Source organism: Felis catus, chromosome E3, assembly GCF_018350175.1.
Source record: "Felis catus isolate Fca126 chromosome E3, F.catus_Fca126_mat1.0, whole genome shotgun sequence".
Taxonomy (NCBI): domain Eukaryota; kingdom Metazoa; phylum Chordata; class Mammalia; order Carnivora; family Felidae; genus Felis; species Felis catus.
Genome location: NC_058383.1, coordinates 7,072,259 through 7,136,008, shown reverse-complemented (window position 1 = coordinate 7,136,008; position 63,750 = coordinate 7,072,259). Strand labels below are relative to the sequence as shown.

General features: G+C 41.1%; 3 protein-coding genes across 5 annotated transcripts; all 3 read left to right on the top strand.

Moving 5' to 3' along the window:
- Positions 1-7,153: 7,153 nt before the first annotated feature.
- On the top strand, positions 7,154-14,741 carry GJC3 (gap junction protein gamma 3). Of its 3 annotated transcripts, none has more exons than XM_045047856.1 (2): positions 7,154-7,601; positions 13,327-14,319. In XM_045047856.1, the coding sequence occupies exon 2, from the start codon at positions 13,328-13,330 to the stop codon at positions 14,147-14,149; it is 822 nt and encodes a 273-aa protein (XP_044903791.1). In that variant the 5' UTR covers positions 7,154-7,601; position 13,327; the 3' UTR covers positions 14,150-14,319. The 3 variants fall into 3 exon arrangements, with proteins under 3 accessions (XP_044903791.1, XP_019676028.1, XP_044903790.1); XM_019820469.2 differs by lacking the exon at positions 7,154-7,601 and adding an exon at positions 14,421-14,741 and having other exon boundaries at positions 13,037-14,108; XM_045047855.1 differs by lacking the exon at positions 7,154-7,601 and having other exon boundaries at positions 13,037-14,319.
- A 4,134-nt stretch (positions 14,742-18,875) lies between these two features.
- On the top strand, positions 18,876-35,592 carry TRIM4 (tripartite motif containing 4). Its single transcript, XM_023247140.2, has 6 exons — positions 18,876-19,600; positions 24,573-24,668; positions 25,338-25,568; positions 29,930-29,952; positions 30,216-30,313; positions 33,655-35,592. The coding sequence occupies exons 1-6, from the start codon at positions 19,208-19,210 to the stop codon at positions 34,239-34,241; spliced, it is 1,428 nt and encodes a 475-aa protein (XP_023102908.1). The 5' UTR covers positions 18,876-19,207; the 3' UTR covers positions 34,242-35,592.
- A 20,331-nt stretch (positions 35,593-55,923) lies between these two features.
- Positions 55,924-57,099, top strand: LOC101096939 (olfactory receptor 2AE1). Its single transcript, XM_003998508.2, has one exon. It carries the CDS (start codon positions 56,035-56,037, stop codon positions 56,992-56,994), a length of 960 nt encoding a protein of 319 aa, XP_003998557.2. The 5' UTR covers positions 55,924-56,034; the 3' UTR covers positions 56,995-57,099.
- Positions 57,100-63,750: the final 6,651 nt, after the last annotated feature.

Below are 63,750 nucleotides of genomic sequence, written 5' to 3'. Positions count from 1 at the left end.
ATACATGGATTTTTTGATTGCACAGGGGTCAGTGTCCCTAACCATTGTGTTGTTCAAGGGTCAAATGTATACTGGAGAATTAACTAAGTAGGAGTTCCAGATTTTAGCCACTGGGCCAGATGTAGTATATTTAGTAGAGCAAAATAACACAGCTTCTCTTATGTGGTAAATAGCTATTGATCTGATTAGTGTCCATACTGATTCAATGTTAGAAAAATATGTAAAATACTTATCACAATGAGCACTGAGTAATGTATAGAATTGTTGAATCCCTGTATTGTACACTTGAAACTAATATTAGCACTGTATGTTAACTGTCCTGGAATTAAAATTATATATATATATATATATATATATATATATATATATATATATATATATACATACACACACACACACACACACACATATACACATATATATATATATATACATATATATGTATATATATGATGTGTAAAATCATTATTATTGATTTGTATTTCAAAAAGTTTAAACTGACATAAATTCTCATATCTCTGGCTATTTCACAAATATGTTTTTCTTTTATTTGGAGCTTTAAAATTAGTTTGTTCATCTGTGGTATGATATCAGTGGGGAAGCATGAATCACATTGCCATTATTTTGGTCTTTGATTATTGAATCTTTGGCAAGCATTTCTTTTATTTCAAGAAAACCTTACATTAGCATTATCAATATGGTAAATCTTTGCAAAACTCTTCCACGGCTCAACCAATAAGCATTAGCAAAGAGTACAAGATCATTGAATTCATTTCCTCTATTTATTACAGCCGTTCCACAAACCAGTGATGACTTACAGTATTTGCACATTATATTCAGTGCATTTATCAACCGTATTCATGATGATTTTCTTAGAGTCTGCTTTGGAAAACTGAACACAAATATTTTCAATATGTATCACACGGTGAAACAAAACACAAGGGAAACATCTAGAGAACTGTCCATTGTGATAGTAAATATATATTTTTTTAATTTCTAGCTGAAATTTTTCTTTGATAGTTGTAAAAGACTATAAAATATCTATGCTGAAAGTTTGATTTTTTTTTTTAGCCCACGACTTGACAATATTTTTTCATGAATTTGGAAGTATACTGAGATTAAATGTACCCAAAATATTAATTGGGTAGTGTCTCTTTTTATCACATGATTCATCTGATTTATTTTGAGAGAGAGAGAGAAAGAGAGAGAGAGAGCACAGGTGTGTTTGCAGGGGAGGGGCAGAGAGACAGAGAGAGAGAGGGAGAGAGAATCCCAAGCAGGCTCCACACTGTTAACACAGAACCCAATGGTGGGCTTGATCTCACAAACCATGAGATCATGACCCAAACCAAATCAAGAGTCAGACATCATCAGATTATTCTCTACAATTAAGTAAAATGCTAAGTTCTTTATCTCCACTTGATTCTATATCAGTAGTGTGCCTTCATTTTAAATTTAAAAATTGATCCCTATTTTTATTGATTGACTTTATCTATTTTTATTTTTTGAATGTCTATTTATTTTTGAGAGAGAGAGAGAGAGAGAGAGTGAGAGTGAGTGGGGTAAGGGCAGAGAGAGGGAAACAGAAAATCCTGAGCAGGCTCCATGCTGCCAGCACAGAGCCTGATGTGGGGCTCGAACTCAAGAACCTGTGAGATCATGGCCTGAGGAAAATCAAGAGTCAGATGCTCAACCAACTGAGCCATCCAGGCGGCCCTTGATTGATTTTTAAGTAATCTCTACACCCAGTGTGTGGCTTGAACTCACAACCCGGAGATCAAGAGTCACATGCATGTTGTCCCATTTATTTTTTTTAAAACTAGTAAAATAATTTAATTATATTATAATTAAATACTATATATATATATATATATATATATATATATAAAATAAAGTACTTCAATTTAACTACCACTATAATTTACATAAGTATAACTGTAACTCATGCTGTCTGCATAAAATATTTAATAAATACATTGTGTTACATTGGTAAGTAGAAAATTAAATTGAATCATTGAACTGAATTAATCTATTGGCCTATCAGTGATATGTTTATGTGAATTACCAGAAACAATGCACATTCCTGATATTTGCACAACAATGTAACAATAATATCTTATGCAATGCATGGTTAAAGGCAATGTTGTCCTACTAAAACAACAAAGCGGTATTTAACAGAAAAGTATTTTATGGGGTTTCAGTTTTTAAATTTAAATAAATTAATTATACTTAGATGAATTTAAAAATACATTTCCAGGGGTGCTTGGGTGACTCAGTCAGTTAAGCATCTGATTCTTGATTTCGGCTCTGGTCATGATCTCGTGGTTCATGGGTTCAAGCCCTCCATCAGGCTCTGAGCTGATGGCATGGAGCCTGCTTGGGATTCTCTCTCGTTCTCTCTCTGCCCCTCCCCTGCTTTCTCTCTCTCTCAAAATAAATAAACATTTTAAAAAGGTAATTTAAAAAATAAAATGAAAATCCATTTCTTCAGGGGCCCTAAGTTGGTAGAGCATCTGACTCTTGATCTTGGGGTCATGAGTTCAAGCCCCACTTTGGGTGCAGAGATCACTTAAATAAGCAAAACTTAAAAATTCCATTCCTTCAGTTGTCCCAGCTATATTTCAGATGCTCAACAGCCCCATGTGGCTTATGGTTATCATATTGGGTAGTATAGACACAGAACAAAATACAACACTAATCTAGTGATCTTATAGGGACACTGTACTCAGTAATCAGAGGAAAACAATATTTTTAAGCATATATATAGAGTATTAAAGAAAACTGAGCACATGTTAAGTCACAGAGTAAGTCTCAAGAAAATTAAAGGGCTGGTACTACAGAAATTATGTTCTTTCAGACCACGATGCAATTAACATCAAGAAGATTAACAGAGAATTCCCATACATTTAAAAATTTAAAAACATACTTCAAAACATTCCATTCATGCAGTTGAGAAGAAATAATGATGGAAAATTAAAAAATACTTTAAGCTGGATGACAAAAATTCTACAAATCAAAAGTATCGTATCTGGATAGGGAAGAATATCTTCAGACAAAAAGTACACACTATTGATAAAAAGAATGGGAAGATTTGACTGTGTGAAGAAATCTGTTATCAAAAGCCTCCGTGACAAGAGTGAAAAAGGAAATCACTAACTGGGAGAAGATATTTGCAAAATATATAACTGACCAAAAAATAACACATTCAAAATACAAAAGCCTCCTACAAATCCCTAAGGAAAACAACCCAATAAAAATTTGGGCAAAAGTCAAGAACAGGCATTGTACTTTTTTCCAATTGCTGCTGTAACAAGTTGCCATAGACTTAGTGGCTTAAAACAACACATATAGGAGTGCCTGGGTGGCTCAGGTGGTTGAGCGTTTGACTCTAGCTCAGGTCACGATCTTGTGGTTCATGAGTTGGAGCCCCATGTGGAGCTCTGTGTTGACCGCTCAGAGCCTGGAGCCTGCTTCGGATTCTGTGTCTCCCTCTTGCTCTGCCCCTCCCCAGCTCATGCTCTGTCTCTCTCTGTCAAAAATAAATAAACATCAAAAAAAATTAAAAAAACCCAACAACACAGAAGTCTAAAATCAAGGTTTTGGCTGTATTCCTTGCGAAAACTTCAGGGACAATCAATTTCCTTGCCTTTCCCAGCCATTTATGTTCTTTGGCTCGTGGCCTCTTCCACATACGGCTCCAGAGTCTTGCCTCAGTCATCACGTCTCTTATTGTACCCTTTGACCTCCTCTCTCCTTATAAGGAACCCTGTGATGTCATCAGGCCCACTAAGACCATGTGTGTCCCCATCTCAAGATCCTCAACTTGGTCACATCTGCAAAGTCCCATTTCTAAATTTTTAAAAAATATTTATTTATTTTGGGGAGACAGAGAGACAGAGTGCAAGCAGGGGAGGGGCAGAGAGTGAGAGAGAGACACAGAATCTGAAGCAGGCTCCAGGCTCCAAGCTGTCAGTACAGAGCCCGACGCAGGGCTCGAACCCACGAAGCACAAGATCATGACCTGGGCTGAAGTCAGACGCTTAACCGACTAAGCCACCCAGGTGCCCCTGCAAAGTCCCATTTCTGATATAAGGCAACATTCAAGCTTCTGAGGATGACGACGTGGATACCTCAGGTGGCATTATGTGATCTACTATAGGCATTTTACATAAAAGACTTATAAACCCACTAGATAGTAGAAGGCAATTAAATAATACCTTTAAAGTTCTGAAAGAAAATAATCATCAACCAAGAATTCTCTAGCCAACTAAATAACAATTCAAGATTGAGGATAAAATGAAAGCACTTTGAGACCAAAGAGGATCAAAAGAGTTTACCCCCAACAGTTCCCCAGTAGAAAAACTACTGAAGGTTGTGTTTTAAGAAGAAGAAAATTTGGCACACTGTGTTCACAACAGCACCATTCATGATTGCCAAGTGGTGGAAGCAATCCAAATGTCCATCAGTGGATGAATGAATGAACAAAATTTGGTATATACATATATACACACAAGGAATATTATTTGCCCTTAAAGAGGAATACATTTCTGATAGATAACTATAACATGGATGAATGCTGAAGACATTAAGCTAAGCCAATCACAAAAAGACAAATGCTGTGGGGCCTCTGGGTGGCTCAGTTGGTTAAGCATCTGACTCTTGATTTTGGCTCAGGTCATGATCTCGCAGTTCACGGGTTTGTGCCCCACACTGGGCTTTGCACTGTCAGTGTGGTACCTGCTTGGGATTCTCTCTCTCTCTCTCTCTCTCTCTCTCTCTCTCTCTCTTTTTCTCAGGATAAATAATTAAAGAAAAAAAAAGACAAATGCTGTATGATTCCAGTGAATCCAATGAGGTAGTCCAATTCGTGGTAACAGAAGGTAGAATGGTGTCGCCAGGGGCTGAAGGGAGGGATAAATGGGTATGAGGTTTCAGTTTTGCAAGATGAAAGAATTCTGGAGGTGTGCTGCACAACAACATGAGTACACTTAACACTACTAAACTGCACACTTAAAATGATTAAGATGTTAAAAAAAAAGAAGAAAATTTAATGCAGAAGGAAGGTACGGGATTCAAAAAGCATCACTGAGCCAAGAAACAGTGAAACATGTTTTTTGTTAAATCTAAATAAGAATTGAGTTAAACATTCTGTTTGCAATGCATAGAATGGATTAGAAGTGGGACACATCTAGGAGCAGGGACATGAGGGTGGTCATTTACTCTTGAACTAAAACACCATCTTAGTTCAAGGGGGCAGAATCTGTGCCACTGGTCAGCAGGGAAGACGTGGTCAATGAAGGAAGTGTTGTCCATGAGGACACCCAAGGTTTTGGTTGGGATCCAGGGTGGATAATGAAGTTAGTCATTAAGAAGTGTAACATGTAAGCAGAGGATTTTTATTTTCTTGCGGGTATGAAATTACAATGGGTTTACAATCAAAAGTTCTTTAAAGGCTGATAATCTGAATAACGGGGAAGCTAGCCATGTTGTGGCATTTAAGGGTCTGCCACCTGCTGCCACGATGCTTGTTCAAATCCCAACTTCTCCACTCACTAGCTGTTCACCCCTGAATAAATTACTTAACCGCCTTATTCTTCATCTCTCTCCTCTGTAACAGAGGATGATAATAGACTTACATCATGAGGTTGCTATGGGGGATAAGCAAGTTAGTAGTCCTCTAGCACTTAGAATATTTGTCACTTATTAAGTACTGAATAAGCGCTAGTGTAACAGGATATTAAATCGGAAAATCTGACTAGGATTTCAAGATATCATGTTTTAGAAAATACAACACATAGGACATTCTAAAGTGATTTGCTAATCTGAGATGAAATACTTCAAAGGAAAAAAAAGTGCCAAATCAATAAATAACGGGCATATCATTCTTTAAAAATTTTTTAAGGGGAGCCTGGGTGGCTCAGTCAGTTAAGCATCTGACTTCGGCCCAGGTCATGATCTCACATCCGTGAGTTCGAGCCCCGCATCGGGCTCTGTGCTGACAGTGCAGAGCCTGACGCCTGTTTCAGATTCTGTGTCTCCCTCTCTCTCTCTGACCCTCTCGCATTCATGCTCTCTCTGTCTCAAAAATAAATACACGTTAAAAAAAAATTAAAAAATTTTTAAAATGTTTATTTACTTTTGAGAGAGAGAGAGAGAAGGGCAGAGAGAGAGGGAGACACAGAATCCGAAGTAGGTTCCAGGCTTTGAGCTGTTAGCACAGAGCCCGACGCAGGGCTCGAGCTCACAAACTGTGAGATCATGACCTGAGCTGAAGCCGGACGTCCAACCGACTGAGCCACCCAGGTGCCCCACGGGCATATCATTCTTAAACTCTATGCCCACATCAGAATTGTATACAATTGGCAGAGTTGTTGGAAATTAGAGGGAGAGAGGATTTCTTTGGAAAGAGATATGCTATTAGTTCTCAAGGGCAAGAGGTGAGGGTGCCGCCTTCTTAATCTCAAGCCTAGAGAGAGGGACTCAAACAGGTCTATTGACTCCTGCCTGAAAAATCAAAAAGGCAAGTGATGGGCGAGCCAGCAGATGAATGGATGGACATATGGCTGCATTGGAACTGGCCTGTGGATCAGATGCGAACATGCCAAGGAGAGAGGCAGTGCCAGCTTATCTCATGCCTTGCTTGATGGAATCCCCTGTAGGAGTGAACAGGCTCCAAGGATCATAAAAAAAAAAATCCAGTTGGCAACTGTCAAGAAGGTCAAATAACTTAAGCTTCGAAGACTATCAAGCTGGACTTAAATGTCTCCCTGACAATGCAACGTGCTAGAAGACAGTGGAATGATGCGCTAAGACCCACAGGGGCAGCATCTGGAACCCAGGGTCCCTCCGGCTCTCCTCCTTGAGAGTGCAGGGTTGACTCTGGTCAAAACTCTGCAGTGGTGAGTTGCGCTCTCACCCACCACCCGCTCGCTCAGCCTCACCCCTTCCTTCCTCTGGAGGGGATCCTGGCTTGAGCCATGGGGACAGGAATGGGTATAGGCAGGTGTCACAGTTCTCACCGGGCCTGGTGGAGAGGCGCTGGGCTCCCAGGGATGCTGAGGGATAGGGAACAGATGAGGGGAAGCCTGTGCTATTTCTCCCAGCAAAGCGCGTGCACACACACACACACACACACACACACACACACTCACACTCTTGTGGGTAAACTTGTGCTTTGGGTACTTTGGCCAGGAGAGTGGGGGGCTTAACAGAGATGTAAACTTACAGAAATTCCGTCTGTTGTTGCCTGTGAGTGCTGCCTCCACCCCCCACTTGGAAACATGCAGAGGCCATTGCTCTCCTTTCAGTTGATTTCAAAACCTCTGTTTCAGTTCACTTAGAAGAGGCGCCCCTCGCCCTCAACAACAGAGGGTTATTCTCCAGACCCCATTCTTTAATAGCAGGGCTACAGGCTCCTCCAGCTGCCATTCTCTCACCCTTCGCTAAGGCTGCCAGGAATGAAGAGGGGAGGGGAGAAGACGTGGGTGGTGGCAGGAGGCAGGGCCTGGGGGAGAGAGAGCTGGGACCCTGCTGGCTGCAGCCTGAGGACTCTTCCCTGACTCTTCCCCCGTGTTGTTGGTGCTTCTGTTAGGCGCTGCCAGGTGAGTGCCGGGAAGGAGAGTGGCTGGGCTGGGGCAGGGTGCAGGCTTGGGAGGGTGAGAGACAGTGGGCTTCAGGGCTGCACACACCAGTGAGCTGGGGGTATTATTACAATTCAGATTTGAGTTGCTAACCCTGGGATACAGCCTGAGGTTCTGCCTTCCTGGTGCTGCCAGTGCATCCAGGGATCACACTTTAGGTAAAAGAATCTAGAACGTTTTCCAGGCCAGGTGGGCTGAGACAGGAGCAGAAAGCCGGGTCCAGAACTGCCCTCGGTGGACATCCCTCCCTTGTGCCTTCACTGGCTGAGATGAGTTCTGCCACCCATGGAATCTTGAAATTTTTCTCCCATAGAATAGAGATGCTTAGAAAGATTCTTACCAAAATCATGATGAAATTAAACAAAAATCTATTTACATATTTGAAAAATCCCCTCACATGCTGGGCTTTCCTCCCTCCCCCAAATCTTTTTTAAAATACTTATTTATTTTTGAGAGAGAGGATGCAAGCAGGGGAGGGGCAGAGAGAGAAGGAGACACAGAATCCAAAGCAGGCTCAAGGCTCTGGACAGTCAGCACAGAGCCCAATGCTGGGCTTGAACTTGTGAACCAAGAGATCATGACCTGAGCTGAAGTTAGATGCTTAACCAACTGAGCCACCCAGGCACCCCATCCCTCCCCCAAACCTTGAGCTCACAGGTATTGCTTCACCAGTGAACATCTTGACAGGGCTCAGATTCCACCAACTCCTTCCCAAAAGATTTATTTGCAAATGATTTCTCCACTCCCGGGAGCAGAGTGGTTTCCCTGGAGTTTGAGCTTTGAAAACAATGCTGAGCTCTCAGCTCCCCTGGTCTGACTCTAGCCTGGGGGCTCTGGTGCCCTGGTGCAAAGCTGCAGGTGTTTGTGGGATGCTGGTCTCAGAGAGTAAGCCTGGAGGGCTGGGGACAGCTAGAAGAGATGGGGGAGACCACATGAAAGCAGGGGAGGAGGGAGGAGGAAAGATCTGCCTGTGTTGAGGCCCCACTTGTATAAGAAATTGCCTTTGGTCTGCAGACTTTAGGAGATGGAGTATGATTTTGTGTGAATCTTTCAGGAAGTCCCAGAATTAGTGTTGTTTTGGTTGTAACAGCCACAGGGCAGAGGACACAGAAGGGTGCTCAGAATTTAATATGGGAGCTCCAAACCAAGGGGTTCTTGGGCAAGTCCTTTCATCCTGCTTTTTCCACGCTCTCTCCCAAATCTCCAAAGCTCTGTGGTGAGCTCTGGAGACCCCAGTTCAGTTCCTAGAGCCTCTGAGAGGACACTGGGTATCTGGCTACAGGTCTGGGGTGGGCAGGAGAGAGAGAAGAACCAGTTATAGGGCCTCTCAGAATTCCTTAAATTCCCAACATTGGAATATGCCAAGCCTGCTCTGGGTTAAATTCCAGGTCTGCTGGGAATGTGCTGGAAATGTGTTTAGAGTGTGCTGGGCCTCCACTCTGAAACAAGATGAGGCTGAGAACCAGACTTGTGAATTTACCAAATCAGTCTCTAGTCTCTCAATGCTCCAGGACAATCAGGGCGGAACCCCCCCCCCCCCCCCACGGAACCTGGGGGTGCCTCCCCTAAGTGCAAGGACCCCATAGGGCCTGCAGGCTTCCTCACAGATGGAGCTTGTTGAGGGGAGGATGCGCAAGGCAGCTTGGAAATGGGCCGAACATCACGTCCCACCAAATTAAAACCCTTTGAGATGCTCCAGCACGAATGTTTTGCTTTACAGAGCTGGTGACTGAAGCCATGGGTGGAGAGGTGATGGACAGGTGTGACCCTCAGGTGGTGGTTCTCAACCAGGGGTGAATCTGACCCCAGGGGACATTCAGCAGTGTCTGGGGGCTTCTGGGGGTGGAGGGGAGAAGCGTGCTACTGGCATCTGGTGGATGAAGGCCAGGAATGCCGCCAAACATCTCACAACGCACACGACAGCCTTCCCTGCCCCCAAACCAAATGATCGATCAGTCCCCGAATATCAATGGTGCCAAGGCTGAGAAACCCAGGGCCAGCACTGGAAGCTGACCTTCCTTCTGGTCCTCTATGGAACTCAGTATCTCTCCAAACAAAACTTGGTTAAACATTTATGGAGAGACTGCTTTTTCCCAGGCACTTCACTAAGTATTTTCTCATCCAATAAACAGACAAGGGATTTTGCTTTATTGTGGTCTTTGATTTTCAAATTAGGACATAGATTTTCCTTATCTAGTCGCCTTTTATTATTTTCAAGGATTTATCTTCTTTCTCTGAATTCTGGAAGAATTACCCAGTGTGCTCGCCAGCACCGCAATCTGAATTTCTTGTCTATCTTGCTTTCAAAGTGGATTTTTAGTTGTGCTACCGGTGATCTTTCCCTTCCATGTGTAGTGGGTTTATACACTTAAAGATCCATTTACTCTCATTTTGGAGGAGTCTCAGGAATGAGAGGGGGTAAATCTCCATCTTCAATCTGCCATCTTTTAATCATGAGACCGATTTCACATCTTTCTAAGGACGGAGAATGGATTTCTTCTAAAAATTTTAACCCAATTTTATGGAGAATAATTTTCAGTGGCCTGACAGACTTCGGAGTCTTCACAGTCTATGAGGGAGGCAGAAAGATAGGGACAGACAGGCACGTAGAGGTTCAAATTCTGATCGTTAGTGACTCAAAACATGGTCTCTCACAGCTGATGGGTGGTGACATGGTTCTCTGGTCAATTAAGCCCTTTACAACAGTCCCTTGGAAGCATCTCAATCCATCTGTTCCGACTGCACAGAAGTGACCATTCCACCTCAGCTTTGGTGCTATGGCCTGTTCTTATCTATACAGGTGACCCTTGAACAACACAGGTTTGAGCCCTGCTGGTCCACTTATATGTGAATTTTTATTTTTCATTATTTTTTAATGTTTATTTATTTATTTTTTGTTTATTTATTTTTATTTTTGAGTGAGAGAGAGAGAGAGAGAGAGAGAGCGAGCATGAGTACAAGCAGGGGAGGGGCAGAGAGAGAGGGAGACACAGAATCAGAAGCAGGCTCCAGGCTCTGAGCTGTCAGTACAGAGCCTGATCTGGGGCTCCATCTCATGAACCATGAGACAGTGACCTGAGCCAAAGTTGGATGCTTAACCAACTGAGCCCCTCAGGTGCCCCCTCATATGTGGATTTTTTGAAAAAGCAATCTCTATACCCAATGTGGGGCTAGAACTCATGACCTTGCAATCAAGAGTGGGACACTCCATGGACCCAGCCAGACAGGTTCCCTAGTAGATTTTTTTTTTAATGTTTATTTACTTTTGAGAGAGAGAGAGAGAGAGAGAGAGCGAGCATGAGCAGGGGAGGGGCGGGGTGGGGGGCAGAGGACCCGAAGGAGGCTCTGTACTGACAGCAGAGAGCCTGATATGGGGCTTGAACCCATGAGTCATGAGATCATGACCAGAGCCAAAGTCAGACGCTTAACTGACTGAACCACCCAGGTGCTTCTCCAGTGGATTTTAAGGGAGTTGACAGGCAAAGGCCACAAGGCATTTATTTACAGTTGTGCACCCTGTCTCCATGGGACTGAACGGAAGGCTACTCAGGCAGTCGAGACTGCTGACCTGAGCACCTGGGGAGGCCTGACGACGCCCGCAGCCCCCAAGAGGCCCGGGTACTGGTCAGGCCGCAGGTCGTCCAGTGTGCTGTTGGGGTGGTCAGGTGGAACACCTGGGTCTCAGGGCTGTGCCAGGGCAGCCGTGGGCCTTGGGCTCCTCCCTGCCAGGTACTGATCCCTCCTCAAAGCAGCTTCCTGGAGGCCAGCACATTCATGAGTGGCCACAGCTGCCCCTGTCCCTGCCATCTGGCCTATACATGGGTTTCTTTTTCAATATACATGCAGTACTATGAATGTATTTTCTCTTCCTTATGAATTTCTAGTAACCTACAAGAATGTGTTAACTGACTGTGTTATTGGTAAGGCTTCCACTCAACAATAAGCTTAAGTAGTTAAGTGTTTTTTATGTGGGGGAGCCAAAAGTTATATGGGGTTTTTTGACTGTGTAGGAGTCAGCGCTCCTAACCCCCACGTTGTTCAAGGGTCAAACAACTGTAGTTTATTTATGGCACGAATCCCCACTTAAATTGCTTTGTGCAACTTTCTGAATATTATATGTAGCTTTTTTTAAAGCTTATTTATTTTTGGAGACAGAGAGAGAGCACAAGTGAGGGAAGGGCAGAAGAGAGAGGGAGGGAGATAGAGAAAGAGAGAGAGAGAGAGAGAGAGAGAGAGAGAGAGAGAGAACGAGAGAATCCTAAGCAGGTTCCACGCTGTCAGTGCAGAGCTTGATGTGGGGCCCAAACTCATGAGACATGAGATCATGACCTGAGTGGAAACCAAGAGTCAGACACTTAATGACTGAGCCAGCCAGGCACCCCTCTGGGTCTTATAATAGGGAAGTTGATACGAGGAAAATTGGGCATGTCTCATTTGCTGCCATGTCAAAGAGTTAGAAATTCAGGTTATTATTACTAGAGTTGAAAGGGAGAGACCTAAGCAGGTTCAGGGAGGAAATGAGGGTGGTCAAGTCCTTGAAGCAGCTGGAGAGACCCAAGGACATGGGTCTGGGAGGGAGGGTGGCCTTGGGTAAATGCTAGACCACTTCTTTAAGATGCTACAGAAGGGAGCAGCATGTAGACAAGACGGGGCTGTGCGGCTCCCCAGCAAAGAGTCTTTATATTCTCTGTGGAGTAAAATGTTTGCAAGGTCTTCTAGACCCTTCAATGAGGGGATGCAGGCATGTCAGAGTTTAGGCCAAACACAGGCGGTGAGAAGCAGCAGCTGGGCATTGAGGAGGCTGCCTCAATAAAATATAAATAAAGATGACACACAGGCTTATAGCAGGGTGCTACTCTCTCCAGAGAAGTGAGAAATTTTCTGAAGCCTGTCCCTGAGCATGGTCACCTCTCACAGTGTGGGAGAGATGAGCCCAAGGGACAATCACAAAGCAGAGAGGAATTTCCAATTTTTATCCAGTCATCTCTGGCTTTGGCCCCATACTCCATTACATTCAATCAGTAAATTCTGCTGGGTTTCTTTTAAAATGTTCTCCTTTTCCCAAGCTGGTTAGGTCTAAAGAACACCAGACTGAAGTGGGCCTTGACACTCACTGTTCACTTGACCCGCACCAGGGCCCATAAGCTAATTGAATCTCAATCTTACCACTGCGATGGGAGCAGAGGCCAGACCGCACGCCTATGAGCAGCCAAGGCCTGGTGCAAGAGAAAAGCAGAGAGCAAGAGAATGCACGTTCCCTTCTGGGGTTGGCACCGATTCTGTTCAGGCGCCAGTGACAGTAGCGCCAGGCCTGGTGGCCATCAATGGGGGAAACAGTAGTTTTCAGAGGGCTCTGGACTCTCTGGCTGTTTAGCCTTTGGGAAAGGGACAGAGGGAGGGAGGGAAAGAGAGGGAAAGATGGATCCTGGCTTTCCACTGCCAGGTACAGAAGGGGGCAGAAGAGACAGCCACACCCACACCCCCTCGCTATTTTCCACGATGACTCCATTACCTATAAACAGGCGCCATCAGAGTCTGGGTAATAAACCAGCTAGATCCTTGAAGAGGCGCTCGAAGTCTTGCCTTATCTATCCTTGGATTCACAGTGAAGAGGTGGCCCCATGCGCCTCCTCAAGATCAGGGAGCAGTACACTCACACTCATTATTGCCCTCTGCTCCCTAACAGGATGTGTGGCCGGTTCCTGAGGCAGCTGGTGGCTGAGGAGAGCCGGCACTCCACCTCCGTGGGACGCCTCCTGCTCCCTGTGCTCCTGGGGTTCCGCCTCGTGCTGCTGGCTGCCAGCGGGGCCGGGGTCTACAGCGACGAGCAGAGTGAATTCGTGTGTCACACCCAGCAGCCAGGCTGCAAGGCCGCCTGCTACGATGCCTTCCACCCCTTCTCCCCACTGCGCTTCTGGGTCTTCCAGGTCATCTTGGTGGCTGTGCCCAGCGCCCTCTACATGGGTCTCACTTTGTATCACGTCATCTGGCTTTGGGAAGAGTCAGGAAAGGGGAAGGAGGAGGAGACTCTGATCCGCCGAGGGGAGAAGAGCAGAGATGCCTCCGGTCCTGGAAGCCCCAGGCTGCTCTGGGCCTATGTGGCACAGCTGGGCGTGCGGCTGGTCCTTGAGGGGACAGCCTTGGGGGTACAGTACCATGTGTATGGGTTCAACGTGCCCAGCTCCTTTGCATGTCGCCGAGAGCCTTGCCTTGGTAGTATAACCTGTTACCTGTCCCGCCCGTTTGAGAAGACCATCTTCCTAAAGACCATGTTTGGGGTCAGTGGGCTCTGTCTCTTGTTCACGCTTTTGGAACTTGTGCTCCTGGGCCTGGGGCGATGGTGGAGGGCCCGGAAGCACAGACCGCCCCCTTCTAACTACTCCCCAACTTCAGAGAGCACCAGAAGACACAAGGAACCGACTGAAAACTTCCCAGTGGTGGAGACCAAAGAGCCATTCCGAGAAGCAGGTGAGAAGAGCACTGATGTCCCTCTTTCTTCCTGCTCCTGAGGTCTCTGTCCTGATGACCTCCCAAGGCAGGTCCCTGGACCTCTGGGAGGCACACTTCCTACGTGTTACAAAATAGAAAACCGGGTTCGAGGCAGACGTCTTCTGACCGCTGCTGCTGACCCATCTCCCAACCCTCATCCCCCTCCGTTTGCCGATTCCTTCCAATGAACCAGGACCAGGGTTCTCAGCCAGCTGTACCTCCTGCCCTTCCCTTTAGGTTTCTTCCCACTTAGAAAAAGTCTCAGCTCCTGCTTGATTCTCTACTTTGCAGAGTTATGAAGCCACCTGGTTCGCCTCTGAAGGGAACTCTGCGATTGGATCTTCTTCCGAACATCCAGTGAGTGGGGATTTACTTCTGTGACAAATGAGAGGCTGTTGAAGCATCTCTAAGGGCCATGGTGGGCCACGCTGCCTAAGTCTTGCTGGGAGATTTCCCCCTTGTGCCTTCCTGCCAGAATCCTCTGGCGTCAGCTTTACAATGATCATGGGCTTGGTTCCAGACTCAGCCAGCAGAAGCCTCCGTAAAGCTGTGCTTCTCCCCTGTCCTGCGCAATAAATTCTGACCGCTGCTGTTGGCATTCCTGTGGCTGAATGCGACTTTCCTGTCATAGTGACTCTACTTCCCTGTCCTCTGTTCTTCCACTTTCTCTGCTCCCCCCAACTTTGAAGTCTTGTAACCTATGGATGCCCCCAGCCCCGCGGCATATGCCATATTCAGACTGGCCTTCCACGCATATCTAAACCAATGTCCTTTATTTTTTTTAATGTTTTATTTATTTATTTTGGGGTGGAGGGGCAGAGAGAGAGGGGGACAGGGAATCCGAAGTGGGCTCTGTGCTGACAGCAGATAGCCTGATGTGGGGCTTGAACTCATGAACCTGTGAGATCATGACTTGAGCTGAAGTCAGAAGCTTAACCCACTGAGCCACCCAGGCTCAATCCCCATCAAATTGCTACTTTTTAAACTCATTCCCCTCATTTCCACACAGAAAAGACGGGAGAGTTTTGCTGCTGACTCAGGAAGGGAGGTTTACATCACAGTAGCAGATAACATAAAGCTAAATATCAAGCATCTCTTTTCTGAGTCTGTCAAGTCTGCCCAAGGGTATTCCAGCCTGTCACCTTCCTGCAGAAACATCTTCCCCTCCCTTCTTCCTTGCCTTCAAATTCTCAACAAGAGCAGCTACCTAGTTTTGTTTTCTCCTTCTGAATCCCAAATTATCCTTAGGTAAAGTAGGAAGGCTCGTTGCTAAGGAAAGCTATTTGGTCCCCCAGGGGACATTTTGGCAGCAACTAGAAAATTAATAATTTTTCTTTCTGCTATACAAGTGTTTTATAAAGAATCCCTCATCTACTGTAACCAGAGTCCAGCCAAGTGACCAAGGATGGAAAAAAGCAAATGTCATCATTCATAATTCCTCTTTGATAACCCTTTTGAAACAGCTTTATTGAGAAATAGTTCACATGCCATATAATTCACCCATTTAAAGCATACAATTTAATGGCTTTTAGTACAGTCACAGAATTGCACATCTGTTAATACAATTTTAGGATATTTTCATCAACTCAGAAAGAAACCCTGTTATCCTTAGCTCTTAGCTTTTACCCACAATCCTCCATGCTCCCCCCCCCCCCCAACAAACATAAACAACCAATAATATAATTTCTCTCTATATAGATTTTCCTATTCTGGACTGTTCATATAAATAGAATCAATCATACAATATATGGTCTTTGGGACTGGCTTCTTTCATTTAGCCCATGTTTGTTTGTTTTTTTATAAACATATGCAAATTTATTTTAAAAATGTTTATTTATTTATTTTGGAGAGACAGAGAGTGTGAACAGGGGAGGGACAGAGAGAGAGGGAGACAAAGTCCGAAGCAGGCTCAGTGCTGTCAGCGCAGAGCCTGATGTGTGGCTCGAACCTACAAACTGTGAGATCATGTCCTGAGCTGAAGTCAACACTTAACTGACTGAGCCACAAGTGCCCCAGCACCATGTTTTTGAAGTTTACCCATGTTGCACAAATCAGTACTACATTCCCATTTATGGTTTAGTATTTCATTGTATGGCTCACCACACATTTTTTGTTCATTTTTAGTTGATGGACTTTTGAATTGTTTCCACTTGTTTTCTATTGTGAATAATGGTGCTATGAACACTCATATACTAGTTTTTGTGTGAATATGTCTTCACCTCTCTTGGGTAAATACCTAAGAGTGGAATTGCTGGGGGATATGGTAACTCCTTTTAAGGAACTACCAAACTGTTTTCACAGCAGCTGTACTATTTACATTCCCAGCGGCAATGTATAAATGGGTTCCAATTTATCCACATCTTCACCAACACCTGGTATTTTCTTTCTTTTTGTTTTCTTCTTTTCTTTCTTATTTGATTTTTAAAACTGTAGCCATCCTAGTGAGGTAAAGTGGTATCCCATTGTGGTTTGATTTGCATTTCCCAAACAATGTTGAGCATCTTTCATGTGCTTATGAACTATTTGTATATTTTCTTTGGAGAAAGGTCTACTCATCCTTGGCCCATTTTTAAATTAGGTTGTTTGTATTTTTTTTGTTGAGTTCTTTATATATTCTGGCTCCTAGGTCCTTATCTGACATATGATTTCCAAATATTTTCAACATTCAGTGGGTTGTCTTCCACTTCACTGTTAGTCTCCTTTGATGCATAAGTTTTTAATTTGGATGAAATTCAATTTATCAATTTTTCTTTTGTTGCTTGTGATTTTGGTGTCATATTTAAGAAACTGTTGCCTAATCCATGATCGTGAAGGTTTACACCAGCATTTCCTTCTAAGAGTTTTACAGTTTTAGCTTTACATTTAGGTCTGATTGATTCTGAATTAGTTTTTATATATGGCATAAGGGTTAAACTTCATTCTTTTGCACATGGATATCTAGTTTTCACAGCACCATTTATGGAAAAGCCCATTTTTCTTCCATATAATGGTTTTTGGCATCCCTGTTGAAAACCCATTGCTTGTCGACGTATGGCACTATTTCTGGACTTTCAATTCTATTTCACTGATCTTTATGTTTATCCCCATCCTGGTATCACATGTTTTGATTGCTGTAGCCTTGTAATAAGGTTTGAAATTGGGCAGTGTGAATCCTTCTTTTCAAGGTTGTTTGGCTCCTTGGGGTCGCTTGAAATTCCGTATGAATAAAGCTGCAAGTTAGCGGGGCTCACTATTTTCAATAAAGAAGGAAGTTTATCTCAGGCATATGGCAGGATAGAAGCCATAAGAACCTTAAGGTGTCATGGAACCTTATGTTTGTCATTCGGTACACAGGAAGACATATAGACACATACGCACTTATATCACACTCATGGCAAACATCAATAACTGATGAGAGCATTTCTTTCTTCTTGGTCCATACTAAGACTCAGATTCCTTCTCAATAAAGTATTCTAATTTTCATAGAAAATGCATTCATTAGTTGTGTAATTTAAACATTTTTATTTATTTATTTATTTATTTATTTACTTATTATTTATATATTTTTAAACATTTAAAAAAGTAGATTTTCCGTCGGGCTTTTGTCAAAAATCCCAAAACGGATCACAGGAATCCCCTTTCCAAGTCATTTAATTGGACATTCGGTAACCACTGACTGAGCGTATTATGGGAAAGGCAGTATCTGATATTGGGATGCAAGAAGAATTTTAAACTTGCATTCATAAGAAAAGGAATAGACAACAATAAAATAAAAAATCCAATGAAAGGAAACAGACAATTCCCTGAAATAGGCAAGCATTTTGCTTGTTGAAAGCCTCAATGGATGTTTCTTGAGGTAGAAAAATGGTTGCTGTACTACAAGTTGGATACCAAAAGGGATGTATCCATGCTTCTGAATCTTAATCACTCCCACTTAAAAAACTTGATCTCTTTTCCACCCACTCTCTGGTCCCAGCAGATCCTTTATAATGTCCTCCTTATGACAGCTCCAGCTCCACTCCCCAGGCATTGTTTTGGCACCTGGTCTTGACCTCCTCAGGCTCCCGCAGCTGGGGCTGAAGCTACAGGATCTGCTCCTTTCTAGCATCTTAGATAACAGCCACTCAGCGGATCACCCCGAGATGGCTTAGCGCATCCCATACCCACAGACCTCCTAGGAGTTGAACCACCGAAGACACCGGTGGGAAGTCTCAGATGTGGGTAAGATCATCTAACCCGAGATTCTTTACCCTGACTTAACTCTTAGAAGCCCCATCTGCGCTGCGTGAACGTGTCCCATGCTCAAAGAATGGGTTTCCTTTACCTGGTGTTTGTCTCGGGTGCTTGGGAAGAAAGAGAGGGAAATCAGGGTGGCAGGGCGACCAACTATCACCCCACTAGCTCGTGGGCGGCTAAACGCTCCCTTTCCTGATCCCCTCCTGGAATACTGGCTCTCCAATTCACCCAACACCAGGAGAGTAGGTGGGCTTCGCGGGGGCAGCAGGAAATCCTGCCTTTCCAAGAACTCGACTAGCTCTTGAGGGTGGAGGCCAAGAATGAAGGCTGAATGTAAAGAACGGACTTCAGGGAGAGCAAGCCTAAACTGGCCCGGCGCCTCATTCGCCCCCACTCCACGCCCAGCTGCACAGACCTCCCTCACCCCAGGCCCTGGCGCTGCAGCACTCCCAGAACGCCCGCCCGACTGCAGCTCGCCAAGGACGCCAGAACTTGACCTCACCTCTCCAACGTGAAGGACAGGCCAAACTCCTTAGCGCCGCCTCGCTTTGCTCCTCCAGCTTCGGCTCGCGAGGGCTCCTCCGGTCCTCTCTAGGCGTCCCGGAGCAAGTTCCGCATCTCTATTGTTGGCCCGAGGGGCAGCCCGCGTCCCGTCGTGCCCCGCGGCGCCCTCTAGTAGCCGAAACCCCGAGGCTGCCGGGCTCGCGCTCGGGCCCCGCGGCGCGCGCAGAGGGGGCCGCCGGTTGGCCAGCGCGCGCCGGGACCGGTCCCGAGGTCCCGGAGGAGGGACGGCACTTTCCCCTCCCCGCCGCCCGCAGTCCCTCGCCTCGCGTTGGACCCCGACCCCTGGGCGGAGAATCGGCATGGAAGCCGAAGACCTCCAGGAAGACCTGACCTGCTCCATCTGCCTGGACTATTTCGAGGACCCGGTGTCCATCGAGTGCGGCCATAACTTCTGCCGCGGCTGCCTGCACCGCAGCTGGGCGCCGGGCGGCGGCGCGTTCCCCTGCCCCGAGTGCCGGCAGCCGTCGGCGCCCGCGGCGCTGCGGCCCAACTGGGCCTTGGCCCGGCTGACGGAGAAGACGCGGCGCCGGCGTCAGGGCCCCGTGCCCCCCGGCCTGTGCGGCCGCCACTGGGAAGCGCTGCGGCTCTTCTGCGAGGACGACCAGCGGCCCGTGTGCTTGGTGTGCAGGGAGTCGCAGGAGCACCAGACGCACACCATGGCGCCCATCGACGAGGCCTTCGCCAGCTACCGGGTGAGCCGGCCGTAGCGGGGCTGCCGGTATTCCCGGAATACCACTGTCATGTCATGTCGTAGGCCATTGTCATGAGAGACCTACGAGGTGGCTGCAATGCCCATTGGACGTACGACCTCCCCCGCCCCCCACCACCTGTGCGAAGAAATTAAGCGACACACAGATCTCAGAGTTGGGGTTAAAACTGAGATGGGGAGGGTCTGCATAGAATTTTCAAAGTATTGGCCTTTGGGAGCTCCTAGTTTAAGACAGTCATACCGAGGGGGTGTATACCAGTGCCGCCCAATAGAAACACGATGTAATAAAACTTTCCTAGTGGTTAAAAGAAACGGGTGATGCTAATTTTAATAATATGTTTTATTTAACCCAGTTTTCCAAAGTGTTATCATTTGACATCAATCGCTATGAAAAGTTATCAGTGAGACATTTTAGTTACGTTTTTCGTAATAGGACTTTGAAATCTGTGTTTACGTTTACAGCACATGTCAATTCGGACTATCCACAGTTTGGGTGCTCACCTGGCTAATGGATGGTGTATTGGACAGTGCAGGTGTATATCTACAGGGTTTATAGACAACTGATGATTTGGGAAAAGCCTGGCTTGAAGTGCGAGGCCGGGATTTGATACTAGGTTCCTTCATCAGTTGGGAAAAATCACTTACTGTTTGAATTTGGAGATTAATCTGTCCTGCCTATTTTATGGATTAAGGCGCTTCAGTTGAATAAAGCAGTTTATCTTACTTTACTCCAGCCACACTGCCTTCTTTTGTTTCAAGTCTGTTCTCTTTCTCTACCCACACCTTCCATCCTTTACATCTTTTTAGCTTTTAGCTTGAAGACCTTCCTTCATCATCCTTTCCAGAGTAGCCCTACCCCCTTCTATACTGATGGTGTAACTCCAGTGGTCTCCAACAGAATTGGTATCTAGTAAGTACTGGTTGAAAACACAAGTTTAATGATACAAGTTAAAGTATTTTGTAAACTATAAAATGCCATACAGTTTTATCAACTGACTACAAACAGGAAATATGCAAAGTAGCACTATGAACTATACATCCACCCCTTCACTCAGTAACCTTTATTTATGCTTACTGTAGGCCAGGCATTGTTCTAGAATCTGGACATAAATGGATAAGAAGGACAGGAGCCTTGTCTTGTAGGGTACATAAGCATGTAGACCAATAAGTTCAGTATGTAAGTGAGTTATTCAAGTTTGTATCGAGTACATGGAAGGTCTGAGGAGAAATGGCTTCACGGAGTTGAACATGAACTCACTTTTGAAGGGTGAGTATGACAGGTAAAGGAGAGGATATTCAGGCCAAAGGAACAGCATATTCAGCATGGCTGCTTGGAATGGCATGTGATCAATGTGAGAGGACTGGAAGTTGCTTAATATTTTTGGAGGGTAGAGGGAGAGAGGAAGGTGGCAGTTAAGTTTGGAGAACTGCTTGGTGTTGCCCTCCTGCCACCTCCTGGCAGTTTCTGTTATTGTAGGGAAGGATTTTTCTAATCTCCCTGGAATTACTATTTTCATTCAGGGGCCCCTTTTCAGATCTCAATTGTAGTAGGATTCAAAAAGACTTAGGTAGAATCTTGGAATACAACCAGCAATACAGGATAATTCACAAATACTGGAATTGTTAAGGGCTTTTAAAAATTGAAAAATTCTATTTAAAATATTTTTTCATTATTATTTTTAAACATTTTTAAAAATGTTTATTTTTGAGAGAGAAAGACACAGTGTGTGAGTGGGGGAGGGGCAAAGAGAGGAAGACACAGAATCTGAAACAGTCTCCAGGCTCTAAGCTGTCAGCACAGAGCCTGACACGGGGCTTGAACTCATGAACCGTGAGATCATGACCTGAGCTGAAGTTGGATGCTTAACTGACTGAGCCACCAAGGCACCCCAATATTTTTTTCATGATTAAACAAAAGTGAAAACTTAAAAAAAAAATCTTGATCACATTCAAAAGAACTACTTATCTGATTGCAGTCCTCCCATATACATCGAAGTTGACAGTGATTACAGAGTGGCAGTTGTATAATTGATAAAGGAATAAAATTACTTGAAATAGCTTTCCAAATAGCAGGATTATATACCTATTTAACAACTAGAGGAAATAAGTAGATTATATAATATTAGAAAACATAGTGTAAGAAAGAAAATAACACAAGTGATTTTGTGACGCATAACAGAACTATAGGAAGTCCTTGGCAACCTAATTTTATCCACCCCCCCCCAACATTTCACTATGTGATTTCCAAGCAAACATGAATGTTTGACGAAGTTTATAATACCAGTATACCCACATCTAGGTTCTGCCATTAGCATTTTACTCTGTTTATCACCTATCTATCCATCTGTCTGTTCTCTGCATCCATCAATTCTTGTTTCCTTTTGAGGTATTTAAAGTTAATTGCAGATAGTCCACTTCCTCCTATACTTTAGCATGCTTACCGCCAACCAACCACATTTAGCATTAATGGTGGTTTTTGAAGTCACATTTAATATAATTAAATATGCACGTCTTTAGTGTACATTTGCTGAGCTTTGACAAATGCATACACCTGGGCACCCTAAGCCCTTCTTAAGATAAAGACGATAAAGATTACTGGGGCACCTGGCTGCTCAGTCAGGGGAGCTTGTAACTCTTGATCTCAGGGTTGTAAATTCGAACTGCACATTGGGTGTGGTGCTTACTTAAATCTTAAGGCAAAAAAAAAAAAAAAAAAAAAACATTGTCATCACTGCAGAAAGCTCCTCCATCCTCTCTCCCAGTTAATCTGCTCCCTCTTCCCAACCCAGCTACTGTTCTAATCTTTTTGCACTGACGATTATTTTTGCCTGTTGTGGAACTTCATGTGAATGGAATCCCTTTGCAACCTAGCTTCATCTGCCCCCTCCCAACATTTCACTACGCAATTTCCAAGCAAACATGAAAGTGGGAAGAATAGTCTGTACTCCTTTATATGGGCTCCTTTTGCGCAGCGTATCGATTTTGAGATTCACCCATTTTGTGCATATCAGTAGCCTGTTTCTTTTTCCTGCTGAGTCGTATTCCATTTTATGAACATACCGCAGTTGGCTTATCCATGTTTCCATCACTGCATACCTGGGCTGTTTCCAGTTTTTGGCTTTTATGAATAAAGCTGGTATGAGTATTCTCATAGAGGTATTTTTATAGATGCACACTTGCATGTTTCCCGTATCTAGAAGTTGTACTGCTGGGCCTGGGATTGATGTATGCTTAGTTTGACGCCGGACCTTTCCCCAGAGTGGTGGTTCTGTTTCGCACAGCCACCAGCACCATGTGGCCGTGGGGGAGCTCTGGCAGCTCCACACCTTCACCAGTTTTGGTGGTGTCGCTCTTTCCAATGACTTCATTTTGCTGTAGACGTTGTCATTTGTAGTGCGGGAAGAAAAGTGATACCGACTGGTTTTCATTATTCTCCTAGGGAAGAAAAAAAACCTTGCCCTGCTTATTTCTTAGTTCTGTTCATCTTTTTTTCCTTTTAGCTTTTTATTTTGACACATATTCACACTTCCAGAAAGCTGCCCTAGGCCACTCTTCAGCATTTGACGGTATTCACTGGTTTTTATTTAAATTTTCTCTTCCTTTGGTGTATGAGAAAACATCCTCTCTGGGTTTTTCACCAACCACCACTCAGCTTAGCTTCTTGGCAGGGTTTTTGTCCTCTGCACACCCCTTAAGTGTGGTTGTTCCTTGTTCCAGCCTGTATTGCCTTCTTGATAGACTCTTACTGGGGGATTTTACTCACACCCTGGCTGCACCTGCTGCCTGTGCTCTAACCCTCCCCCCTCAATCTACTTCTGCAGCTCAGATCTCTTGACCCTTAACTGTTAACTGTACTCATCAGGGACACCCCCCCTCCAAACTCAATTTAGTAAAGTCGAATTTAATTCCCCCCCTTCCATTTACATACTGCTCATTTCCCTGTATTTCCTTATTTGGTAAATAGACCACAGTCCTTCTAGTTGTCAAGCCCAGAACCCAGGGGCAAAATCTGGACTCCTTTCTCTCACAGCCATTTGGTCATCTGTTCTTGCTGGTTTTCCTCGTGTGTGTGTGTGTGTGTGTGTGTGTGTGTGTGTGTGTGTGCGCATGTGTGTCTAACCTGTGTGCTTCTGTCTGAGGTCATGGCTGACCTTATGCTACCAGGTGCTGCCCCTCCACAGCCATTTTTGTTAATGCTGATCGACTCCTTTTACTTTTTAATAGCTCATTCAGGTTGTTAAATTCTAAAATCAAGACCGAAATTCATAAAAGTTTTAGTCCCCACCCTCCCAAACTTCCAAGCCATTTCTATTCCCCAGAAATAACCAGTGTTAATCTTTAGGTGTATGTTCTTCCAGATTTTTCTTTTATTTAAATGCACACATCCATGCACAGATACATGTGTATTTGTTCTTTTCAAAACAGAATTATACAATACTATTGTTTTACAGTGTAGTTTTTTTACTTAATAAAACACATCAATATATAGAGAGAGCTACCTGAGATGGGCACAGAGTATCAATATACCATAATTTAATAATTCCCCATGAATGGATAATGAATACTGCTGCAGCGAACATTCCTATACATATTATTTTTGCTAGTGTCTCGTTGGACAGATTATTGGAAGTAGGATTATGCACATTTCAGATGGTTTTAAATCCTGTCAGTTGCCCTTCAAAAGGATGGCATCTTTTTACAAAAGTCTCCTACTATTATAGTGTCAGAGGCCTCCCTCACCAGTACAAGGTATTTATTAAGCCTCTAACAGTTTTCATTTTTTGCCAACTTAATAGGCAGGCTCTATAGAGTATTGCAAAGATTTCAGATCAGAATACTTTTTATGCCTAATTCTGTAACTGTCTTCAACGTTTTCTCAATCTCATTGCCTGTTCAGCTCTTGAACAAGCAAGATGTTTGCGGAGATGCTTTCTGATATGTGTTTCTGCTGGCAGGAGAAACTTCTTGAGACTCAGTGTAGTCTGACGGCCAAGATGAAGAAAGCCATGCATTTGCAGGACATGGAAGTGAAAAATGCTACTGAGTGGAAGGTAATAGCAGAATCGGTTGAGCCTTTCTTGCACCTGAGACCCTTCGGTATTGTTGGGAGGAGCTTGCATGATGTTAAGAGTGGTCAGGCCCCTTGCAGATAAGGTGATAGATCAGGAAGTGTGTGTCTCTACTGACCTGTGGCTTTGGGCGATGGGAGTACCACATACTTCATCCCCATCTCTCTAAGGTGGTACCCCTCTCCTTCCCACTTTTTCCTAAATATACTCCCTAGGTTATGGGTGGTCTGAGTCCATGGCATCGTGGAAAGTAAATGGACTTTGCTTTCAGAGATACTGGTCTAGTTGGGAGGCATGATGCGCATGCACAGAAGCACATCTAAAGCTTAATGAGACCAAACAGTAGGTATTCTGGAGGCTAAACTAAGTAATAGATGTGAAAGTGTGTTTTAGTTTAAAAAGTACACAAACGAGGCATTGCTGTCAGTAGTAGAGCCTCAAGTGTCACAAAGAATGAACTAATACTATACAGGCCAGTACAAAGATACCAAGTGAGTATAAATAAATTAGCGGGGAATTTGTGGAGGGTGGGCAGGGGCTTTCTGGAGGAGGTGATTGGGATGGAGGGGCCATGGACTGTTGGGGAGTCACGTGCATGGAATTTAGGAGCAAGGGCAGGACAAGGACTGAGCAAGTGTCATGTGGCCGTAGGAGAAGATGAAGAACCAGCGAATGAGATTCGGTGCAGAGTTTGCAAAGCTGCACCACTTCCTGGCCGAAGAAGAGCAACTGTTTCTTCAGAGACTGAGCAAAGAAGAAGAAGAGACGAAGAAGAAACAGAATGAGAACACGTTAAAGCTCCATCAGACGATCACTTCCTTGAAGCAGCTCATCTTAGAGGTCGGGAGGAAGAGCCAGAGCCCCACCCTGGAGTTGCTGCAGGTGAGACAGTCACACACTGAACTCCCTCTTGTCTTTCCTGGTGAGTGGGTTTAATAGAGGAAATGTGTTCTCTCTGTTGATAATTGTGTTCCTACTGTTACTATACAATTAAAGAGTCAAAGATTCACCATTCAAAGGAAATTAATGCAACATTTAGGTATGCTGAGCTCAGGTGCTGTGGAGATACCCAGGTTCACTTGGTTTGCCTCGGGTCTGAAGCACATCTAAGACTTTTCCATTCATGTTACTTATACATTTATGACTCTTTGTTAAAATAGTAAAATAAAGCAAACCTACAATCACCAAGGAGATAACTGTATCAGTAGTTTTTAAGATAAATTTGTCTTTCTTACTAATTTTTAATCATTATAATCATAGCTTGATAATAACTTTGCTCTTAGCCTAAGATTTTGATAGGTACATTCATTTAAATAATTTCTAATATCTAGCAACTGTTAAAAAGTTATAATTCTAATTTGGTAGCACTTAGGGGCACCTAGCTGGCTCAGTCAGTAGAAAATGTGACTCTTGATCTCAGGGCTGTGAGTTCAAGCCCCATTTGGGCATGAAGCCTCCTTAAAAAAAAAAAAAAGTAATTCATTAGCACTTAGATTTGGGACTTTAAGGCAGTTTATTATATAATCTTTACCTTTATATCCTCAGCAAGTAAAGTATCCTTATAGGTTCTTTCAGTTTTTGGATAGGATCCAATATTTGTAACTGTCTTAGATCCCTCAGAATCTCTCTTCCACATCATGTGACTGAGGAGGAAAGAATTGTTGAAGAGCGCTTCAGTCTGTGATTACTCTTTTTTCCTCACCAGGATACAACATTCTGCTCTACCTTTAAGGAAGAGAGACACATGGACCCACTCACCAGTTATTTTCAGCAAGAAATTGCTAGGGGAAGGGTATTATAGCTTATGTTAATGTAATGATTTCCAAGAATTGTCTACAACTTTTACAGCTTGCTTAAGCCACGATGTTCCACTTACATATCCAAATGTATATTCAGCAGAATCTTTGAAATAACACATTGGAACAATTTTTTAAATAGAGGTTTAATATCTACTCAGAATCTGAAACCTCAAAGATATGCATGAACCAGCAGAATACTTACAAAATATTTATCAGCCAATATAAGTGCAACGGTAGGGAAATGATTAAAGAAGACAGAACTGGATTATAGAATCTCAGCCTAAGAGAACTTATTTTACTAATCTATTCACTTATCCATCTATTTTTCCTTTATTTCATCATTTTTAGCCTATAACTCACTTCTTTTCTTCTTAGAACTGTATAGACACTTTAAAAAAAAGAACTATGGAAAAGTTGAAAAAAAATTCTGTTGTACCTAATTTTTATCTTTTCATTTGAATGTGTTCTTATACAATGTACAGTATTGCTTTGGTTTATGTATTTTTAATTTATGCAATGATTTAATCTTGCTGCATTCCATCTCTTGCTTCTTTCCTTAGGCACTATGTTTTTGTTTTCTTTTAATTTTTTTTAACATTTATTCATTTTTGAGAGAGTGTGAGGGGGAGGGGCAGAGATAGAGAGAGAGAGAGAGAACGAGACAGAATCTGAAGCAGGTTCCAGGCTCTGAGCTGTCAGCACAGAGCCCGATGTGGGGCTGAAACCCACGAAATGTGAGACCATGACCTGAGCCGAAGTCGGACGCTTAACCAACTGAGCCACCCAGGCGCCTCTTAGGTACTATGTTTTAAGATCCATTCCTGTTGCTATCTATACAGTACATTGAACCCACGTGTCTACCTACCACATTTTGTCAGTTCCTTCTTCCAAAGTTGGAAACCCAGGTTGCCTCGGCACCATTACCACTACAAATAATGCAGTGAAATCATTAATATCTGCTTTTATTGTTTTTGTTATTATTATTTTTTTATTAGTTCTTGGGTTTGCTCTATAGTTCTTTCTCAGCCTCTGGAGCTGGCATGCCTAGCTCATCTACATTGACCCTTTTGTTTGCTGGTAAATTTATTTATTTATTTATTTATTTATTTATATTTTTTTATAGTTTATTTTAATCTATTTTGAGAGAGAGAGAGAGAGAGAGAGAGAGAGTGTGTGTGTGTGTGTGTGTGTGTGTGTGTGTGAGCAGGGGAGGGGCAGAGAGACAGAGAGAGAGGGAGAAAGAGAATCCCGAGCAGGCTCCGTGCTGTCAGTACAGAGCCCGATGCAGGGCTTGATCTCCTCATGAGCTGTGAGTTGAAATCAAGAGTTGAACACTTAACCGGTTGAGCCACCCAGGTGCCCCTGCTGGTAAATGTTTTTAAACTATACTTTCACCTTTAAGTATCATTTGTGTCCATGGATTCGGGCAACATCATTTTTACTGCCATAACAAAATAAACATGTTTAAAAACATTTTAGTATAACATCCATAGAGAAAAATGCATAAATCATAAACCTGACAGATTATCACCAAGTGACCCACCCACGGAACCACCAGCCAAGTCACGTAATAGAACATGAATAGCTTGCCAGGCGCCCTCTGCGTGCCCCAGTCAACACCCCTTCCCTTCTCCCTGAGGGTGTTCTCCCTCCAGACTTCTCACACTGTTCTGTTTCTGAGTACAACTCTTTCAGCATTTGCTGCTTTTGCTCCACATTATGTTGTGAAGTTCACCCAGGCTGTCGTAGGTGGCAGCAGACATTTGTTTCCATCACTGTGTACAACTTCTCAACCAGGAGGGATTTTGCTCCCCCAGGGGGCAGTGCTGGAGACATTTTTGGTTGTCACAACGTGAGGGTGGCTACTACCGGCGTCTGGCGTGTAGAGGCCACGGATGCTGCTATACATCCTATAATGCACAGAAGACACCTCCCCCCCAGCTCCCAGCAAAAACTTTTCCAGCCCCAAATGTTAATAGTGCCAGGTTGAAGGCCCTGTTCTGTAGTATTCAATGGTACTAATATACCAAAAATACCATTCACTCTACTGTTAGCAAAATTTGGGTTGTTTCTAGTTTTTATTGTTACAAAAAAGCAGTTATGAACATGTCTTTTTTGGTGTACATGTGTCCACATTTCTGTCAGTTATGTACCTGTGAAAGCAATTCCGAGTCACAGGGCACCTGTTGGTTCCAAACGGATGATTCCAAACTGTTTTCCAAAGTGATTGTATCAGTTTACACTGTTACTTGCAGTGTGAGAGAGATCAGTGGCTCTGTGTGATCATCAGTGCTTAGAATTGTCAGCTCTTTACTTTTAGCTGAATGGTATAGAATGTTAGCTCAGGCCCTCAGTCAGCACCCCTTTCCTCCTTCCAAAGGGTAGATGAATTTTGCAAATGACTAATGTGGTTGAGCACTTTTTCATGTGGTAATTAACCATTTTGATACACTTGTTGTTTTTTTTTAAAGCTTTCTTGAGGTGTAATGTACATATCTTATAATTCACCCATACATATACCCATACACTTAAAAGTGTACTTTTTATCATTAAATAAGTGATTTTTATAATTTTCCCTAGTTGTGGAAACCTTACCAAAGTCCAGTTTTAGAGCATTTCCATCACCCCAGTAAGATCACTTTGTGCTTATTTATAGTTAATCTCTGTTCCTGCTTCCAGCCCCTAGACAACTTACTTTCTGACTCTATAGATTTCCCTTTTTGAAATATACCATATAAACAGAGTCATATAATAATGTGGTCTTTTGTGTATGGAATCTTTCATTTATAATGTCTTTGAGGTTCATTCGTGTTATAGCATATATCAGTATTGTATTTATATTCCTTTTTTTTCTTTTATCCCTGAATAGTATTTCATCGTAGACTAGACCACGTTTTGTTTCTCTTTTCAGTTGATGGACATTTGGGTTGTTTCCACCTTTTGGCTATTAGGAATGATGCTGCCGTGAACATTTGCCTGACATTCTTTGTGTGGACATACATTTTCATTTCTCTTGGGTAGACAGTAGGAGCAGAATTGTTGGGCTGTGTCATATATTTATATTTAATTCTTTAGAAATTGCCAAACTGTTTTCCAAAGTGGCTGAACCATTTTATGTTCCTACCACATCCTCAAGCAACACTTGTTACTGTCTGTGTCTGAAAGAGAATAGATGGAGAAGTAGGCAAAAAGCCAGGAGAGAGTTAGTGTCATGGTGGCAAAGGAGAAAGAATAGGGTTTCAGGGATTGGTTAACATTGTCAGATGGTGCAGAGAGGTCACATGAGGAAAAAGACTCCATGTATCAGTCCATTGGCTTTGGCAGCATGAGAGCATACATGACATTGACAAAAGCGGTTGACAGAAAAATACCTGCTCCCGAAGTTGAGTACCAGATCTCAGGAGGAAGGGGCATAACTTACTTATGTTTTTCTTCTCTTCACAGAATCCAAAAGATGTGTTGACCAGGTATGAGCGGCTGCTTTCTTATGGGGCCTGAGTGGAATGGTAAAGATACACGCTGAGGAGAGGGGAAACAGGCCTGGGCTCCATAGAACAGTCTGGGCACACCCTGGGAGTCCATGGAGGAGGGATTTTACTGTTGACTTTTGCAAGGGGGAATGGGAGAGTGGTGGTGTGAGCTTTGGGCTTGGAACCTTCCGCAGGAGTTGGGGGTCTTGGCTGCCTGAGTTGTCCCCTTTAAGAAGAGCAACCCTCTGTACTTTTCTTAGGAGTGAGAACCAGGATGTGAACTATTCCCCTGAAGTTCTAACAGTGAAGACTGTGTGCAAGATACCCATGATGAAGGAAATGCTGAAGCGATTCCAAGGTGAGCAAGGTTGGAGCTCCCTAGAAATCTTTAAAATAAGAGAATAAGCAATGAGAAAAGCCTGGAAAGGAAAGAGGAAACAGGGCATACAGCTAGCATGAAAAGTGGTAAAAACTACTTAGGAATACATGGATATGTGCTTCATTCAAGAAGCATTTACTTAACATATACTGTGGGTTATAAGGTGCCAGTGATACAGAAAGAAAAAGGCCTAAGAATTTAAGCAAACTGGAGAGGCAGACCCATATCACTTACTGTAACATAGTGGGATCTACTGTTTATGGTGGTATGAATAAAATATTATGGAAGTACAGAGAAAGAGCTCTGTTGGGGGTGAAGTGGGGGGGTTTCACACACAGGTGACATTGATCTGGGGTTTGAGGCGTGAGTAGGAGTTTGCCAAGTAGAAAATGGAGGCATATTCATGTAACCAGAGGGAGCAGTGTGAGCCAAGGTGTGGAGGAAATGGAGGGGAGGGTATCCAATGTGACTAAACCATCAGGTGCATTGTGGGAAAAGGCAGGAGCTGAGGTTGAGAAGATGAGCATAGGAAAGTCTGAAGATAAACTTACTGGATCTCCAGGGAAGCACCAAGGCACACAGGGGTTGTCAGAACTACATAGCTGGTTCTCATGTGCACATCTCCATGTGGTAGGTGTCTACTTCCAGCTAAAATGAAGTAATGGGGACTGGATTTACTCCTCAGCCTAAAACTTAGCTAACTAAGAAAACTAAAAGAAAACAGATACAGTACATGAAGAGAACAGTTTTCCCAACCCTGGATATCAGGCAGTGCAGGCCAAGGACCCCTGAAAAATGTGAAACAAATGAGGTGAGCTCTATGATGGCTCCAGCCTCTAGCCTTGAAAGAGCTTTCAGGCTACTGCAGGGAGGGGTAGTGGAGGTGGAGCCAGGCTGAGGAATGGGGCTGAGTCCAGGGAGAACAAAGCAGTGAGAACTTGCAGAGTACTGGGCAGAGTATTGGTGAGGAGAGGGCCGTCTATAGAGAGAACCCTGATGATCTATGGAGGTGCCCCCTGAGTATTCAGCAGAGTAATGCTTAGCATATGCTTGTGAAAAACTACCTTAGGCTGAGGAAGGCTGTTTCCAAAATGATTAGAAGGAACAGTTCCTGGTGCTCCCACAGGGCCTAGACAATGCCTGTGCCTACCAGCCAGACTGGAAAACTCCTAATTCCTGGGAAAATCTTGCCTCATTAGTAGAGAGTAATTAATCCTACACTGAGTACTGCTTTGGGCCCACCTTAAAAGTCATGAGCTTAAGACCCAAAAGGATCACATTATTTCCCAGTAACTTTATCCTGAGACAAACCATGAGAATTTTAAAAATGAGTACCTAACAATCTAAGTTCACAATGCCTGGCATCCAATCAAAGATTACCGGGTATGCAAAAAGTTAGGAAGGCATGACCCATAATAAGAATAATCGATTGAGACTGACCAGGATTGATCCAGATATTAAAATAAGCTCCGAAGGACTTTATAATACAGTTATTATAACTATCCTGTAAAGAGGCATTTGGAGACGTGGAAGATCTAAAAAATCCCAGATCAAACCTCTGGAGATAAAACCACAGTGACTGAGACAAAGAATACACTGGTTGAGATTAATACGTGATTAGATATTACAGAGAAATAGGTGAGTGAACTTGAAGATGAAGCAGTGGAAACTACAAAATGAAATGCTCAGGAAAAAAACCTTACAAAATGAAAAAAGCATTGGTGAGCTGGGGGACAATATCATGCAGCCTTACATGTGGTAATTGGGGTCCCTGAATAGATGAACAGGATGGGGATGAGATAGGAAAAAATCTCTGAAGAAATAATGGCCAAAAATTTTCCAAATTTGATGGAGACCCTAAGTCCACAGATCACATAAGCTCAGCAAGCCCTAAAGAATAAGAAATAGGATGGAAACTACACCAAAACCAGTGTTAAGAGAAAATTTCCAAAGCAAGAAGAGAAAAAGGACGTTACTTACAATGGAAATAAAGATGACATCATATTTCCCTGAATTCGCCAAACATTTAAGAAAGAAATCTCCAGAGGCACCTGGGAGGCTCAGTCCGTTAAGTGTCCAACTTCTGCTTAGGTCATAATCTCACGGTTTGTGAGTTCGGGCCCCGTGTCGGGCTCTGTGCTGACAGCTCAGAGTGTGGAGTCTGCTTCAGATTGTGTGTCTCCCTGTGTGTCTCTCTCTCTCAAAAATAATTCTACGAGGCCTGTGTTATCATGATACCAAAATCAGACAAAGACATTATGAGAGAAAAGGTCTATAGATCAACGTCCCTTATGAACACAGACAGAAGAATTCTAAAGAAAATTTTAGCAAATCGAACCTAACGACATATTGAAAGATAATGCATCACAACCAAATGGGTTTTATTCTAGAAAAGCAGAGTTGGTTTAACATTTGAAAAATCAGTGTAATTCACCACATTAGAAAACTGAAAAAGGGAAAACTATATGATCACCTCAGTAGATGTAGAAAAAACATTTGTCAAAACCTAACATCCATTTCTGATTAAAAAAATCCTCTTGAGAAACTAGAGAGACATGGAGAGTCTGGGAAGGAAGAGAACTGGGAGGCAGGGAGGTCAGGGAGGAAGTTAGAGACACCGTTAAAGTGGGAGGTGCTGAAAGTCTGAGTGAAGACAGTGGCAGTGAAGACAGAGAGGAGGAAAGGAACCTGGGTGGTATTTCCAAAGGTGGATTTGATAGGACTTGGTGACTAATAAGCCATCAAAGGTCAGAGGGAGAGAGGAGTCAGATAACCTCAAGATTTCAAAGTGTGAGTTGTCTGGGTGAACACAGAAGACAAGATGTCTGCATGCGAAGGGGTATTCGTCTCAAGAGGATGGAAAGGCACAGAATAGTGAGTTCCATTTTGAGTAATCTGTTAGGGGCCTCTGAAGCTTCCCAGTGAACAGCTGGAACCAGGAAAGAGTAAACTTGCTAACGATGACTTTTCTGTGTCCCAGGGCAAAGAACCAGCCTGTCAGCCATCTTGGTCTGGTCCTGATTCAACAAGTCAGAATTGTTAGTGTTTTCCCAACTTTATGCTGATTGTGAAGACTTGGGGCCATGAAATAATGAGCCCCCTGTTTTTAGGTCTTAATCTTTTAGAGCAGAAGGGAAACGAAGATTTCACTTTGCTTAAGGCTACACCCAGCTGAGGATCAGTTGAGAGGCAGTGGGGTATCTCATCCCTAACAGTTCTTGTTAGGAGAAGGATGGGGTGAAGCTGGAAAAGAGGGGCATTTCTGGAGGTTTGGTGGTAAGTTGTCGCATTATAAATCTCTGCCCTCATTTTCTCTGCAGTGGCTGTAAATCTAGCTGAAGACACGGCCCATCCCAAACTTGTCTTCTCCCAGGAAGGGAGATATGTGAAAAATGGAGCATCAGCCAGTTCTTGGCCATTGTTTTCCTCAGCGTGGGGCTATGTTAGTGGATGGAGGACCCCTCCGAAGACCACACAGTCTGTGGAAAGATTTCAGCACTTACCCTGTGTTTTGGGAAAAAACGTTTTCACTTCAGGGAAACATTACTGGGAAGTTGAGAGCCGAGATAGCCTGGAGATTGCCGTGGGGGTATGTCGGGAGGACATCATGGGGATTGTTGATAGTTCAAAAATGTCCCCCCATGTGGGAATCTGGGCTATTTGTTGGAGTTCTGCTGGCTACCGGCCCCTAATAAGCTTTTCTGTAAGTCCTACCAAGCAAGAGCCTGCTCTTCACCGGGTGGGAGTTTTCCTAGATCACGAGGCTGGGGACATCTCCTTCTACAGCGCTGTGGATGGAGCTCATCTACACACTTTCTCTTGTCCTCACATCTCCTGCCTCCGGCCATTTTTTTGGTTGAGTCCGTTAGCATCTTTAGTCATCCCAGCAGTGACTGGTGGGAAATGAGTCTTCCCCTGCCCAGGAATCTTTGCCTGTACCCTAGCCTGGGGACATGCATCCCTTGGCCCTCTTCTTTCACTCTGTACATACTGGTCCAGGTAGCGCATCAGTACTGTCCATTCAGATTCTAATTTGATGTCTTGTTCAGCTCCCTGTGTGTGCTGTGCACAGAAAGTATGGTGGAGCCTGTTGGTGGCCTTTCCAGCACCCACTCGCCCCATGTCCCACCTCCTCTTCTGGTTCTTCCTCATTGAGCTGTTTGGTGTGCACCCTCCCTGTGCTTCAGGAGAGGCAGCTCTCCCCAATGCGAGGCAATTCTGGCCAATGAGCTGGGATGAGAAATGTTCCAAGATGCTTCTGGGGAAAGATCATGTAGCTTTAAAAAAGAGGTGTTGGGGCGCCTGGGTGGCGCAGTCGGTTAAGCGTCCGACTTCAGCCAGGTCACGATCTCGCGGTCCGTGAGTTCGAGCCCCGCGTCAGGCTCTGGGCTGATGGCTCAGAGCCTGGAGCCTGTTTCCGATTCTGTGTCTCCCTCTCTCTCTGCCCCTCCCCCGTTCATGCTCTGTCTCTCTCTGTCCCAAAAAATAAGTAAACGTTGAAAAAAAAAAAAAAAGGTGTTTAAGGAGACACAGCCCCTCTTCTGACGTTAGTAGCTGTCTTGGAACTGAGGAGAGCACAGTGACAGTGGAAAGGAAGAGGGAACGTGGGCTTTGCTAGCATTGTTGAACTGTTGGAATTTCCTTAATCCCCAATTTCTTGTCAGAGGAGGTTACTGCTCCCTCAGTGTACAAGGCAATTCAGGTTGCATTTTTGTATAGGATGGTCTCTTTTCCTGAAACTTGACAGATTTGTAGACTGTTTCTGCTCAGTCACATAATTCCTCTACTCTCCAGTAAGTACTGATACCTCCCGATCAGAAAGTTGAGGGAATCTTCCCTTACTCTGCCCAGGCTATGACTCTTTTTCACCCGACCATGCCTACGCCCTCAAGTGTTGATTATGTTTCCATCTGTCAAATTCTTACTGTTGTGTATGCAAGGTATTCACGTCACATCTAAAACATTGGGAGGCACTTGCCAAGTATTCACACTGCACTTCTGGCCTCTTCATTAATGCTCTTGTACGACTCCTGCAGAAGCTTGGTGTGAGATAGAAATTAAAATCCTCTTTTTACAAGTAAGAAAACAGACCTTTGGGGTAACTCACTCGGTATTGTTTGGCTGGCAAATGGGAATGCTGGGATTAAATCCAGATCAGTCTGAGGTAAAAGCCTGTGCCCTTTTCTGGTCTTTGTAAGCGTCTGGTTTTTGTAATGCTCTTTGTGAGCATCTATTGAAGGCAGATTGCATGTCAGCAACATCTTCGTGTTGGGTTTTTATTTTGTTACACATTTTTATCCATTTATATGTGTTTTCCCTCATTTTATCTTTGTTTTCTAGAGTATAAGCTCTCAGGATTGTGACAGGAACTGGGTAGTTATTTTAAAAATAATGATTGTTTCTCTCTGTAAAAGTTGTCCACTTATGGTAGAAAATTCGGAACATACAAAATAAGCTGAAAGTTATTGGTAATTTCACCACTTCTAACATTTTAATGTGTTTCCTCCCAGATTTCTGTAGACTTTCTGGCAGTGATTTAATAGCACCCTCCCTAACCCCTCCTCCCCTCCTATGTCTCTGCCCATCCTGGTTTGTCTTTCTCTTCAGCCTGAGCAACCCCCTCATTCAGTGATTTCTGCTGAATTCTCCTTAACTTTCTAAAGTACTTGCTGTTAGGAGTTGCATTGGGTCCTCTAAAAAGATAGGTTGAAGTCCTACCTGTGAATATGACCTTATTTGGAAATTAAGATGCGGTCATTAGGGTGGGCCCTAAGCCAATGTAACTGGCACCCTAATAATAATAGTAATAATAATCTGTGGTGCGCACGGAGGTGCCGTGTGAAGACACAGGGAAAATGACTGTGGGAGGGATTGGTGTCATGCTGCCACAAGCCAGCTGAAGGCTGCTAGAACCTGGAAAAGGCAAGGAAGAACCCTTCCCTAGAAGCTTCCGGAGGAACATGCTCCTGCCAACACCTTGATTTGGGACTTCTAGCCTCCAGAACTGTGAGATGATTAACTTTTGTTATTTTAAGCCGCTGGTTTGTGGCTTGTCACAGAGCCCTAGGAAGCAAATACACTTGCCCATCAGGACTTCCCCCAGTGTCTGCCTTGTTCGTTTCCAGTCCTTGGGAAACTCATTACTACCTTTCCTCCATCCTCCTCCTGGGCTGTTGAGCCAGGTTGACTGGTTCTGCTACAAAGTCTTGCTCTCTGACTTCAAGTGGGCTATTTGAACTCCTTGGTGAACAAACTTTATTTTTTCATCCCTTGACTTCCTTTTACATTTTTGGTGGCAGTGATTCCAGACCATTTCCTCCTCTTTCAAGGCTTCATGAGCCCTGTCATACTACCGTAGGGGAGGCAAACTTTACCTCTACCTGTCTTAAGTTTTTGGCTGGGCCTCTGACAAGAAATCAGATTAACAAGAGAAAAACAGTTTACTAACACACGCAGCACACACCGTGCAGGAGAAACCTAAAGTGAAGAGCAACTCAAAGTGGAGGCTTAGAATTCTGGTTTACGTAGTACCTTTAATAAAGAACGATACATTTGTGGAGGACGCAGGAGGAACGTCTTAGCCTTCCAGGTGCGGCAGTCTGTGGGAAGGTAAATGCATGTGAGGAAACTAATGGAGGAAATGTTTGCAGATTCCTCTTTGGTGTTGTCTCCAGCAAAAGGAGAATGTATATCTTGTCTGCAGGCAGAAAAAGGGGAGCTTTTTCTGGGTTTGCTGCTCTTAATTGCCTTCAGCTCAAAATAATTTTTATGCTAAAGAGGCATATTTTGGGCTGACACATTCTGGTTTCCTTCGCTATTATTAAAGAACTTGCATCTTTTACAGAGAAAAATATTCTTCTCTTACTCCACCTAATATATATATATATATATATATATATATATATATATATACACACACCCACATATATATATACACACACACATATATATACACATATATACATACACCTATACATATATATACACACACGTGTATATAATACATATATATATATATATATATATATATATATATATATTTTTTTTTTTTTTTTTTTTTTTTTTTTTTTTGCCTCTTTTGTGAGTCTTGATATTGGCTCCCCTCAGGTATGAGCTGGGACACAGGTATCATATTTACTAAAAATGAAGTAAACTCATGATGCTTCTGATATACAAACAGGACTGTAATAGTTTTCAGTGTTACTTAGGGATTTTTCTGAGTCTTTACTATGTTAACATGTTATGACATATTGGAAGAGGTATTTATTACACAGGATTTCTCAAGCTTATTTCACCACAGAAACTAACTGAGGGACTAATTCAGAGACTTTCCAGAAGATGGTTTGGCAATAACTATCCTACACTTTCTCCAGATGGTCTTGACTCTCTCAGATTTCAACCTAGACTTGCACTGCCTCGCCCTCAAAGTTGGTGGGTATATGCATTGGTGTTCTAAGCACCAATGTCTACACTGTGTGACAGTGGATAAGGCTCTGGTAAGATCTTTTCCCCTGGAGAGTGGGATTTTGTTACGTAGAGCATTCTAGGCACATTTTTCAGTGATTTCTGTTCCTCCCCCCTCCTGACTCTGGTAGGAGGAGATCTTTCTCAACTTTTCATTCTGAGAATTTGGTGGAGTTCCTGGAGTTAAACCCATGAATATATGTTCTCCAGCCCCCTGCCCAACCCTGCAGCTCCAAGAAGTTTCTCACCCTTAAGCTAGCCCACACTCAACCTCACACTCAATCTTCATCGAAACCATTATTTATTCCTATAAGTTTATAGCTCTGTTGGATTTTGCTTCAGGTAAGGAGATCTTAGCTTTGCCTCTGTGGATTTGCTTGTCTATCCAGATTTTGGGGTGGCAGTTTGCCATGCAACCTAAATTCTCTGATAAGTGCAGGAAAAGCCATTACTTTTCAGTTTTCTCATCTTTTTCTTGTAAGGATGTGAGTTAGGACTTCCCAATTCTTTACATGTAGGAGCTGAAACTGCAAGTCTGTCATAATATATCATAATATTAAAATAGGCTTCTTGTGAGACCTCTGTATGGTTAATTGTGTCAGCTCGACTAAAGGGTGCCTAGATAGCTGGTAAAACATTATTTCTGGGTGTGTCTGTGAAGGTATTTCCAGGAGAGATTAACATTTGAACTGATACATTGAGTGAAAAAAAGATCATTTTCACCAAAGTGGGTAGACATTGTCCAATCAATGGAGAGCTGGATAGAACAGAAAGGCAAGTTTCTCCTCTGCATGAGCTGGGACGTCCATCTGCCCCGGGGACATTGGCGCTTCTGATTCTTGGGCCTTCAGATGTGGGCTGGGACTTATACCATTGATCCCCGATTCTTGAGCCTCTGGACCCCAACTGGAACTTACACCATTAGTTCTCCTAGTTTTCAGGTCTTTGGACTTGGATTGAATTACAGCACCAGCTTCCCTGAGTTTCCAGCTTGCAGACAGTAGATTGTGGGACTTCTTGTCCTCCATGGTGACGTGAGCCAATGGCCAGTGATCCATCCATCTTATTGGTTCTGTTTTTCTGGAATACCCCTTGCTTTTTTTTTTTTTTTTTTTTTTTTAATCATCTAGTCTTTCCATTCTTAACTGTTATTCTTAAACTATTCACCTTTAAAGTTATTGTTTCTTTCCAACATGGCCCAGCAGAATAGCTCCCACAGAGAAGAGTGGTGAGAGGAAGGGCTATTCTTCTATCATCAAGGTAGTGACAAGAGAATACACCATCAATATTCACAAGTATCCATGGAGTGGATTTCAAGAAGTGTGCCCTTTGGGCACTCAAAGAAATTTGGAAATTTGCCATGAAGGAGATGTGAACTTCAGATGTGCACATTGATACCAATGTGGGCCAAAGGAATAAGGAATGTTTCATACCATGTCCATGTGTGGTTGTCCAAAAAACAGCAAGGATGAAGATTTCATCAAACAGACTTCACACATTGGTTACATATGTACACATCATCACTTTCAAAAATCTACAGGTAATAGATGTGGATGAGAACTAACCACTGATTGTCAAATAAACGTATAAAACTGCAACAGAAAAAGTTATTGTTTGATATAGTTGGATGAAAATATATTATTTTGCTAGTTCTTTTATTAGTTTAATTTTTTCTAAGTTTTTTTCCTTTTTCTGCTTTCTCTAGTTTTATTGTATATTTAAAAAATAAAATTCATTTTATCTCCTCTACTTATTATTGATACTTCTTTTAAAAACCTTTTTAGTCATTGCCATGGGATTTACAGTATACATTTTGACAAAATCTGAATCTACCTTCAAGTAACGTGTCACTTAATGTGTAGAAAGAGACTTTATAATAGTAGAAATTGTTTTCCAGTCCTTGTTCTATTGTTATCATACATTTCACTTTTTTGGGATGCAATAAAAACCCAATACATTGTTACTTTTAATGTTTTAAACACTTACTTGCTTTAAACATCTTCTGGTATATTGAAAGTGTAAGGGGGTATGAACTGACAACAACAACACAAAAAGGTGGAAAGGAGACACAATGAATAAAGCCAAGTAACTGAAGACTCAAGAGATTTTGGAAAAATGACTTATAACTTATAGACTACATTCCTGCAGCCAAAGAGACTCAGGAAAGAGAAAATCACAGCTCCAGAATCTAGATGTTGACACTTTAGCCTTCTATTCTTCAATGATCTGGCCTATTTTCAGGGTTAAAAGAAAGAATGCAGAAGATAGATAATTCCTTTTTTTTTTTTTTGAGTTTATTTTGAGGGGGAGAGGGGCAGAAAGAGGGAGACGGAGAATCCCGAGCAGGGTCCACACTGTCAGTGCAGAGCCTGATGTAGGGCTTGATCTCATGAACCGTGAGATCATGACCTGAGCCAAAATCAAGAGTCAGACACTTAACCAACTGAGCCACCTAGGCACTCCAAAGATAGATAACTCTTAAATGGAAAAGATTTCCAGAGTCAAAGGGATCAGAGTTCTCTGAAAAAAATTGAAGGTTACAGTTTGTCTTTCCTTAGTTTTACCATTATCAGTGTCATAGTGTAGATGTGTGGAATGCTTATTGACATGTCATCCCATTTTTGGTTTCTCATTTAGCATGACATACACTTTCAGGTCTTTCTTCTTTGCCCATTGTAAGAATCTCTTTTAGAATTGCTTTTAGTTGAACTGTTTAGTCCATTTATATTTAATGAAATTATTGATATAGTTGAGTTTAAATTTATGAACTTGTTTTAAATTTTGCCTTTCTGCTTTTAATCTAATACTCTCTTCCTGTCTTCTTTTGAGTTAATAAAATATTAAGTTTTATTTCATTTCAGCTTTTGGATCGCTTTAGAGCTATACTTCTATTAAAAAATAAAAGATTTTAGGGGCGCTTGGATGGTTCAGTTGGTTGAGTATCCAACTCTTGATTTTGGTTCAGGTCTTGAGCTCAGGGTTGTGGGATCGAGCCCTCTGTTGCGCCCCACACTGAGTGTGGAGCCTCCTTAAGATCTCCTCTCTCTCTCTCACTTCTCCTCTGTCCCTCTCCCCTGCTTGCATGCACTCTCTCTCTCTCTAAAAAAATAAATAAATAAATAATTAATAAAATAAAATATTTTAAATTTGACATTTTGGTCAACTGTTCTTCAACAAGGGTGTCAAGAATACAGAATGGGGAAATTATAGGCTCTTCAAGAAGTGGTTTTTGAGAAGTTAGATCCTTATGCAAAAAACGTGAAATGGCTTAAAGAATTAAATGTAAAACCTGGAACTGTAAAACCTTGATGTTGGCCTTGGCAATCATTTCTTAGATATGACACCAAAAGCACAGTCAGCAAAAGCAAAATAAATGGTATTACATCAAATTAAAACATTGCACAGCAAAGTAAATGATCAACAAAATGAAAAGGCAACCTATGGAGTGGGAGAAAATAGTTGCAAACCGTGATCCGATAGAGAGTTAATAACCAGAATATATAAGGAATTTCTACAACTCAATACCAAAAATAAAATAACCCTATTAAAAAAAAGGGGGGGGGGCAAAGGCTCTGGATAGACATCTCTCCAAAGAAGACATACAGATGACCAACAGGTACATGAAAAAGTGCTCAACATGACTAATCATTGGGGAAATGCAAATCAAATCTGCAAGCAGATATAGCATCACATTTATTTGGATGGCTATTATCAAGAAAGCAAAAGATGGGAAGTAGTATGGAGGTTCCTCAAAAAATTAAAAATAGAACTACCATATGAGCTAGAAATCCACTTCTAACTATATATCCCAAAGACTTGAAATCAATATCTCAAAGAGTAATCTTTGAGATATTAATAAACTCATGTTTATTGCAGCATTATTCACAATAGCCAAGGCATGGAAGCAAAACTGAATGTCCATCAGATCATGGACATCATGATGAATAGATAAAGAAAATGGTATGTACATGCAGTGAAGTATTATTTGCCTTTAAGTCCTGCCATTTTTGACAACATGGACGAATCTGGAGGACATCAGTTAAGTGAAATAAGCCAGAACCAAAAGGACAAATGCTACCTGATACCACTTACACATTTATGTAATCTAAACTAGTCAGACTCATAGGAGCACAGATTAGAGTGCTGGTTGCAAAGGACTGGGGAGGGGGGAGGCAGAAATGGGAAGTATTAGTTAATGGTTATAAAGTTACAGTTATACAAGAGGAATAAGTCCTAGAGATATGTTGTACAGCATACATACTGTAGTTAACAATATGGTATTGTATACATAAAATTTTGGTAAGAGATCCTACGTTAAGTGTTCTTATCACAAAAAAATAAGGCAGGAGGAAATTTCGGAGGTGATGGGTATAGATGGCATAGATTATAGTGATGGTTTAATGTATGTACATTTATCTCCAAACTCATCAAGTTTTATTCATTAAATATGCATAGCTTTTTGTATGCCAATCATACCTCAATAAAGTGGTTTAAACAAAACAAATACCTACTTATTTCTCCTCTGATTTATCTTTTGATATACACTATTTAGAGTTACGCTATTAAGAAATATTTGAGATTTTTCTGGAGATCTTTCTGTTATTATTTCTAATTCTATTGTGACCTGAAAAACAGTTTGTATGACTTAAATTCTTTTAAAATTTATTGATGCTTGGGGTGTCTGGGTGGCTCAGTCGGTTAAATGTCTGACTCTTGATTTCACAGTTTGTGAGTTCAAGCCTCTCGTCGGGCTCATTTGGAGCCTGCTTGGGATTCTCTCTCTCTCCCTTTCTCTCTGCCCTTCTCCCCCCTCAAAAGAAATAAACTTAAAAACATTTGCTGATGATTTTATTATGGCCCAGAAAATAGTCTATCTTGATAAACGTTCCATATGCATTTGAAATATGTGTATTATTCTTTTGTTGAATGGAGTGTTTTACAAGTGTCAATTTGGTCTGTCTATTTATTTATTTATTTATTTATTTATTTATTTATTTATTTATTTATTTTTAACGTTTATTTTTTTATTTTTGAGAGCGAGAGACAGAGTGTGAGCAGGAGAAGAGCAGAGAGAGAGAGAGAGAGAGGGAAATATGGAATCCGAAGCAGGTTCCAGGCTCTGAGCTGTCAGCACAGAGCCCAATGCGGGGCCGAACCCATGAACTGTGAGATCATGACCTGAGCCAAAGTCGGAAGCTTAACTGACTGAGCCACCCAGGTACCCCCAATTTGGTCTATTTAGCTAATAGTGTTTTATTATTTCCTCAAACATTCATTCATTCTTTTATTTATTTTAACTTTAATTTTAATTTTAATTTATTTTTATTCTTGAGAGAAAGAGAGAGAGAGAGAGAGAGAGAGAGCATGAGCAGGGGAGGGGGAGAGAGAGAGAGAGAGAGAGAGAGAGAGAGAGAGAGAGAGAATCCCAAGCAGGCTCTGAACTGTCAGCACAGAGCTCGACATGGAGCTCGAACCCATGAACCTTATGATCATGAGTCAGATGCTTAACTGACTGAACCACCTAGGCACCCCTCTTTTTTTTTTAAGTTTGTTTATTTATTTTGAGAGAGCATGAGAGGGGGAGAGGCAGAGAGAGAAGGTGAGAGAGGACCCCAAGCAGGCTCTGCACTGTCAACACAGAGCCTGACGCAGGGTTCTATCCCATGAACCATGAGATCATAACCTGAGCCAAAATCAACAGTAGGATACTTAACCAACTGAGCCACCCAGGCGCCCACCTGAAAAAATTTTTTTTAGCCCTTGTATCTCTGCTCTTTCAGGACTCCAGTTATATGTATATTAGGCTGTTTGAGGTTATCCTAAAGATCACAGATGCTCTGTTCATTATTTTTTAGACTTTTTTTTCTATCTTGTTTCATTCTGAATAGTTTATGTGCTGTCTTCATATACTGGTATTTTCTTTTGCAATGTCCAATTTGCTGCTAATTATTATGGAGTGTTTTTCATTATAGACACTGTAGTTTTCAACACTAGAAACATGTATATGTGTTTGTGTTTTATCTTTCTTGTCTCTACTAACATGCCTAATATTTCCTTTAGCATTTTGAACAGATGGAATACAGTTGTAATATGTGCAATGTCTTTGCTAATTCTGTCTGCTCTAAACCACATAATCAATAAGATACCTTAAATTGGTATATTGAGTATCAGTTCTGGGTTGGTTTCAAGTCACATATTTTTTTCTATTCATGATGGGTAATATTTTCTTGTTTCTTTGCATGCTTGGTAATTTTTTATTGGATGCTAGACATTATGAATTTTACCTTGCCATGTTCTGGATATTTTTGTATTCCTACAAATATTCTTGAGCTTTTTTTTCTGGAATGCAGTTAAATTATTGTGAATTGAATCCTTTTGGAGCTTGCTTTTTAGGATTTGTTAGGCAGAACCATAGCAGGGTGTAGTCTAGGTCTAATTATTCCTCAAGACCCTTCTGCATATTGCACCCAATACTCTAAAACTGTTTTTCTGGTTTGGTGGTGGTAACAGGCACCGCTCCTGGCCTGGTCCAGATCCAGGTACTGTTCCCCCAATATTTTCAGGTAATTCTTTTTCCAAGCGTTGGGTAGTTGCATCAAGTGCATATGCTGGTCAATACTCTGCTAAATACAAGAGGGAAAGCTCCTGAACATCTCTGGATTTTTCTCTCTGTGCAGCTTTTTTTTCTCTCTAGCATACTCTGACCTACAAATTCCACTAAGCATGGAATTTTCAGACTATCAACTCCATATTCTTAATTCAGGGAGTTGGTTTGCTTCCACTGGTTTCTTCTAGCACTGAAACCTGGAAACTCTTAGGGCAGGGATCACTGTCTTTTTAAAAAATCTGATGTTTTGTATCTTAAATTGTTTTTTTCATACATTTTGTGCATTTTTTAGTAATTTCAGGCAGAAGGGAAAATCCCACCTGTGTTACTCCATCTTTAGAACCAGAAGTCCCTACAAGTATGTTTTAAGCAATTAGAAAAGGATTTTTCTCACACTCAAACCATCTCTACCTCTCGTTCTGATTTTATTTTCACTAGACAACACGTTTTACTTAATTGGAATTCTTGAGTACCTTAATACTTGTCATATTCTAATTGTATTACTTGAATGCTTAATATACATTATTATAAAGTAATGTGGATTTATGAACAGAGAAATTAAAACAGATGTGTTAAATTTCTGGCTTTTTTCCAAACCTATCTTGGTAATATGATTACATAAAATTATCTGTAGTCAGAAAACTCAAATTCTGTTTTAAGTAATGAGAATGCATCAGTGAAGAAAACATCTTCTGCACAAATCAGAATGTAGCTCTGCCCTTGTAGAGCTACGTTCTTGTGGATAATAATAGCTTACACGTACATAGAACTTACTATGTAACAGGCACCATGACACTATTCTGTATGTTTTAAACATATTAACTTATTGAATTCTCATAAAATCCTGTGAAGTATATATTATTTTCAACACCATTTTTCAAAAGAGAAAATAAGCATAGCTGTTGAAGTAACTAGCCTGAGACTACATAGCCAGTAAGTACTGGAACTGGGATTTGAATTCAGGATCTCTGGGCCCCATATTCCTCCGCTTAATCACTGCACCAGGCAGGTTCTCTCAGCAGACTATGTTGGTTAGGGATCTTTCTTTTCTTCAGTCTTGAATTGTATTTTTGTCCACCTAATCTTTTTTAGACTGAGAGGTGGATTAATATTTTCTTCCAACAGTGAATCTCTGTTTCTCCTGTAGTTCCTATAATTTGCTTAATTGAGTGTTGTTGCTGTGTTGGTACTTACATTTCATAACTACTATATTTTCATTATAGATTGCATCCATTTTTACAGTCTCTTATAGATTTCAATGTTGATGTTATATACACTTCAGAGAATACCCTTTAACATTACAGTATTTTCTTTGTCTTTCATGCCTTTGGAATCGAATTTGAATTTTTTAGATGCTAAGATAAAAATCCTTATTTTTAAAAATGTTAATTTAGCTCTGCCCATCCTTTTATATTTAGCCTTATGAACTACTTTTTTTAGAGTTACATTAAAAAAATTTCAATAGAGTTCAATTTTTCTTTGTGACCTAATTTGAAAATATTTTTCAGTGAATAACTGGATTAAGTCCATTTACATTTATTAATAGCTCAGCTATCTTTGTCCTGTATTCTGTCACATTGTATTCATATGTTTTCTGCTCTTATTTTTAAAATCTTTATACATATATCTACTTTTTTCCTTTTAAATAGTTCTGAAATTTAAGAAAGTTGTATATTTTTGTCCTAGTATTTTCCTTCATAATTAATTTTACATGACACCTTTAAACCTCTGTTTCTAAAAGCAGTTTTATTAGTCTTCTATCATGACAGTCCTTTATGCTCAATAAGGATTTTGATCTTAACATCTAAAAAATTCTAATTCAATTAAATAAATAAATGAATCTTCAGGTTATGTTAATGACACCCTCTGAAAACATCTTGAAGTCATTCTCTGCTACAGTCTTAGTCCAAAGCACTATTGTTTCTCCTTGGAATGGAGCAGCAACTTCATAAGTGGCCACACTGCTTCTGTCCTTACCACTGGTATATGTCCACCCTCCTGCATCATCTAGTGTAAATTAAAACATGTACATTTTATCTTGATATTCCCTTGCTTAGAAGCTTTCTAAAGACTCTGTATGAAACCTTCAAGGCCTTGCTTTTTCTCTTTTTGGACTCATGCTTATTTCCCTGACATCATCTCCTACCTCTTTCCTCACTGTAGCTCCTGTCACTTTGGCTTCCTTTCAGCTCCTCAAGTACACCACACATTTTCTCAACTCATGGATTTTTAACATGTCTTTGCCTTTATCTGGACCTCTTTTTGCTTTTAGTTACCTGGTTAACACTTACCCTAATTTAGAGATCTTAGCTTAGATGCCACTTCTTTAAAGAGGCTTTCCCTTATGACCCAGTCTAATATAGCAACTTCTCTGTTTTACTCTGGCATAGTGAATTCTTCTTTTATCACACTTTAGTAGGTTTATGCACTGTTTTGTCCTTTATGGATTCTTTCCCTACTTCTGTTAAAGTCACCCCTTCAAACCATGGTTTCTTTGTGATACTACTTTGATCCAGATCCATGTGATTCTGGTGGCTGTGTTACCACCCTACCTCTCCAACCCCTGCAAGAGACAGGCACTGGTCCTAGGCAAGTCCATCATTTTTCTGCAGGCTCCTGGCACACAGTGATTGCTCCAAAGAGTGGCCACCAGGCTAAACCGTTGAACAGAATTCTTTTCCAGAGTTTTTTAAATTGGAGGTGATGGAGTATTAGATGTTAAGCCATAAATATGGCACCAAAGTTTCCAGCTGTATGTGTACCCTCTATATAAAAATGCCTGAGAGCAGGGGGACCTGGGTAGCTCAGCTGGTTGAGTGGCCAGCTCCTGATTTTGACTCAGGTCGTGATCTCACAGTTGTGAGATCGAGCCTTGTGATGGGCTCTGTGCTGAGCATAGAGCTGCTTGGGATTCTCTCTCTCCCTTTCTCTCTCTCTATCAAAATAGATAAATAAACTTAAAAAAATGCGGAAGCAAGGTTGAAGGATATAAAACCAATGTACAGAAACCTGTTGCATTTCTATACACCAATAACAAAGCAGCAGAAAAAGAAATCAAGGAATTGATGCTATTTATAATCACACCAAAGACAATTAGATACCTAGGAATAAACCTAAGCAAAGAGGTAAAGAAGAGCTGTATTCTGAAAGCTATAGAACACTTATGAAAGAAATTGAGAGGACACAAAGACATGGAAAAACATTCCATGCTCATGTATTGGAAGAACAAATATTGTTAAAATGTCTGTAGTACCCAAAGCAATCTACACATTTAATGCAATTCCTATCAAAATGCCACCAGGGGGCGCCCAGGTTGCTCAATCAGTTAAGCCTCAGACTGGATTTTGGCTCAGGTCATGATCACATATTGGTTGGTGAGATAGAGTCCCGCGTCCTGACAGCACATTGCCTGCTTGGGATTCTCTTCCTCCCTCTCTCTGCACACACCACTCGACTCATGTTATGCCCATGCTCTGTCTCTCAAAATAAATAAATAAACTTAAAAAAAATACCGCCGGCAATTTTCACAGATGTAGAGCAAACAATCCTAAAGTTTGTATGGATTCACGAAAGACCCCAAATAGCCAAAGCAATCCTGAAAAAGAGAAAACTGGAGGCATCATTATTCTGGATTTCAAGCTATATTACAAAGCTGTAGTCATCAAGACAAGATGGTACTGGCCCCAAAACAGAAACATAGATCATTGGAACAGAATAGAAAATCCAGGAAGGGATCCACAACTATATGGTCAACTCACCTTTGACAAAGCAGGAAAGAATATCCAATGGGAAAAAGATAGTCTCTTCAACAAATGGTACTGGGGAAACTGGACAGCAACATGCAGAAGAATGAAAATGGACTACTTTCTTGCACCATATACAAACATAAATTCAAAATGGATGAAAGACCTAATTGTAAGACAGAAAACCATCAAAATCCTACAGGAGAACACAGGCACCAACCTCTTTGACCTTGGCCATAACAACTTTATACTAGACACATTACCAGAGGCAAGGGAAACAAAAGCAAAAATGAACTATTGGGACTTCATCAAGATAAAAAGCTTCTGCATAGTGAAGGAAGAAACAAAACTAAAAGGCAGCCTATGGAATGGGAGAAGATATTTGCAAATGACATATCTGATGAAGGGCTAGTATCCAAAATCTATAAAGAACTTATCAAACTCAACACCAAAAACAAATCATCCAGGGAAGAAATGGGCAGAAGACATGAATAGATGCTTTCCCAAAGAAGACATCCAGATGGTGGCGCCTGGGTGGCTCCATCAGTTAGACGTCTGACTTTGGCTCAGGTCATGATCTCGTGGTTCATGAGTTCAAGCCCTGCATTGGGCTCTGTGCTGACAGCTCAGAGCCTGGAGCCTGCTTCAGATTCTGTGTCTTCCTCTCTTTCTGTCCCTCCCCTGCTCATGCTGTTTCTCTCTTTCTCAAAATTAAACATTAAAAAATTAAAAAAAAGAAGACATTCAGATGGCTAACAGACACATGAAAAGATGCTCAACATCACTCATCATCAAGGAAATACAAATGAAAACCATGGTGAGATATCACCTCACACCTGTCTGAATGGCTAAAATTAACAACATAAGAAACAACAAGTGTTAGCAAGGATGTGGAGAAAGGGGAACTCTCTTGCACTGTTGCTGGGAATGCAACCTGGTGCAGTCATTCTGGAGAACAGTATGGAGGTTCCTCAAAAAGTTAAAAATAGAACTAACCTATGACCCAGAAATTTCACTACTAGGTATTTATGCAAAGGATTCAAAAATACAGATTCCATGGGAGACATGCACCCTCATGTTTATAGCAGCATCATCAACAATAGCCAAACTATGGAGAGAGCCCAACTGTCCACTGACTGATGACTGGACAAAGAAGATTGTGGTATACACACACACACACACACACACACACACACACACACACACACACTGGACTATTACTCAGCCATAAAAAAGAATGAAATCTTGACATCTGCCATGGCATGGTTGGAGCTAGAATGTATTATGCCAAGTGAAATAAGTCAGTCAGAGAAAGACAAATACCATATGATTTCACTCATATGTGGAATTTAAGAAACAAAACAGATAAACATATCAGAGAGGGAAAAAGAGAGAGGGAAACAAATCATAAGAGACTTTAAAAAAAAAAGAGTTTATTTATTTATCTTGAGAGAGAGAGAGAAAGCAGGCAAGCAGAGGCGGGGCAGAGAGAGTGAGAGAGAGAATCCCAAGCAGAATCTCTGCACTGCCAGTGCAGAGCCTGACTTGGGGCTTGAACTCATGAACTGTGAGATCATGAGCTGAGCTAAAATCAAGAGTTGGATCCTTAACTGACTGAGCCACCCAGGCTCCCCAACCATAAGAGACCCTTAACAATAGGGTTGATGGAGAGAGGTGGGTGCAGGATGGAGTAGATGGGTGATGGGTATTAAGGTGGGTACTTGTTATGATGAACACTTGGTGTTGTATGTAAGCGATGAACCATTCAATTGTACTCCTAGGACCAATATTGCACTGTATGTTAACTAACTGGAATTTAAATAAAAATTGGAAAAGAAAAAAAAATGCCTGAGAGAATAAGATCAACACAGAGACCCAAGCCAAGATGAAAGATGGGAAAAGAAGACACATTATTCATGCTACTGAATCTAGCTGATTCTGAGATCCGTTCAACCGTATTCATTGCTGTGATTTCACACCTTTCCCTTAAGATAGTATAAGTTTTCTTTTATATCACTTGAGTATTGTCACAAGAGCACTGATCAATACAAACTTTTAGCCTAACATGATATGTTTTACTTGTTTGTTTGTTGTATCTGTAAATCCCATGAGGGAAGACACTATGCTTGCATGTTAATCAGTGTACACATGGCACCCAGTATTGTGCTTGGGATATAGCAGATGCTTATCATATATTTGTCAAATAAGTTAGTGAATTATATAAGTACCATATATGCCTTAATTAGAGAAAGATTATATTCTGGTGAGAAAGAGAGCACCAGCTTAAAGTATTAGACAGTAGGTTTTGAAGAAAGTAATGATACATTCAATCTACTCAAAGAATAAACAAGATAAGTTCAGTGAAGTAAGACATTTTAGTATTTGAGTTGAGATAGAGAAACAAAGAATAGTTCAACATATCCCTATAATGGAGAGGAAGAGTAGGATATGAGGATGAGATGGTAGTAAATACAAAGAAGATAAAGAGATATGCCATTTTCTTCTTTAACTTTTGTATCTGAAATCTTTTCACATATTATATTAATGTAGTCTGTAAAATTGGAGTTTGACCCATAGTCAGGGTGGGAAAGTCTAGTGGTTAATTGCCTGCCTCCATTCCTTGACTTCTTTTCTATGATATGGCACATGAGGAAACCTTCTAAAGTGTGTTGTGGGCAATAGGGATTAGATCTTTCTCAGATTGTGCTCTCAAAAGGGTTGGATGGAAAGGGGCTAGGGTGATCTGAGTTCTAAGATGAAAAACAAGCTAGGGACTCTCGGGATTGTTTGTCTCCATAGTTAATTGGCCCTTGGAGAAGATACTCCCATGTATCTTCAGATCTACACTCCTCAAAATATCTCATTCCCCTGACCCCTACAAGTAAACTTTAAGCAAAGCCCTTTGGGAATGCTTATCTCAATTCATATGGCAAGTCTAATTGGCATCTTGAGTAATGGTTTCCAGAAAAGATTCAGGATATGTCCCCTGGGTTGGGATCCCTGATGCCATATATTTAGTGTCCTCAGTTTGCTTCAGATGACATCATAGGTCTTCTGAATTAGAGGGATGTTCTATTTCTCACAGATGCTGCTCCTCTGTCCTCAAGATTGGTTCATGTCAGGAAAAGTCTATCCTCATTCTCACCCCTATGATTGCTGCTGAGAAAAGATTCATGCAGTTAGGAAGGGGCTTATTCTAAAAACACCAGTGCTAGAAAAAAAAATTCTAGTTAAGCAGAAAAGGAAGTATAAAGCTAAGAAGAGAGTGCCTTGGGTGATTCAAAATAGGGGAAAATCCAAAACAGATGTTCTTTTGACTCTGGACTCATTGAAGATTAATCTAATATTAAATGCAGCTTCTTAATCAGGTCACATTAATGGAAATTTTTATTGTCCAAGCTTGCATTTCCATTTTGGGATAGAGCAGTGGCTCAGATACATGTTTAGAGGCAGAGGAAATATATGCATGATTCAAAGGCCCCACTAGTAGAGGTTAAAGAAGTTCAGTTACTTAATCTGTCATGATGTGCACTGCCGAGTTCAAAATCTGAGGACAGATTGCAAGAGCATTACAGAATTACAGTTACTGTTGTTCCTGTTGATACTCTGTCACTAAGATAATTAGTGTCAACAATGAACTGTGTAGGACAATATCTTTTATGCCATTCCACTGGAATTTAAATGGCGATTTCCAGGATTAGACAAGAAAGTGTGATGAGCACCTCAGAAAAACCTGAGTGATCAGTAGCCACTGTGTGAGTCAGTGTGGACCTATCCAGCCCTCTCTATTCCACTTCTGTATTTGTTCTGCCCACAAGTCTCTGCAGAAGGAATTCCGGGTAAGGTAATGCTGGGGCTTGAGGTATCTAGGAAATCTTTATTAGAAGTTAGGGTATCCTCTGGTATTGTCAGCTTATTTCCCCATCTCTTTAGTCAAAGGGTGATATTTGGACAGTTTGTGAACAAAGTTTCCAGAAATGGCAGAAGAAAAAGTCACTTGAGGGCCACAAATCAAAATGCAAAATTATTAGGAAAGTTGCCTAAGAGAGGAAGGGACATGAATCAGGTGATGGAAAAATTTACACTGTGGAGACTTACAGAGAAAGATGGAAACCAGGAAGGAAGGAGATGGGGAAGAGTATGGATATCTAAGTAAAAGAGAAATATGTGGATGTTTTGACTGGGTTGGAGTGACTGGAGGGAGCATGGGGAAGGTTGGGCTCTTAATCCACAAGAGGCGAGTTTGAAATGGCAATGTGAGGGGGATGGCCAGATAGATAATCCAGACTGCATTAATTTGGAGAGAGAAAATGTGACCTCTTTCTTAGTGGTCAAATTATATTTTGAAGAATACATTGAATTCTGAGTTATTTGCTTTAAAAAGTAAGTAGATAATCTGGAATGTATAAAGATCTAAGGAAATGTTCAGGAGGAAAAACATAAAGAGGGATGGCTGGGGATCAATTTGGACTATTATTCTGCTGAGTTGAGCTTTCCCATGAAGACCAAACTATCATTCTGGTCAGTATTCACATAAAAATTAGATAAAGGGCTGATTGGGAAATCTGGATGATTAAATTTCATAATCCTAGTTTTATCAGCCCGATTTGAAGGCTTTCAGGTCTACCCAGAACATATCTTTTTTTGTGTTCAGGTACATAAATATGGTGGCTTTGTTATGTGTTCACTTGGCACCTATACACAACTCTTTAAACTATACTTAACTTCACAATAAAGACAATACCAAGTTACCCTTCCACCTAACATGATACAACTATCCCATGTATAATGAAAAAACATGTTATCCTTTTCCCAAGAGGAGAATATAAAACACATCAAGCATTTCCCCATAAGAGGATACAAAATCCTCTTTTTGTCTTTAGGCAAAATTCATTATACTCCTATCTGATTATACTCCTGCTTTTATGTCCTATAGCTTAAATGCTGAGATATTTAATATTTAACTATATTAATCTAGTTGAATTCATACTGAGATATGAAATTAATTATATTAATATATCTTTTGTTAGAAAAAGGGATGGCCAAGGGGAAGAAAACAAAAATATTTGGGTGATATACATGTACAAAATGTTCATATTAAAATAAGGAAGAAATGCCTATGACTATTACACTTTTGGTTTCTACAGCTGGTCACATGGTCATGGCTGGTGTTCATAACTATTTCTTTCACTACCCATTCCATATTTCCTTTTTCCACAGGGTCATTTTTCCTTGCCTGTGGAGTGACCCAAACCTTCATTCTTGAAGGATCTGGGCCCTTAGCAGTCCTGTCTGAATTGGGTTGTTGTAGTTTTCCACTGACTGTTATCACAGGACATTTGAGTATAGAGAGACACCATAGAAAATATCCTACATCCCTGATGTGCTCCTTCTTATCCCCATGGTATAGTAGCAACTCAGTTTTTCCTTGCTAGTCAGGATCAATCACACCAAGCCAGTAGAGTAACCTCCTTTGCTTGTTGATTCAGTGATATGAGGATCCCAAAGTGGCAGGGTGACAGTCTCAACTCTGAGTAAATGGAATCATTGTTGTGTCACCTGGTGGAAGAATACTTCCCCTTGGAACTAAGACCTCTAAACCAGCAAAGTCTAAAAGTGCAAGGACAGGAAGCAAGCATTTTGCTGGGGGACAACAGTTACAGACATTATAGTAAGAGGACTCACTTCCATTTCTACCTCTTGATTCCTGGTCCGGTGAACCCTTGCAATAGGAGAAACAGCACTCTAAGCTGGATGCAGACTTAGAGCACATACCACATTCTGGAGGACATCGCTCCATTGTGTTGTTACTGAGTTTTCAAAAGGCTGTTCTACCATTCTATCAAGCCAGTTGTTTGAGGATGGTGGAAACTGTGGTAAGCCCAGTAGATTCCATGAGCATGGCCCCAATCCCACACTTCATTTATTGTGAAATGAATTTCTTATTCAGAAGCCATGCTTCTTGGAATGCCATCATGTTGAATAAGTATTCTATAAGTCTGCAGGTGGTAGTTGTGCCGGTAGCACTATAGGCAAGAAAGGTGAAACCATATCCAGAGTAAGTGTCTATTCCAGTAAGAACACAGTATTGTCCCTTCCGCATTGGAAGCAGTCCAACATAATCAGTGTGCCACCAGGTAGCTGGCTGATTCCTTTGGTGAATGCTGCCTTATCAGAGACTCCGTGTTGGTCTCTGCTGTTGGCCGACTGGGCACCCAGCAGTGGTTGTAGCTAGACCAGCTTCAGTGAGTAGAGGTCCATGTTGCTGAGCCCATGCATAACCACCATCCCTGTTGCCATGGCTACTTTGCTTGTGAGTCCATTGACATGAACAGGAGTGACTGAAAGTGCTAACTGTGGTCACAGAATGCGTTGGTGCTTGGGTAGGATGACTTATTTTGTGGACGATAGTAATGGGTATTTCTTCCCTATTTTTATACAAATATTTTGCACATTTTTAGTTGTATGCAGGATAGTTATGTTAGGCAGAAGAATGACTTTGTTGTGTTCATTGGCTTTAAGGAAATGTGTATGGATGTCCAGCCAACAGAGGATGGACTCTGGTGGTTTTGTAATATGTCCTCTTTGCTAGGGTGAATTATACTTCCAAGAATTCCCATTTTTGTGCTTTTCTGGTGAAGATGGGCCATAGGAGAGATTCTAAGGGAGATTTAGAGGGCATAAAGGAAGTAGCCATTTTGTAGTTTACGTATGTGGTTGCTGATCTGCTGACTTAATCTCTTGGTGTGAAAGCAGCTGTTGGGCCCGCGATTGCTCTACGTTTCCCTGGATCCTCCTAACTTATCCTCTCTGATTTCTGGCCCCTGCTTCTTCCAAATAACCACATCCCCCAATTCCAGAGGCAACAAGAACTGACATGGGTTTCAGTCTGCCCTTGTGGGGTTGTAGCTCAGGCTTGTATATTCCAGTCTGCCCTTGATCTACCACCCTTTATATCCATTTTCCCTTCCTTACCACTTGCCCTACAGACCTCAAGTTCCACGATCAGACACAAAGGTGACAACCTTATATAGACAGCTTAATCAGCTTTCACAACTGTGTAAGGCCAAATTTTTTTTTTTAATTTTTTAACGTTTATTTATTTTTGAGACGGAGAGAGACAGAGCATGAACGGGGGAGGGTCAGAGAGAGGGAGACACAGAATCTGAAACAGGCTCCTGGCTCCGAGCTGTCAGCACAGGGCCCGACGCGGGGCTTGAACTCACCAACCGCGAGATCATGACCTGAGCTGAAGTCAGACGCTTAACTGACTGAGCCACCCAGGCACCCCCAAATTTTTGTACAATCCACTAAATGTATATGTTTATATTTATACTTATAAAAAAGTACACATACTCATAAGTATCTATATAAAGTATATAAAATTTAGTGCACATAAAGTATATATACACATATAAAAGCATATGTGTGTAAAGATATACACATATATAATGTGTATAAAAATACACATATATGAGGTATATAAAAATATATAAAATATACATCATATATGTGTATAAAAATATATGTGTATATATTTCTTCCTTATGTGTATATATACACACACACACACACACACACACACACATACACACACACCCTTCTTCCTTAATGAGGAGAGACTCTTGTTTTGAAGAATGGCACTTAACAGAATGCAGATATTCTGGATTTTCAGAGTTAATCACGTTTGCGAAGAGAGATTTGAGTTCTTTTTCTAAAAGTTTATTTCAATAATTAGAGCTGTTGAATAATCAGAAATAGAAAAAAATTCTCTTCTCAAATTCTTTGCTAGATTAAAAGGTGCTTACTGTCAGGTGTGCTGAACCCCGGTATTTCTGATATCACACTCATCTATTTCCTCTTTCCTCAGGACTGAGAAAGGGGACATGTGGCAGAGGAATCAGACCTCTCTGGCAGACTTCATCCTTGAAGGGCTCTTTGATGACTCTCTCACCCATCTTTTCCTTTTCTCTTTAACCATAGTGGTCTTCCTTATTGCGGTGAGTGGCAACATGCTCACTATTCTCCTCATCTGTGCTGATGCTCGGCTTCATACACCCATGTACTTCCTGCTCAGCCAGCTCTCCCTCATGGATCTGATGCATGTCTCCACAACCATCCCCAAGATGGCTACCAACTACCTATCTGGCAAGAAGACCATCTCCTTTGTGGGCTGTGCAACCCAGCACTTCCTGTATTTGTCTCTGGGTGGTGCTGAGTGTCTTCTCTTAGCTCTCATGTCTTATGACCGCTATGTTGCCATCTGTCATCCACTTCGCTATACTGTTCTCATGAGCAGAAAGGTGGGACTGATGATGGTGGTCATGTCGTGGTTGGGAGCATCCATAAACTCTCTAATTCACACAGTGATCTTGATGCACTTACCTTTCTGTGGGTCTCGAAAAATCCACCACTTCTATTGTGAGTTTCCAGCTATTTTGAAGTTGGTGTGTGGAGACATCACTGTATATGAGACCATAGTGTACATCATCAGCATTGTACTTCTCCTCCTCCCCACCCTCTTCATTTCTACATCGTATGCCTTCATTCTCCACAGTGTCATTCAGATGCGTTCAGCTGGGAGTAAGAGAAATGCTTTTGCCACTTGTAGCTCTCACCTCATTGTGGTTTCCTTTTGGTTTGGTGCCTGCATCTTCTCATATATGAGGCCCAGATCCCAGAGAACTCCACTGCAAGACAAAGTTGGTTCTGTGTTCTATAGCATCATTACTCCTACCCTGAATCCTTTGATTTATACTCTCCGGAATAAGGATGTAGCCAAGGCTCTGAGAGGAGTGATGGGGAGGGAGATTCTCACTCAGAGATGGCAATTGCAGTTATCCTGAGTATAAGAGTGGAATGGGGGGTGCTGGGTGGCTCAGTCAGTTAAGCCTCTGACTCTTGATTTCAGTTTAGGTAATGAACTCACGGTTCATGAGATTGAGCCCTGTGTTGGGGCAGAGAGCACAGACCCTGCTTGGGATTCTTTCTATCCTTCTCCCTTCTTGCTCTTTCTCACACTTTGTCTCAAAATAAATAAATAAGCTTTAAAATATAAATAAAATGTTAAAAAAAAGAGTGGAATGGCATAAACTCCTTAGCCTATCTGTGTAAACCTCTAAGACTTTTCAAGGCTCCAGATATCTGATGACTATTGCCAAAATCAAGTGGTTAGCATATAATTCCAGTATTCTTGTGGTCTCAGGCACTGTAGAGCACTATCTTGGCCCATTTGGGCTGCTATAACAAAAATACCATATACTAGGCAGCTTAGACAACAAGCATTTTATTTTCTCATTGTTCTGGAGGCTAAGAAATCCAAGATCAACTCTTGAAATTACTAGACGCTCCCTCATTTCCTTTTGATTTCTTTAAAAATGTAGCCTTGCCAAAATGTGCTTCCCTGACTACCATATCTAAAACAGCACTCTGCATCCTCTGTCCCCTGCTTCAACTTTATAATACTACTTTGCATAATTTTGCATATTATATTATATTATACTTATTGTTTGTCTTACTAGAACATGAGAAACCGAGGGCAAGGACTTTACTTTGTTTACTATTGTCTCAGTAGAGCCAAGAAAAGAGCCTGACATGAAGTAAGTGTGCAACAGCTATTTGTTGCATAAATTAATAAATGAAAAGAATGTAGATTGTTTTAACTATCTCACATGACATTAATGATATTTAACTCAGAAAGGGGAAGAAATTATAAAAATGAATAATACAGTAGATGGCTTGGCAAGACTCATTTGTTTCAGACAGCCAGATGTTAATCTCATGCAAATGCAAAGAGATCTGACATCTCAATGAATTTTTCTGAGATCTAATGATCTGAGGGATTCCAAAGTGAGGAAAATTTCTATATCTTACTTCCTTATTAGTTAAAAAAAAAGTCGTGAAGCCCTGGGACCATCTTCAAGAAGAATAACACTTTGAGAGCAAAGTTATGCCTTTTTTTCACAAAGGCATTTTTTGTGAAATGCCTTTTCGTATTTTCCTTTTCAGAAACAGCTTTTTGGCATTCTATAAGATGAGCCACCAGTTGGGTGCCTTCTTATCCATCTAGCCCTAAGACTGGATTTACCTTGTAACATTCCAGTATCAAGTGGAAATGATTTTTTTTAAGTTTATTTATTTATTTTGAGAGAAAGAAAGAGCAGGGAAGAGGCAGAGAGAGAGAGAGAGAGAGAGAGAGAGAGAGAGAGAGAGAGAATCTCAAGCAGTTTCTGTACTGTCAGTGCAGAGCCTGACATGGGGCTCGAACTCACGATCCATGAGATCATGACCTGAGCTGAAACCAAGAGTTGGATGCTTAACCGACTGAGCCACCCAGGCACCCCAAGTGGAATTGATTTTTATAGAAACTGTGCCTGGGTTGTTTCTGAAGGCTCAAGGGTTTTGCACAAACAGTGAGTTCACAATCCCAATTAGATAGAGGTGGTTGTTCTGCTACCTCTCTTTCTACACATACAACTATGGCCTTGTCAGGGATGCTGTAAGATTATTTGGGAATGAAACAATTTAGGCCAACTCTATGGAGGGTATTCATGCAATGCTAGCACCTGTCAAAAGTAAATAACATAGTTTTATATTGGCTCCCCTTGAGAAGAGATTTAACACTACATTATTATCATCACTTTATATATTCCAGATATTAACCCCTTTTCAGATATGTGGCTTATAAATATTTTCTCTCATTCCATAGGTTGCATTTTCACTCTGTTAATTGTGTCCTTTGATGAACAGAAGTTTTAAATTTTGAGGTATTCCAACTTACCTATTTTTACCTTTGTTGCATGTGCTTTGTGAGTCATATCCAAGAAATTATTGGCAAATATCATGAAGCTTTCCCCTTATGTTTATTGTCTTAAGTCTTACATTAGAATTTTGATACATTTTCAGTTAAGTTTTGTATATGGTGTTAGGTAAAGGTTCAACTTCATTCTTTTGCATGTGAATATCCAGTTTTCCTGGCATCACTTATTGAAAAGACTCTTTTCACCATTGAAGGATCTTGGCATCCTTGTTGAAAATCATTTGGCCATGTATCTGAGGGTTGCTTCTTGTGCTCTGTATTCTGTCTCATTGGTCTATATGTCTATCTTTATGCCAGTATCACACTTTTGTGATAACTATAACTTTGTAGTAACTTATGAAATCAGGAAGTGTGATTTCTCCAGTTTTATTCCTTTTCAGGATTGTTTTGGCTATTTGGGGTCCCTTGATTCCATATGAATTTTAGGATAGATTTTTCTATTTCGGAAAAAAAATGTCATTAGGATTTTGATAGTGATGGCATTGACTCTGTAGATCACTTTGGGTAGTATGGATGTCTTAAAATATCAAGTCTTCAAATTCATGAACACAAGGTATCTTTTTATTTATTTGTCTTTTTAATTTCTTTCAGGAGTGGTTTGTATTTTTCAGTGTACAAATCTTTCATTTTCTTGTTTAAGTCCATTCTGAAGTATTATTTTTGATTGCTATTGTAATCAGAATGAAATTGGACCTTTAAGTTACACCGTATACAAAAATTAACTAAAAATGTATCAAAAACCTAATCTAAGAGTTAAAATGATAAAGCTCGTAGAATAGACATAGGGGGAAAGCTTCATGGCATTGGATTTACCAATGATATTTTGGATATGACACAAGAAGCACAAACAACAAAAGTAAACATAGGTAAATGGGACTACACCAAAATTTAAAACTTCTATTCACCTAAGGACACAATCAACAGAGTGAAAAGGCAACCTATGAAATAAGAGAAAATATTTATAAACCATACATCTGAAGGGAGTTAATATTCAGAATGTATAAAGAATGAGTACAACTCAACAACAACAACAACAACAACATCAACAACAACAACAAAATAACCAGATTAAAAAATGAGTAAAGGACTTGGATAGACATTTCTCCAAACAAGTTATGCAAATAGACAATAAGCACATGAAAAGATGCTCAACATCATTAATCATTAGGGATATGATTAGGAAAAAAATCAACACAAATTGGATTAAAGACTTGGAATTCAGACCGGAAACCATAAAACTACTAGAAGAAAACATAGGGGGTGGTCTCCTTGACATCAGTTTTGGTAATGGGTTTTTGGATTTGGTAACAAAAGTAAAGGCAACAGAAGCAAAACAAACAAGTGGGACTATATTAAACCAGAAAACTTCTGCACAGCAAGGAAAATTATCAACAAAATGAAAAGGCAACCTACAGAGTGGGAGGAAATATTTGGAAATCATATGTCTGATAAGAGGTTAACATCCAAAATTTGTAAGGAACTCCTATAAGTCAATAGCAAGAAAACAAACAATCTGATTTAAAAATGGGCAGAGGAGGATTGTGGGAGGGGGGATGGGCTAAATGGGTACGGGGCATTAGTGAATCTACTCCTGAAATCATTGTTGCACTATATGCTAACTAACTTGGATGTAAGTTAAAAAAATAAATGAAAATAAAAATGGGCAGAAGAACTAAACAGTTTCCAAAGAAGATATATGAATGACCAACAGGTACATGAAAAGGTGCTCAACATCCTTAAGCATCAGGTAAACGCAAATCAAAACCACAATGAGATACTCCCTCATACTGTTACAATGGCTGTTACCAAAAAGATAAGAGATAAGTGCTGGTGAGGATGTGGAGAAAATGAGAAAAGGGAACACTTGTGCACTGTTGGTGGGAATGTAAAGTGGTATAGCTACAATTGAAAACAGTATGGAGGTTCCTAAAAAACTTAAAAATAGAACTACAATATAATCCAGCAATTCCACTTCTGGGTATATATCCAAAGGAAGTGAAATCACTATCACAAAAAGATATCTGTATCCCCATGTTCATTGCAGATTATTTATAATAGCCAAGACATAGAAAAAACCTAAAAGTCCATCCATGGATTAATGAATCAAGAAAATGTACACACGTACACACACACACACACACACACACACACACACACACACACACACAAAATGGAATAGTATTCAGCCATAAAAAGAAGGAAACCCTGCCATTTGCAGCAACGTGGTTGGACCTGGCCGGCATTATGTCCATTAATTATGGAGATACATTGCACACAATATGAAGATACTTAACACCATTGAACTGAACATTTAAAAATGGTTAAGGTAGTAAATTCTGTTATGTGCATTTCCATATAATTTTTAAAAATTATGTAAAAAATTAGGTTAGGTTGAATACAGAGCACTTTCATCATTAATGAAATATTTATTTGGATTTTAAAAAGTATGATCCTAAAACCTACCACAATGTAAATTTTAATCTAAAAAATATCAGAAACATTCCCACTAAAGCCAAGAACAATACAAAGCCCATAATTGCTACTACTATTAAGCATTATATAATCTTGCCAATATAATAAGAAATAATAAAATGAGCAGAAACATTTTATTATATTAATTTTCATACCACAGACATCCAAGAGAATCAACTTACAATTAATTGGAACCAACAAGTAAGCTCAAGAAATGTACAAAAAACAATACATTACTTAGCTCAAAGAACAAGTCAAAAAATATAACAAAACATTAATAAATAAAATGAAAATGAAAATGGAGATAAAGCACATTCCTACATGGGAAACTTTATTGCAAAGGGGTCAGTTCTTTACAAAGTAATCTTTAAATTAAAAATTATTATAATCTAAATTTCTTAGTATGCATTGTGAAATTTGGCAAGACAATTCAAAAAGTTAGGTCAAAGAGAAAATCTGCAAGAATAAGCACAAAATAACTAAAAAAGAGCAACAATGAAGAGCAGGTGCTATCAGCTGTCAGAACATGCTATGAAATCCAGAAATTAGTGTGGTATTCATTCAGGGAAAGAATCAGTGAAAGAATAGTGTACCCAAAACACACAGATTTATATACAGAAATTTAGTTTATAACAACCACAGTGTCTCAAATCAGGGGAAAATGATGTTAGAACATTTATGTATCCATGGCAAGGTGTGGGGAGAGGACTCTATAGTATTGCTTAATTTTCGACCTTTCTAAATGTTTTATGAAATCCATGAAGTAGAGCCTTAGAAAATTTGTGTTCCCCTAGAGTTTGTTTTTACCCCTTAATTCTGGCAAGGTATTCCTATCTAGCTTTAGAAGAATATTATGGCATTTTGGGGCAAAGATGCATCCTAGTAACCCAGCAATGGGAGCCAAGATAGAAAAGATCTCCACGGCTGCCATCACCTTCCCTTTGGTGCTATTATACACAGGGCGGAATGTGATCCAGACACTACAGAACACCAACATGCTGAATGTCAGGAAGTTGGCTTCATTGAAAGTGTCAGGCAGCCTCCTGGCCAGGAGAACCCAGGTGAAGCTTGCAAGGGCCAAGGAACCCAAATAACCTAAGGAAAAGTAGAACATAATGATAGAGCCCTAGTGCACACAATAAGGAAGGTAGGCTTCGAATGTGCACCTAGGTCAACGAAAGGGGGAGAGGTTCCCAACCAGACTACACAGAAAGTCACTTGAATCACCAAGCAGATGGGGATGATAGAATCAGGTGCCCCATATAGTAACTACTGCCTCACATTTCTCCCTGGTATTGTGATCTTGAAAGCCAGAACTACAGTGATGGTTTACCAAAATGGTGGAAATAGCCACAGTGAATATGACTCCAAATGTCATCTGTTGGAGGATGCAGCTGGCAGTGTTGGGATGGCCAATGTAGAGTAAGGAGCAGAGAAGCACAAGATGAGGGAGATGAAAAAGATGTAGCTAAGAGCTCAGTTATTAGCTTTGACTATGAGAGTTTCTCTATATTTCATAAAAATCCCAAGAACCACAGCTGTAAGGACAGACAAAGGGCTGCACAGGCAAGTATCATCCTCATAAGATCTTCATAGCACAAGAAAGTCACAATCTCTGAGAGGCAATGATCTTGACCACTATTTGGGTATTGATTGTTTGGACATTATATATTGCTTCATATCTGCCAATAAAAACAACATGCCATAATCTTGGATTCAGTGAATCTCATGAGCTTCCCACATATTCGTATTTGGCCAAACTGTTATAATTATACACCAAATAAAGGAATGTTTCAGAAAGAAAAACTACAGGTTAACGATGTCTATTTTTTCTTGGCATATCAAGGACCAAGCAGCCCTAAATCTCCTCTTTTGTTCATCTCCCATATGCAAGGAAACAAGTTTTTTCTTACAAAGAAAAATCACACCCAACTATATCACTTAAATATAGGTAGAGTAGGACATATCCTGGATTCAGTCACTCAGAAACAAGCATTTATTGATAACCTACAGTGACACGGTTAATATCCCAAGTTCTGTAGATATAGAGATGACAAGACAAAAACTCTCACTTATGAAGCTTCAAATTCACATTATTTCTGCTATCCAAGTAATTGAAAACCTACCTCCCATTATCACTTCCACTAATTTGAATAGTTTCTATTTTAACAAAACAACTCCCTGATGAGTCTCCCTATCTTGTCTTAACTATTTCTCATCTCTCATCCATTCAATCAACACCTACTGATGTTTCTTTCATATTACTTTCTTGCTTAAAAATCCCACAATCATTCCCATGTTCATCTGGAGC

Coding starts and splice junctions, on each gene's coding strand:
- GJC3 (XM_045047855.1), top strand. CDS start 13,262: ATGCGCCTCCTCAAGATCAGGGAGCAGTACACTCACACTCATTATTGC.
- TRIM4 (XM_023247140.2), top strand. CDS start 19,208: ATGGAAGCCGAAGACCTCCAGGAAGACCTGACCTGCTCCATCTGCCTG. Junction 29,953..30,215: donor CCAAAAGATGTGTTGACCAG/GTATGAGCGGCT, acceptor TACTTTTCTTAG/GAGTGAGAACCAGGATGTGA. Junction 30,314..33,654: donor AATGCTGAAGCGATTCCAAG/GTGAGCAAGGTT, acceptor TTTTCTCTGCAG/TGGCTGTAAATCTAGCTGAA.
- LOC101096939 (XM_003998508.2), top strand. CDS start 56,035: ATGTGGCAGAGGAATCAGACCTCTCTGGCAGACTTCATCCTTGAAGGG.